At 41.7% G+C, this 54,890-nt stretch overlaps 2 protein-coding genes across 3 annotated transcripts; one reads left to right on the top strand and one right to left on the bottom strand.

Annotated features, from left to right (window-relative positions):
• Positions 1-10,921: 10,921 nt before the first annotated feature.
• znf687a (zinc finger protein 687a) lies at positions 10,922-23,362 on the bottom strand. The gene is made up of 10 exons (XM_062992776.1): positions 21,313-23,362; positions 20,785-20,872; positions 18,485-18,569; positions 17,788-17,972; positions 17,356-17,547; positions 16,687-16,849; positions 14,958-15,176; positions 14,534-14,646; positions 12,966-13,068; positions 10,922-11,443 (listed from the first exon to the last, which is right to left on the bottom strand). Exons 1-10 carry the CDS (start codon positions 23,360-23,362, stop codon positions 10,922-10,924), a joined length of 3,720 nt encoding a protein of 1,239 aa, XP_062848846.1.
• A 5,034-nt stretch (positions 23,363-28,396) lies between these two features.
• setdb1b (SET domain bifurcated histone lysine methyltransferase 1b) lies at positions 28,397-54,504 on the top strand. Of its 2 annotated transcripts, XM_062992774.1 has the most exons (22): positions 28,397-28,585; positions 31,706-31,943; positions 32,813-33,006; positions 33,804-33,841; positions 33,970-34,273; positions 34,386-34,587; positions 34,711-34,784; positions 35,847-36,037; positions 36,605-36,734; positions 36,836-36,968; positions 38,330-38,446; positions 39,116-39,422; positions 40,499-40,851; positions 43,068-43,184; positions 44,019-44,188; positions 45,577-45,798; positions 46,620-46,784; positions 48,045-48,223; positions 49,812-49,899; positions 51,196-51,431; positions 52,065-52,153; positions 53,976-54,504. In XM_062992774.1, exons 2-22 carry the CDS (start codon positions 31,714-31,716, stop codon positions 54,091-54,093), a joined length of 3,657 nt encoding a protein of 1,218 aa, XP_062848844.1. In that variant the 5' UTR covers positions 28,397-28,585; positions 31,706-31,713; the 3' UTR covers positions 54,094-54,504. The 2 variants fall into 2 exon arrangements, with proteins under 2 accessions (XP_062848844.1, XP_062848845.1); XM_062992775.1 differs by lacking the exon at positions 28,397-28,585 and having other exon boundaries at positions 31,584-31,943.
• Positions 54,505-54,890: the final 386 nt, after the last annotated feature.

Here is a 54,890-nt window from a genome sequence, read left to right as displayed (position 1 = left end):
AAGAAGCGTATACTGCAGGTACTATTGTTTTTTTTTTTTTAGCCAAAGATGTCATTTTAAGTCCATCACATCAAATATGTAATAAAACATTACTCATGTAGCCAATCTAAGGGTCTAGGGAGTTGGTTCACCACAACCAAATCCAGACAAACTTTAAAGACATCCACTAGATGCATGAAGAAGGTGTAATTGATAGAAATTGCCTAAGCCATGTTATATTTATTTGACAGAACCACCAGAATGCCATATATTATGGGTCTACAGGTTTGGCGTTTATTAAGAATTAGCCACCTTATTTTTGTGGTTATGCTCCATTTTGAAGTGATCATCACTACACCCTAACCACTCGGAAGGGAGCACTCTATATAAAAATGACTCTAAAGGACTCACTCTGGAAATAAATGAAAATAACAGTCATTTGAAATGCAATTCCATGTCATTTCAAAGCCTGAACATTATAATTTAATCATATTTCATACAATGTTTAGTAATGGAAGTGCATTCACACTTTTACAAGTGAACACACTATTTGCTGCTGCCTTGAGGACAAACATGGCATAGAATCTCAGAAGTTTAAATCATGATTGGAAAGCTGGTTTATTTACATGTGTTTGTATTTAGCTTTGCCCTTAAATTCTGTAGACACATGCTTGGACCACTCAGAAGGAGCCTTCCATACTACATATTTAAATTTGTGTTCTACATCACTACTATGCATGAATGTGATACCCTGTGGTAGCATTGTGACACTGACTAAACAGCATGAAGAATATTGAGAACTTAGGTTAGATCCAGTCCCAGTATATATTTCTCAGTGGTATATTTTACCCCTGTCAAGGTGGGTTTTCTTTGGAAGTTGAATGCACAAGGAGATAAGCATGGCTTTATTAAACTAATCTGCTTTTAAGGTACCGACTAAACCTAACAGTTAATGTTTAGTTGTCTAAATCTCTTTGTGAAATCAGGGATTAGTAAATCTCACTGCCATAGACTCTTTTAAGACGTTTGGTGTTGGTGGTACATTTATATTTCTATCTATATGTGAAAATTTAAACTGTGATAGTATATTTTTGCTAACAGATTTAAATATTAGAGTTCTATGTTAAAATAATGTGAGTTTAATTGTACTTGTACACGTTGCTGTATAACAGATACATGCCCAATAAACCTGCAGGTTTCCATCCAACAGTGAGCTTGACATTTTTTTCTCTTTTTATTATTATTAACCACTTTATCCTGGTCAGGGCAGGAAAACCCTGGTGGAGCGCCAATCCATTGCAGGGCTTCAGCCATCTTCCACCATCCACTATCTTGCCAACAGCAGATTTGAACCCGAACCCAGATGGGCTAGCATAATAGAATGCTGCAGCTTACAGTATATAAAACAAATCTGTAGTTAATACTGTAATCTTCAGTTATGTTTGACATTCAGTATGTTCAAATTTGACAGAGTTGATGTGACAGATTTGAAGCAAAATCTTGGCCCATCTCACCACCATGGACTAGGATCTTACAGTAACAGGGTTGCTGAAAAGGTCTAATTCAACTGGTCAATATTTTAATGTGTTTGTTACTATCTAACAGTATAATCAAAGCATGTGTATCAAACAGTGTTGGAAAACAAATTTGCTTTCATTTACTTTCAGTGCTAAGAATGATCCACCACCTAAATAATACCTACTCTGTGGTGGTCCTGTGGGGGTCCTGACCATTAAAGAACAGCATGAAAGGGGGCTAACAAAGCATGCAGAGAAACACATGGACTACAGTCAGTAATTGTAGAACTACAAAGTGGTTGTATATGGTAAGTGGAGCTGATAAAATGGACAGTGTGTGTAGAAACAAGGAGGTGGTTTTAATGTTATGGCTGATCGGTGTATATAGAACTGTTAATTTATATATAGTTAATAGCAATGGTTCTACAGGGACATCTTTAAGTGTAGCACTTCTACTGGAAGTCTTCATGTTAGTTTCACTTTTGCAGTACTTTAAAAGAGGACACTACGACAGAGTTTAGGGCCACTGTTAAATTTTTTTAGAGACGTCAGAGACTGATCAGCATTATTCCCAAACTCTGCGCAGGCACCATTAATCAGCCAGCAGGGGTCAAAATTGCACCAGGTCCAGCTTGTCCCACTCTGTGAACAACAGCCAATCGTTGTTCATGTAGCTGCCCAGCCCAGCCAGACGTACAGAGCAGAGAGTCAAGGTTTAAGAGTCATAGTTCGCTACTGACCTCAGGTGACTGACCTCATGTGGGGCCCAATCACAAACTTTAGAGCTAATGCTGAGCACCATTGAGACACTACTAAAAAACTTTAACTGCATTAAAGAAACAAGACATAAATAATGATTTTTTAAATTAATTTTATTAATTAGCACTGAAAAGCTGTAAATTTACTCAAAGCATTAGAATGTTTTAAGGTGTTAATATATATTAAATATAAAAAATAAAGATTATTATAAATAAAATTTAAATTAGAATAAGCTGCTGGATAAATGACTGCTAAACCTGGCTAAAATAAAATGAAAAGATGGCTTGCTGCTGCCAGAACTTTGTTCTGATTAAATTTAAACTTTATGGCCAAATGTATGTGGACGTCCAGCCTAGTTATTGAGTTTAGGTGTTTCAGCCACACTTACTGCCGGTTGGCAGACCGACATCAACTGCTTTGAACAGCTTGGTTAAACTAGAACTTAAACTGTAAGCAAGACCTTTTCCTTCAACCTTGTTTAACTGATACGTAACTGATATGTAAACAAATGTTTTCTGGAATAGGACGTCCAACAAGCTGGTCAAGGATCTGAATACATTTGGCCATAATGAGTAGCAACTAGAAAAAAGCATAAACGTCATATAAAATGTTCTGCATACATTTTGCAACCCTGACTGTTTGGGTTTGAATGATTTTGAAGAGATAAGTGGAGTTGGTGGTGTGAACAGACCAGACATGATGACAGTATGAACTCAGACCTTCTACCAAACATCTCATTCAGTATCACATACACTGATTAGCCATAACATTAAAACCACCTCCTTGTTTCTACACTCACTGTCCATTATATCAGCTTCACTTACCATATAGAAGCACTTTGTAGATCTAAAATTACTGACTGTAGTCCATCTATTTCACTACATACTATTTTAACCTCCTTTTACTCTGTTCTTCAATGGTCAGGACCACCACAGAGCAGGTATTATTTAGGTGTTGGGTCATTCTCAGCACTGCAGTGACAATGACATGGTGGTGGTGTGTTAGTGTGTGTTGTGCAAGTGGATCAGACACAGCAGCGATGCTGGAGTTTTTAAATACAGTGTCCACTCACTGTCCACTCTATTAGACACTCCTACCTAGTTGGTCCACCTTGTAGATGTAAAGTCAGAGACGATCGCTCATCTATTGCTGCCGTTTGAGTCGGTCATCTTCTAGACCTTCATCAGTGGTCACAGGACACTGCCCATGGGGCGCTGTTGGCTGGATATTTTTGGTCAGTGTCACTGCAGTGCTGAGAATGATCCACCACCCAAATAATACCTACTCTGTGGTGGTCCTGGGAGAGTCCTGACCACTGAAGAACAGCATGAAAGGACATAAAGCATGCAGAGAAACAGTTGGACTACAGTCAGTAATTGTAGAACTACAATGTGCTCCTATATGGTAAGTGAAGCTGATAAAATAGACAGTGTGTGTATAAACAAGGAGGTGGTTTTAATGTTATGGCTGATCGGTATATATCATTTACATACACACAGACACAATACTGCATTTTACAGCTGCCTACTGATCCAGACAGCACTGCATCCCAAAGTCATTAATGGCTATTCGGTACAGCATGCTGCACAGTATAAGGTCCTTTATCATTTTCTTTACAAAGAAAGGGTTTGATTCAACAACTCATGGCAGACGAAAAACATTACTTTAAAATTTACGCTCTGACCAAAGTAGAACTAATATCAAAAAATCAATGTTTCAAGGTCCATCAATGTTCAAATCACATACACAGATGAGCCAAAACATTAGGACAAATCAAAACAGCTCTGATAGGAGTCCTGTTAACTACTAACTCACATGCACAGTTGTCACAAAATAGGCATTGAGGGATGCTCCAAATGTTTTGGCTCACCAGTGTTAAGTAATGAATTTAGCATTAAAGTTAGATTATTCAATAAAAAAACACAAAAGAAGCTATGAATCAGATCACAGGTGATACACTATACTGTCAAAAGGACTCCTATTTGGACGCCTTTCTTCTTTTATTTTTTTTGCATTTTCCCCCAATTTTCCTCCCAATCTAGTCCTATCCGATTACGCTTCCTCTCCACTCCTGATTGAGGAGAGCGAGACTGACACACGCCCTCTCCGACACATGTGCAGTAGACGACTGCATCTTTTCACCTGCACGAGGTGAGTTCATATGTGGATCAGCCTTGTATACGGAGAGACACACCCTGATCAGGGCATTATTCCTCGACTCTGTGCAGGCGCCATCAACCAGCCAGCAGAGGTCGTAATTGCATCAGTTATGAGGTCCCTGTCCGGCTCCCCACCCTGCCAATCGTTGTTCATGTCAAGCTGAGTTTGGAACCGACGAGTTCAAAATGTCAGCTCTGGTGTGCTACCGTGTTTTACCACTGCGCCACCTGAGCACAGCAGAAGGACGCCTTTCTTAATTATTGAATTTTGGTGTTTCAGCCACACCTGTGGCATTTTGTATGAAATGTATTTTTGTTTAAAGCAAGAAGGCTCTGCATCGTCTTTATTTGGAGATGTGAGATGATGAAAAGGGGCATGGGTTTATGAAAGTTTACTGCATAAATCAGTGCGTATTAAATCTTATTAAAGAGCTACAAAAAAGCATCCAGTTGGCACAGCGGGATATTCCGCTAGCGCACCAGTGCTGAGAACACCCCGGTTCGAATCTCGTCTCTGCTACCGGTCAGACAGGCGCCATCTAGCGGGCACAATTGGCAGTGCCTGCAGTAGACAAAATCGGCCACTGAGTCTGCTGGGTTGGAAAAGGCTGGACTAAGTGAGTGGGGTCTCCCCACCCTGACTGAGGAGGCTGAGACTGACACACGCCCCCTCCGACACGTGCAGTAGACGACTGCATCTTTTCACCTGCATGAGGTAAGTTCATGTGGATTAGCTTTGTATACGGCGGGACACACTCTGATCAAGGCATTATTCCTTGCATCAATTGCATCAGTTATGAGGTCCCTATCCGGCTCCCCACCCTGCCTGATGAGTTTGAAATGTCAGCTCTGGTGTGCTACCGTGTTTTACCACTGCGCCACCTGAGCACAGCAGAAGGACGCCTTTCTTAATTATTGAATTTTGGTGTTTCAGCCACACCTGTTGCTAACAGGTGAATAAAACCAATTCTATAAAACAAATCCTAAATTTACAAAGTAGTGGCAACGACTGTGACCCTGTGAACACAGCAAAGTCTGGGAAGACATGGGTTGACAAGTTTGACGTGGAGGAACTCCAGTGGTCTGCACAGAGCCTTGACCTCAACCCCACTAAACACCTTTGGGATGAATTGGAATGTTAATATTAAGTCATGATTAATGACTGGCAGACCAAATAAATGCTTATTTGACTGATTTAACACAGACACACTTTTAAACCTTGTTGAATATGTGTAGGAATCGTTCAGGACTGGGATGTTGAACAAGATGTCTACATAATTTTGGCATTTAGTGCATAAAACACAAAAGAGGTTGTGTTGTGTGACAACTTGTACATACATTCAGGGCTGCAACGGTTAAATAAGAAAAGCGATTAAAAATAAAATAAAATATATATATAGGGTTGGGCGGTATGACGGTATTGCGGTATTTTAAAAATGTTAAGCGCCCAAATTTCTGCTTCAGGTTTACCTTGAAAACGGAGACTTTAAGACCTTCGCGCATCCAGGGAGCTCTCTACATAGGGTGTGTTCAAACACATAGTGAGCTGCCTTGCTGTCTCAGTAGAGAGGATTCTAATAAGTCAATGACTTGTTATAAGGCAGGTTATTCGAACGCGCTACTTAGACAGCGATTCCATCGGGTTTTGCTTGCTAAGCTAACAGTTAGCATCTTGCCATTCACAACGCGCTTGCATGTCAATATAATATCTCCGTGTACCGAATACGGTTACATTCACTGACAAGCCCGAACTTGCAAAAAAACACACTTGTGCAAGTTTATACAATATAATATCTCACTCAATCTGTGTGTGTGTGTGTCGCGCTCACTCTTCGCGATACTAAAAGTGTTTCGGATTTGAATTCCGACAATAAACAGCTTTTATTATGACTGATTAATTCCCCTTACTGATGTGAAGCAGAATGGGTGTATTACAGCCGATAAGAACGCCGCAAAAATGAAAACATATATAAAACATATGTATAACGTATATGTATATGACTCGGTTCATTTGAAAGCGCCGTTCAATAGAATCGGATCGCTCGCGAACGACCCATTACTAACAGAAAGACGTCCGCACCCCCCGCGGTAATACCGTATACCGGGGTATTTTCTGAAGACGGTATGACGCTATGAAATTCGGCAATATCGCCCAACCCTAATATATACATATATATATATATATATATACTGTATATATATATATATATACAGTGTATCACAAAAGTGAGTACACCCCTCACATTTCTGCAGATATTTAAGTATATCTTTTCATGGGACAACACTGACAAAATGACACTTTGACACAATGAAAAGTAGTCTGTGTGCAGCTTATATAACAGTGTAAATTTATTCTTCCCTCAAAATAACTCAATATACAGCCATTAATGTCTAAACCACCGGCAACAAAAGTGAGTACACCCCTAAGAGACTACACCCCTAAATGTCCAAATTGAGCACTGCTTGTCATTTTCCCTCCAAAATGTCATGTGATTTGTTAGTGTTACTAGGCCTCAGGTGTGCATAGGGAGCAGGTGTGTTCAATTTAGTAGTACAGCTCTCACACTCTCTCATACTGGACACTGAAAGTTCCAACATCGCACCTCATGGCAAAGAACTCTCTGAGGATCTTAAAAGACGAATTGTTGCGCTCCATGAAGATGGCCAAGGCTACAAGAAGATTGCCAACACCCTGAAACTGAGCTGCAGCACAGTGGCCAAGATCATCCAGCGTTTTAAAAAAGCAGGGTCCACTCAGAACAGACCTCGTGTTGGTCGTCCAAAGAAGCTGAGTGCACGTGCTCAGCGTCACATCCAACTGCTGTCTTTGAAAGATAGGCGCAGGAGTGCTGTCAGCATTGCTGCAGAGATTGAAAAGGTGGGGGGTCAGCCTGTCAGTGCTCAGACCATACGCCGCACACTACATCAAATTGGTCTGCATGGCTGTCACCCCAGAAGGAAGCCTCTTCTGAAGTCTCTACACAAGAAAGCCCGCAAACAGTTTGCTGAAGACATGTCAACAAAGGACATGGATTACTGGAACCATGTCCTATGGTCTGATGAGACCAAGATTAATTTGTTTGGTTCAGATGGTCTCAAGCATGTGTGGCGGCAATCAGGTGAGGAGTACAAAGATAAGTGTGTCATGCCTACAGTCAAGCATGGTGGTGGGAATGCCATGGTCTGGGGCTGCATGAGTGCAGCAGGTGTTGGGGAGTTACATTTCATTGAGGGACACATGAACTCCAATATGTACTGTGAAATACTGAAGCAGAGCATGATCCCCTCCCTCCGGAAACTGGGTCACAGGGCAGTGTTCCAGCATGATAATGACCCCAAACACACCTCTAAGAAGACCACTGCTTTATTGAAGAGGCTGAGGGTAAAGGTGATGGACTGGCCAAGCATGTCTCCAGACCTAAACCCAATAGAACATCTTTGGGGCATCCTCAAGCGGAAGGTGGAGGAGCGCAAAGTCTCGAATATCCGCCAGCTCCGTGATGTCGTCATGGAGGAGTGGAAAAGCATTCCAGTGGCAACCTGTGAAGCTCTGGTAAACTCCATTCCCAGGAGAGTTAAGGCAGTTCTGGGAAATAATGGTGGCCACACAAAATATTGACACTTCAGGAACTTTCACTAAGGGGTGTACTCACTTTTGTTGCCGGTGGTTTAGACATTAATGGCTGTATATTGAGTTATTTTGAGGGAAGAATAAATTTACACTGTTATATAAGCTGCACACACTACTTTTCATTGTGTCAAAGTGTCATTTTGTCAGTGTTGTCCCATGAAAAGATATACTTAAATATCTGCAGAAATGTGAGGGGTGTACTCACTTTTGTGATACACTGTATATATAGATTTGTTGGTCTTTGATAGTTCACAGTAAGGCTGCTTTTACTTGATAAGCGGTTTGTGGTTAATTCACCGGAGAGTGGGCGTACACTTTTCACATGATACATGGCAAAACTGCTTTCTGCTGGCTGTGCCACTGAGCGCCAAGCTGGAAACACCTCACAACAGTAACGACTGACGGTATTGAGGTTTATTCACATGCAGTTTTGTATGAAATGTATTTTAGTTTAAAGCAAAAGCGCTCTACTTCGTATTCATTTGAAGACGTAAGATTCTTTTTTTAATGCATTTTCTCCCCATTTTCCCCCCAATTTAGCACACTCAATTTTGTCTTCCGCTGCTGAGAGATACCAGATTGCATCTGAGGAGAGCACGGCGCTGTACACGCCTCTTCCGACACGTGCACAGCCCTCCTCTTCTCGCCCCTGCTTTCTGCACAGGCGTCTCTTCCTCCAATCAGGGTCCTTACACAGCGTATGAAGATCCCACCCCACACATAGTCCGGCCCCCACCCTGCAGATACGGTAGCCAATTAATATCTGCTGCAGATACTGCCAATTATGCTGCCAGATGGTGCCCAGCCGACCGATGGCAGCGCCGAGTTTCGAACCGAGGAGTTCAGAATCTCGGCGTCTGTGTGCTAGTGTAGCACTTCCCAACCTTTTTTGCACCACGGACCAGTTTCAAATAAGATAATTTCACATACTGGTGGAGAACTATAGAATGGAAAATCAGTGGGAACCCAGAGCTTTTTTCATTGGAAATGTAATCGCTCGTAGCGATTTGTAATTATTTATTCTTTCTGTGCAGCCCAGTAATAAATGACCCACGGACCGGTACCGGTCCGCGGTCCTGTGGTTGGGGACCACTGTGCTAGCAGACTATCCCACTGCGCCACCTGGGCGCCCAAGATGTAAGATTTTTAAGAAAGGGGCAACAGGTTCATGAAACTTCACTTCATCAATCACAAGGAGCATTAAATCTTTTTAAAAGGCCACAAAGTCACAACAAGCCACTCCAGGATAAGTAAACATGGAAGTGAAATCTGAAATGCAAACATATTCTCCACATTTTCCAGCTCACTAGTCAATGTGCCGTATTTTTCTCACAATGCAATGCTTCTAATTTAAAGTGGAATATAACAGGTCAGCGAGAATCAGTTTCTCTCCACCATGTATGTGCAGATAGTCATATATACTGTCTGTCTCTTTGGCTGCACTTTGAAAAGGTCAAAGTTCAATCAGACTGAACTTTGAGTGCAGCGGCAAGCTGTAAAAACCGAGCGGCAAAACTTAGCAGCAAATCTTAAAATCTTAAGTCAGCGCAAAAGCGGTTTTGCCACGTATCGTAATGCAGAGTGAATTAACACTTAGCTGCATAAACACCTGCATGAAGTGTTGTATTTACATTTTGGCTAGATTAAAACTTGTCTATATTTCAAAGCTTCCCAACAACATAAAATGCCAAGACTGTCCAAGGCATGATGGAAAACTGTCATTAAAAACCAAAACAAAAAAAAAATCACATAAAAATTCAACCAAATGTGTGATTAATTAAAAGGAAAAAAACTAAGCTGCATTCACATGGGCATTATTGGGTTCCACCAGCACATGGACGTGTGGTGCGGGTGTGTTTCTCCACATCACTGGGTAACTTGCATCTTAAACTACATACCATAAGCTAAACAGTTGTTCAACAGTCAGGTATTTAGCATAGTACAATGTGGATTGGGACAAAGCCCAATTTCATTTCATTCTCATTAGTCGCTCTGTTCTGGTCCAGTTCCACCTGTAAACACTGGAATTACGGTATTGTGCACAGAGAGTCATGCACCTATCTCCATTATCCCCCGTCTCTGTGCTGACTACAGCCCTTCCTCCATGAGACTGGCCAATCATCATCAGTGTAGGTGCCGACCAACAGAACTGAGATTCAAACTCAGGAGTGCGCGCCTTATCGCTGCGCCACCCGAGCGCCCCTTGAAGTGCATGGCCTTGCATGGGTGCATTCGACACACCGATCAGCCATAACATTAAAACCACCTCCTTGTTTCTACACTCACTGTCCATTTTATCAGCTCCACTTACCATATAAAAGCACTTTGTAGTTCTACAATTACTGACTGTAATCCATCTGTTTCTCTGCATGCTTTTTTAACCTCCTTTTACTCTGTTCTTCAATGGTCAGGACCCCCACAGGACCACTACAGAGTAGGTATTATTTGGGTGGTGGATCATTCTCATCATTGCAGTGACACTGACATGGTGGTGGTGTGTTAGTGTGTGTTGTGCTGGTATGAGTGGATATGACATATGGCCAAGGAGGTTAAAAAGTATGTAGAGAAACAGATGGACTACAGTCAGTAATTGTAGAACTACAAAGTGCTTCTATATGGTAAGTGGAGCTGATAAAATGGACAGTTAGTGTACAAACAAGGAGGTGGTTTTAATGTTATGGCTGATCAGTGTATTCTTATTAAATTTCAATGGTATTAGTATTAGTTTTTGACAGATATTAATATTGTCCATGTGAATGCAGCCAAACTATGAATATCTCAGCTGTTCAAGGCACCCAAAGCACAGGCTCAGTTGGACTTTGTACATCTTGAATCAGAGCTTCATCCAGAACTGCCAGTTTGAATCCTAGTACGTCTCAAGCTGGTTTTTCAGATTTGTAGGCGCTGATGAACGCCATGCCGTGTGTACGGAAATGCGTGCTGAGGTCGGCGGCTTTGCTAAACTGCCGCCCACACACTTTGCACCCCATCTTGCCCTCTCCGTCCTCTGACCGAGACGGTGACCCTGGAGACTCGGCCTCCAGCATGGCGTCCGGGGTCGCGTTCTCGCGCTGATCGTCCGGCTCTCGGTCACGCACACGGTGGCTGATGAAGAGATGCCGGCTGAGTGAAGAACCTGACGCGAAACAAGCCCCGCACTGCTGACACTGCATGGATTTGCCCCCGTCGCCACGATGAGTCTGGATGTGGAGCGCGAACTCCTCCTTGTCCTCAGAGACGAAGCCGCATGGCATGCAGCGGAGACCCTTGGCTTCCTGCGCACTGCTGTATTGAGCCTGGCTCAATTTTTTGGCTACTGTTTTATGTTCTGCAGCAGTGTTAAATGCTCCGTCCTGTTCAGAGGAGCTGTCAGCTGCATCAGGTAAGCGAGACTTCACCTAACACATGGGATCAAGACAGAAATACAGAGTAAAAGAAATGTACACTATATGGCCAAAAGTATTTGGACATATTTCCTAATTGCAGTAGTACCTTGTAACTCTATGTCCCCTAAACTCGTCACCCTTCATCAGGAAATTTGTACCCTTGAACTCAATGTTTACCTTAAACTCGTCGTGTGTGACTGATGTTTTTTTCAGCGCTCGACTTGAGAGGTGTGGTAAAACGTCATCAAAGTGCAAATATGTTTAAATGTATTTTTCTTCTGTTTCACTTTTAAACTTGTGTTATAGCTCGGAATGCTGACAAATAGTAAGAATCTGCTTTTTTCGAGAGTCTTGAACATTAACACAAACATAGAAACACTAAACCTCTCCTAATTATTACTGCTCATATGTTCTCTCCACTAATGAAATTCTTGCTCTGTGTTTTAATACGATAAGTCCCTTTAAGCTTTGTGCACCGGCACACTTTATAATAACGGCACAGCCAGCGCAAAAGTGGTTTTGATTGGCTTTTCATGTGAATGCGCCCTTACTGAACTCGCTAAGGAATACTGTATTTTAAGATCAAGCATCTCCACAATTAAAAAGCATAAGAAAACAATAAAGAAGTAAGGTAAAGTGCATGTTTTATTGTATTTTGATTGATTTTTAACTGTTTTCAATTGTATTTCAGTGTTTTTATATTATATTTGTCATTTTCTGTGTATAAGTGTCAAAATCAACCCCATTATTTTACATTGTTCTAAAATATATGCAGTTTCACGGGACCAATGGATGCATTAACAGGTTTCCCATACATCCTAATAGGAAGAAAATACCTTGAAACTCAGAACCAGAACCAACTGATGTCAAGTTTCAAGGTACCACTGTACTTTTGGTGTTTCATACTCATTGATAAGGTGCATAAAATCAATTATATATGTATGTGTGTGACAACAATCACTCCTGGAACATCTAAAATTGTGGAGCAGACAAAATAAACCCTGCAGGATTCCAAATATTTAAACATTTTGCTTTTAAAGTTCGACTTGGAACTGATGACCAAGTATAGACCTCTTAAAAAAAGAACTTGTTTGTAAATGAAATTATGCAGTTTTAATTTCCATTATCTGTAATTACTCAGTTCTACTGACCCACGACTTTGTAAGAGGAATTTATGGTAATAAATGTCTAAGACCTGCAAAGAAATGACAAAATACTGCATGTTTGTTTGTTTTATTAGGATTTTAACGTCATGTTTTACACCCATCAGTTACATCCATGACAGGAACGGTAGTTACTCATTACACAAGATTCATCAGTTCACAGGGTTATATCGAACACAGGCATGGACAACGTTGTATCTCCAATTCACCTTACTAGCATGTCTTTGGACTGTGGGAGGAAACCGGAGCACCCAGAGTAAACCCACACAGACACGGGGAGAACATGCAAACTCCACACAGAAAGGACCCGGACCGCCCCACCTGGGGATCGAACCCAGGACCTTCTAAACACTGCATGTAAAATCTCTGACCTGGCCTTGCACGTTTGCTCCTCTTTGTCCACCGTGATGAATTTGGATGTGTTTTTCTAGGACGAGCTTGCTGCTAAAACTCTTCTTGCTGCCGGCGCATAACCTACACAAACACACACACACGCGAGTTTAACAGATTATAAAACCAGGGTGTCTGCAGGTACTCTAAAGTCAAATGTATCAGTCTTTTTAATAGTTTTTATACTAGATCACGACAGAAATGTGAAGTCCTAGATCCTAAAACTTGTAAAGTTTTCAGTTTCCCGATTGCATGTGAATCTGTCCTGTTTCTGTCTAATTTTAAGAAATTGTTCTATATTTGTTGTTCTCTCTCATAATTTAGCTAATTTTTAATGAACTGTCTTATGCTGCTCTCTTTGTTTTTATCTTAATTATTCTTGATGTTGATGTACTATTTTGATTTTGTACTATGATTTGTATGGTGTATGTACGTATTTGTTTTGATTATTTGTCTTATGTAAAGCGTCTTTGAGTATCTTGAAAAGCGCTATATAAATAAAATGTATTATTATTATTATTATAAATGTAGGACTGTTAATGCCACCCAAAATTTAATTCAATTTCAATTCTGATATTGCAAAGAAAATGTATCAGGAAACAGCTGATCAACAGCTCAGCTATAAAAAAGAACTTGCACCATGTTGCCAAAAGTATGTGGACAACTTAATACATTTAGGTGATTTGGTCACACCTATTAATTATAATAAAATAATCTCAGCTGTGCTATTGGCTGTCCAGGCGTCTACACAGACATTAATGGCTTTGTCGGTAAGGGGAGGATTGGACTGCCACCCTATCCAGAATAATGCAGTGGGTGAAAAAATGAAAATGAATAGAAATGCATTCAGCATTACTTGTGTACTAAGCCATAGACTAAGTCCATGAAGACATGGTCAAAAGATTTAAAGTGAACCCTGAGCTCAACCCTATTGGAACTTCTTGTCTACAGTGTAATACTGACTACATTTTTCTCCTATGCAACACTTTGTTTATCCTACAGGAATGCAAAGTCATGCTATGGATGTTACACAGTGCAGTGTGTACAGAGTTTACAAACACAGTGGACATTGACCAAAAGCCATTGGCATTATTATAGAGCTTCCGCCTCAAGTCCCCAGTGGCTGTAACAGCCACCACTTCTCGGGAAAGGTTTTGAACAAGATTTGGGAGTGTGCCTGTTGGAATTTGTGCCCATTTAATCAAAAGGGCCGTATGCAAGTTCAGGCACTGGTTCTGAAATGAGAAGTCCTGACTCACATTTGATGTTCCAATTCATCCTAATGGTGTGTAGAAAGCACAAACTATTTATGCTTCATGTTAGTCTGGCTATGTAAATCTAGTACTGTAGGCTTTACCAGACAAGCAAAAGAACAATCAATTTGGTAGGTTCTTTAGAGCAACTCAAAGCACCTTAGAAGAGTGAGGCTGGATTTATTCCTTATAGCTCTAAAGGTAAATACCATTATTTTTTCACTTCCATGACTAAACGTAGTCACACGTAACAATTCCCTCTTTAAATCATTCAAAACTGGTTAGGTTTTACTTACTGACAGTAGAAAGATCTCTTGATGCCTTTGTGTTTGACCCGGATGTGACGTCTCAGACTTGAGGAGGATGAGAAGGAGCCTTCGCACAGCATGCAAGGAAACCTCTTCAGCTCCTTCAGATTATGACGTGAATAAACAGTAATGAATTATGTATTCACATAATTTTATTTACAACAGAATTTATACTTTGGTAGTTATTCTACATGGTATAGTGTATAATATACACTTCATGATCAAAAGTATGTGGACACCCCTTCTCAGTATTTAGTTCAAGTGTTTCAGCCTCTATAATACTGCTCCTGATTTTGGAATGGGATAGCCACCAAGCTTACAATCGGGTGTCTATATACTTTTGGCGACATGGTGTACTCCATGTATCTGTAACTGACAGCTGAACATGGTTAGAGTTTGAATGGCTGCTGACCTTTCTGTGTTGTTTGGCCATGTGACTGATGTAGCTCTCTTTATCTCTGTAGCGAGTCTGACACTCGGTGCAGCTCCACAACTGGACGTTGAGAGCCGCAGACCTCTTTTCTCTCTGATCTCCCTCTGTCTCTTCATCCTCCTCTTCCTCCCCATCAGAGCTTTCCATCTTCACCGAGCCTTTCTGAATCAGGTGTGCCGCCGACTTTCTGTGCGAAGCCTAAACACACAATCATTCGAGGAAAATGAATGAATCTCTCATTTTGTACACTGTGGACAAGGTTTTCTTCATTATTGATCCCCTCTTTTCTTTTTTTATACTCTTCAAACCGTTATATGTTCTTGCTATTTTCTTCCTTACGTCTTTTCTTTTACCTTACTTTCCTATTTCCTTACAATGTTATTATAGTAGTAAATAGGGAAGCAGAAACAGTAGAAGCTAGGGCTGTCGCGGTATAAGAATTTCCCCTTTCGGTATTTAGCGTGGCTCAACACCGCGGTATGCGATATTATCGCCATATATATATATATATATATATATATATATATATATACACAGTATATACATATATATATATATATATATATATATATATATATATATATATATATATATATATATATATATATATATAAATAATTATTTTATTTATTTATTTATTTATTTATTTTATTACTTAATTTATCTGGATTTTAGAGCTATATAAACAAACTTTATTGTTAAGCTATGATTCAGTATATTATTGCTTTATAATGACAAAGATGAGACAGCTTTAGGACAAATCAAATGCGTGTTTATTGTTAAATACAGAACAGAGCTAAGATGCGCAATAAGAATGCACGTCTTTTCTCTATTAAAAAAAGGTTTAAATTTAGCTTCTAGCCTAGGATTGATATACACTGTAAAACGAAAAAAAAGAGTTTAGGCTAAATATTTTAAATGCACATCTAATCAAAACATGGTAAAAAAATAAGACCTTAAACCTGCGTTATCATGCGTGCTAGAAAAACCAACATGTTCACCTGATGTGGTTCCAGAGAGGATCTGAGTGGGGTAGCGATGTTCCCCTCGGCACTAAAACTCTCTCTGATGGTGCTCGTTGCACTAATACACACGTACTGTACCTGCATGCGACTTTAGAGAGCAGAGGAAATCTAGCCTGGTTGTCGTGCCAGTATTAACCATCTATTTAGTAGGTATAATTAACATAACAATATATACTACATTTCAAGTTATTATTCGTTTCAATACATTTTTATTCAACGAAAAAATACATTTAAATCATTCCAGCAAGCCAGCAAGAGAATATTTGCAGGCTGCAATGCCATATTAACCGTCATTAAGTGTTTTAGTACGCCAAGGCTGTTTAAATATAGTCTAAATTACATGTATTTTATTGAGTGTGAACTCAATTTGATCATTAATAAACTTGCCTATAATTAATGTTGCCATTGTTTCCATTTTAAAACACAAAGCCTGACACTCAGCAGCAACGGATGCGAACATGAATTTATTTAACATTTATTACGCCCGAATGTAAGCGTAAAACAAGATGGACCCTGCAACAAAAAAAAAAAAAAGAAAGAAAAAACGTGAACATCGCAGTGTTGCGGTTGCTTGGCATGCCCTGCGGTTGGCTGGTCTATACCGCGGTATTTAAAAATTGCGGTTAGCGCGACAGCCCTAGTAGAAGCATGTATAAAAATAAATAAAATAAAACAAGCCAAACCTTTATGTGTTCTATGAGTGAAGCCCTCTGTGTGAACAGCTTGTTACAGTCTGGACATTTAAACACAGGAACCTTTTGTGTTCCTAAGTGGGTGTCAAAATGATGGTAAAGCAGTGTCTTCTGGGTGAAAACGGTCCGACACATCACACATTTGAAGATTTCCCTGTAAAATAGGAACAAAATAAAACAGAATTTGCATTTTTTTTTATCTGGATTATTCTGCCTTTATCTCCCAATCTAATCATCTTGAGTTCAAACACTCCACAGTCTTTTGCTAGCATGTTAGGCTTCTTTTTTCTAGAAAATACACACATTTGTAGATAAATTTTCCACTGACATGGTAAAGATGTTAAAGGCAGTGCTCAGCCAGACTTCACAGAAACTGGTTTATGTATCCACTGGTTTAAAAGCCGGTGTATTGCATTATTAGATACTTAGATACTACAAGAAAACTTCTTGTATAAAATTTGCAATATCTTTTTTGCAAAATTTTCTTTATAGCTGTCTGTACTATTCACATTATCTTAAACAGCTGTCATTAAATTATGTTTGATTGTTTATGTCCTGGCAATGGAGCTGAACTGAGTTTGAGCTGATTTCAGCTGGAGCTGAACCCAGTTATTTATTAAAAAGGATCTATAGATAAACAAGGCTGTAGTGGAAACCTACTTGGATTGTTTAGCAGTGTCTGGAATATCAGGGTGTTGGGTTCTACAGTGGGCATCAGTACTGGAAGCAAACTTGAAAGCCATTGGGCACGAGGGGCATTTATGAAAGACTTCACAGTGGGCAGTGTGCATGTGATTCTTCGCTGCACTCAGACTGTTCACACCTCCAAACACCAGCTGACAACAGGGGCACCTAAAAAATGAAGACCAGATATTAGAATGTTAAGTCAACTTCTCAAATACATTAAATGGCTAAAAGTATGTGGACGCCGGCTTATTAGCTTGTTGGACATTCTGTTCAACAATTATGGGCATTTACATGGATAGCAATGCTTGTGGCTAAAATGCCTAATTAGAAGGGGTGTCCACATATTTACTTCTAGTAGTTCACCTTTGAAGACAGTACTGGTAGTAACTAACGCACAGTATTTACCTGTATCCGAGCTGGCGTGTGTAGTGCAAGCAGGTTTTGTACAGGTGTGTGTTAAGGGTTTGTGCTTGGCAGACAAGTCCACACTCGGGACAGATGACAGGGGATAGCGTCTGGTGGAGCCGCTGGTGGGCTGAAGCACTGCAGGAGTTCCACAGGGGCATTGGAGGAGAGCACTGAGTACAACACTGAACACAGCACAAACACATGCAGGTTACAATACAGTTACCAACATTCATCCAGAGGGGTAGCACACAGACTAATGTATGTATTTATTTATTTATTTCCCCTCACTACAGTTAGAGGGGTGGCACGGTGGGTAGCACTGTCACCTCACAGCAAGAAGGTCCTGGATTCTATTCCCAGGTGGAACGGCCAGGGTCCTTTCTGTGTAGTTTGCTGAAATTCAGGGCTCTATGCAGTTCCTCTACACCTCACCAAACTCATCACATCATGTCTTTATGCACTTTGCTTTGCATGTTTACTTTACATAATTCTTTGTATAAACATGTTAGCAATGGGTGTGGCTTAACTTAACAATAAGAAGCTTGCTTGCCTGTATACGATGCCACCCATGTTCAAGCAAGTCATGGCAAACAATTTTGGCACTTTTTTTGGATTTTATCTGATCATCCATCCGGATATTATATACTTTGTGTCATGTGGTGTAGCTCTGGCTTAAAGTAATGCAAATACTTACGGTGTCTAATCCAGCTGGCTCCGACTCCTGAAAGTGTGCTGCTAGTTTTTCTTTTGAGCTGAATGGACTCTTACATTCTGGGCACCTGGAAAAGAAATAAAAATAATACATATACATATCCAAACATAAAGAAACTTAAATTCTGCATATGAAGATGTAAAATTTTTTATGTAATTTAACTACATCTAAAGCTGTCTCTAATTCCTTGTTAGTGATCTCAAATGACTATAATGGTGGGTTTCTTTTAAGCCCTAATTTGACAAAATGCATGGAACAGTAGTCACTTGCCAAGATTGAAAGGAATTAGCTCAGCATTCAACACCATCATTCCTCAGCATCTAATTGGAAAGCTGAGCACGCTGGGCCTGAACACCTCTCTCTGCAACTGGATCCTGGATTTCTTGACTGAGAGACCTCAGTCCGTCCGGATCGGTAAGAACACCTCCAGCACCACCACACTGAGCACCGGCGCTCCCCAAGGCTGTGTGCTCAGTCCACTGCTGTTTACTCTGCTTACGCACGACTGTACAGCAATGCACAGCTCGAATTCCATCGTTAAGTTTGCAGACGACACAACTGTGGTGGGACTCATCAGCAACAACGATGAGTCAGCGTACAGAGAGGAGATACAACATCTAACGGACTGGTGCCAAGTCAACAACCTGTCTCTGAACGTGGATAAAACCAAAGAGATGGTCATTGACTTTAGAAAGACACTAAGGGACCACTCCCCACCGCACATCGACGGCTCATCTGTTGAGATCGTCAAGAGCACCAAATTTCTCGGTGTTCATCTGGAGGAGAATCTCACCTGGACCCTCAACACCAGTTCTATCACCAAGAAAGCCCAGCAGCGTCTCTACTTTTTGAGAAGACTGAGGAAAGCTCATCTGCCACCCCCCATTCTCACCACGTTCTACAGAGGAACAATCGAGAGCATCCTGAGCGGCTGCATCACTGTCTGGTTCGGAAATTGTACTGCGTCGGACCGCAGGACTCTCCAGCGAGTAGTGAGGACAGCTGAAAAGATCATCGGGGTCGCTCTTCCATCTCTCACGGACATTTTTAACACCCGCTGCATCCGCAAAGCTCTCAGCATTGTGGACGATCCAACCCATCCATCACATGGACTTTTTACTCTGCTCCCGTCTGGGAGACGATACCGCAGCATCCGGACTAACACAACCAGACTGTGTAACAGTTTTATCCCTCAAGCAATCAGACTTCTAAACTCAGGACTGTAACAATTTCCTCCGGAAATTTTCTGCTGCCACACACTGAACTGTATTGACTATGTTACTTGCATTTTTTGCACACCTCCTGGAACTGAACAAGTAATTTCTGCACCTTACTTGTATTTTTGCACCTTATTTACTTTTTAGGCACCTTATCGGCATTGCCAATTTTACGCTGCTAATGTACAACATGTCACTACCTCATGAACCATTGTACCATCTATTCACCATCATGTACTAACACTTGTCTTTAGTCCTGTCTTCTAATTACTTGTTTATATTAGGGATAATTAGGAATATCTTTTGTAGTTATTTATTATAGGATTTTTTGTATTTATTGTTGTATTTACACTGTTTTGTATTGTCTTGCACTTTTTGTACCATGTTACACCGTGATCCTAGAGGAACGCTGTTTCGTTTCAATATGTACTTGTATGTAGCTGAAATGACAATAAAACCTCTCTGACTCTGACTCTGAATACTCTCACTTTATGCCTAGAGGAAATTTGTCCATACAGTTAGATTTAATCCAAGAACCACAAAAACTGCTGACAGTTAAACAACCACCTCTTGAAATAATCATCTTAAAGCTTGACTACAGACTTATTTTATTATTATTATTTTGTTTATGCATTTTCTCCCCTTTTTCTCCCTTTTAGCTTGTCCAGTTGCCCGATTGCGTCATGCTCCCTCTCCACTGATGCCGATCCCCGCTCTGAGGAGAACGAAGCTAACCCACGCCTCCTCCAACACGTGGGCAGAAGCCGTATGCATTTTGTCACGTACACTTTGACGAGTGCAATGCGGATCAGCACTGTGTATGGAGAGACACACCCTGACAGCACTCTTTTCCCGTCTCTGTGCAGGCACCATCAATCAGCCAGCAGAGGTCGTAATTGCATTAGTTATGAGAGAGCCGGCAGGCAGAGCGGAGATTCGATACGATTGTATTCGAGATCCCAGCTCTGGTGTTCAGCGTGTGTTTTACCGCTGTGCCACCTGAGTGGCCACCCTACAGACTTTTGACTTCAACTCTAATTCTAGGTAATAATGTCCTATCATTACCAGTTATCAAAGGACCCCAATGAGCCAGCGGTTTCCTCCTTATATCCTGGCAAAGAGGTGGAGGTCAGCAACGATGAAGAAAGCACGCCTGCAAAAAAAGATCAAGAATAAAGAAGCACTCAATAAAGAAAACAACTCACCAAAACAATTGTTTATCCCCACTCTAAATGCTATTCTTAGAACTATTTAAAGGCATTTTAAAGGAATGTAAACAGGCTACAGATACACTACATGATCAAATGTGGATATTACTTTTTATTATTAAATATAGGTGGTTCAGCCACAGTCAATTATATAAAATGAATATGTTACCAAATTAGTGGGAACAGTTTGGGTAGGGCCCTTTTTATGTCCATAAAAACAGATTGACCATTCTGGTGGGAGACAATTCCATTGGCCTGCACAAAGCACTGGCCTCAACCCCAGGCCTTCAAATACACTACATTATTGCCCATGGTTTTGAACTGGGACAAGAACCTTAAGGTCACAAATATGTTTAGATTAAAATGTCCCACCCTTAGAACTTACCTATGGGCAAGGTATCCTGTTGGCCAACCATCTGCTCCATGCTGATAGGTTTCATGACCAGGTGTGAGCACTGCATGACTAGTCCTTTCTCTTTGTGTTCACGAGCATGCAGCAGCAAGCTGCACTTGTTGAAAAATGCCAGCCTCTTCGTACAGTGGTTACATGTCACCTCGATACGCAGGGAGCGCCGGTCGTAGTGGCGCGCCAAACTACGCTCCAAGGCAAATGTGTCACCGCACTCCAGGCAGCGGTAACCTGAAGCCGGAACGCCGAGGCCCCACTCAGGACGGGGCAAAACTGAGAGGTCCGGTTGGTAGCTTGGAAGGGGGTTCTTACTGTTAAGGATCTTGTTGAAGGCTTCCACCAGACTTGACTGACTGCGAGAGATCACAGCTCCGGTCGTGTTCACAATAGACGCTGGTTTGGTGGAAGGTACAGAAACTGTTTTCTGCCCGGCCAAGCTAATGTTGACGCTGGAGGAGGACTGTGATGGAGATGAAGTAGATGAGGCTGAGAGGGTAGCTGCAACTTTCTGGATCTTACTGGCTGCAAACAACATGGCTGAGCTAGCATCCTGTAGCGTTGACACAGGAAGCATCGGTGTCTTTGAGTCTTGGGGCTTGTGTGACATAGAATTAGCAGGTCTTTTAGGCCTTGTGGCCATCTTACCACCCTGTATCTTGATTTCTGAACCCTTTCCTGTAGCACCTTTTGTGGCCAGCCTGGTAACAGTACGTGTGACATTGCCAGTAGGGGTTTTAACCGTCTTGATTCGAACTTTGAGAGGCCTGGCAGACACTGCAGAGGCTGGATTGACAGGTGCTGAGGCTTTCTCTTCATCTGGATCTGTTTTCTTTTCAACCTCATCTCTGTAACTATTGTTTTTAATGAGTTGGTCACCATTCTTCACGGATTCCTTTTTGTCAGGTATATCTATGTGTTGTGGAGTTTCCTTCTCTCCTAGCTCCTGAACTAGGGTGGACAATTCAGTGCTCTGTGGGCAAGAAGGCTTTTCTGGCTCAGGGCTCTCAGGAGAATCTCTCTCCTCAATGATATGCTCTGGATAATGTTCTGGACTTGATGGGTCTGCATTTTTGGTTGTTAAAGTTGGCATGATGTTTTGTGGGGGAGTCTGAAATGGGACTGAAAGAGCTGGGTGCTGTGAGGCAGCAGATGTCTCTCCAGTTTGGTCGTTGCTAATGGGGGAGGATGGAGAACAAGGGGAAGGAGGCTGGAGCTCACTGGATGACCTGTGACTGAATGGAAACTTGGAAGGTGAAGATGTAGTTAAGTCTGGGCTTTCCTGAATCATAAGCGGAGGGCTTGCGAGGTCCGGTTCTGATTCTTCGTCATCTGACAACGTCTGATGAACTCCAGTCCTTGAACTGCTGTTTTGTGGAGTGAATGGACATGCAGGAGATACAGGATGTTTGACTTCATCCTCGTCAACTTTGGAGGAGAGTATTCCAGTTACATCTGAGCAAGAGATAGAGGGAGCAGAAGCAGGGAAGGGTGAAAAGTTGGCGGATGGATTAGAGTGACTTTTACTCTGGCTGCTCTCGTCACTTTCCTTGGCTATTCTAGGGGAGCAAGGGGACCAGGGATGGCCTTCAGTCTGCATTTGAGACTGACTAGGAGGAGAAGAGGGTTCCACAAATCCTTCTGAGACAGCTTTGAAACCATTATGGCTGAGCGGGTCGGTTGGCATTAGGCTGTGTGCAACCTGGGGAGACAGTCTGGCTGCTTCAGACCTCTTTGCCTCTTCTAAAACTTCACTCATTTGCCTAATGTTCTCATCCTCTTCTTTCCTAGTTTCAAAGACATCAGTGCATACACTGTTCTTCACTATAACACTAACTACAGAGGGGTCATGAGTAGTAGCACAGATCTCTGAGGGACCTGTGGGCTTTTGATTTGTACCACCACTTCTCTCTTTGCCACCAGCAATGGATTCATTGTGATTACCATCAGGATCTGATATATCTGGAATGTCTGGAATATCAAAAGCCGCCAACAGGTCATCGAAATCTGGTGTCTTCATGTCAGCCATTCTTGTCTGACCAAAGGATGCCTAGAGAGTCAAACATATAGATGGCAAGAGTTTAGGTACAAAGAAAAACACATTTTGACTTGTCAAACTTCCAGTAATCTAGTTTTTAGCATGTCTACAGTAATGCACTGTATCTATCAATCAATCTATCTCAAATTTTATTTGTCACATACAGGTCATACAACTAGCAGTGAAATGCTTTTTATAACTGCCCAGTCACAACACAGTCATGGACAATTTTGTATCTCCAATTCACCTCACTTGCATGTCTTTGGACTGTGGGAGGAAACCGGAGCACCCGGCGGAAACCCACGCAGACACGGGGAGAACATGCAAACTCCACACAGAAAGGACCCAGACAGCCCCACCTGGGGATAGAACCCAGGACCTTCTTGCTGTGAGGTGACAGTGCTACCCACTGCACCACCGTGCTGCCTGAATTTCTATTTACAGAAAAACAGAAGAAAGAAAAAATGCAATATAAGGTGTAATATATATAAAAAATGCAATATAAGGTGTAATATATATAAAAAATGCAATATGAGGTGCAATGTAAGCCTATAAAGTGAATACGGTGTACATAACGTGCAAACCAGTGTTGTGCAATTTTTATCTATCAATCTATCTATCTATCTATCTATAAAGTTATAACAATCTATCAATTTATCTACAACAAGGCAACTGGAGTTTCTTTAAACCAAGCCTTTCTTCATATCTTTATAGACCTTGCTTTGTGCACAGGGGATTAGTACTGCTGGAACAGGAAAGTGCCTTCCCTAAACTGGGCGGCACAGTGGCTCAGTGGGTAGCACTGTCGCCCCACAGCAAGAAGGTCCTGGGTCGATCCCCAGGTGGGGAGGTCCAGGTCCTTTCTGTGTAGAGTTTGCATGTTCTCCCCATGTCTGTGTAGGTTCCAAATACATGCAAGTGAATTTAATTGGAGATACACAATTGTCCATGACTGTGTTTGACATTAAACTTGTGAACTGATGAATCTTGTGAGAAACTACTATTTCTGTCATGAATGTAACCAAAAGTGTGTAAAACATGACGTTAAAAGCCGCTCAGGTGACGCAGCGGTAAAAACACACGCTGTAACCAGAGCTGGGATCTCGAATACATCGTATCGAATCTCAGCTCTGCCTACCGGCTAAGGCTGAGCAGCCACATGAACAACGATTGGCCTGTTGTTCAGATATGTGCGGGACTAAGCCGGATAGGGTCTCTCTCCCACGACTGGTGCAATTACGACCTCTGCTGGCTGATTGATCGTGCCTGCACAGAGATGAGAAAAGAGTGCTCTCAGGGTGTGTCTCTCCGTACACAACGCTGAGCTGCACTGCACTGCACTCGTCAAAGTGCAGGTGAAAAAATGCATACGGCATGCTGCCCACGTGTCGGAGGAGGCGTGGGTTCGCTTAGTTCTCCTCAATCAGAGCGGGGATCGGCATTGGTGGAGAGGAAGCGTGACGCAATGGACGTGATAAAAGGGAGAAAATGCTTAAACAAAAAAACATTATTTTTTTTAAACGACGTTAAAATCTGAATAAATAAATAAATAATTTCCTAAACTGTTGTTGTGGCTGAAACAACTTCTTAAGTAACTTATTAACTGACCAATAGTTTGGGGAAACACCTTTTCCAGGTCCAGCATGCACAAAAACAGAGCTTGATAAGTTAAGTGTAGAGGAACTTAACTCACCTGCACAGAGCCCTGACTTCAACCCCATTAAACACTTTTGGGATGCATTGGAATGACAATTGTGAGCCAAGCCTTTTGCCATGTCTGCTGCATTCAACACGTGGACTTAGAGCAACTACTGTCATTTGATCAGTCTCTGACGTTACTAAACAGGCATCACCAGGCACATATTTTGAGGAGTGGTCCAAATGTTTTGGCTCATCGTAAACAGTGTACATGTTTATGCTTCAAAAACACTGACTCTATAATAAGCTCTAAATACAGACAGATATAATCACTTTTACAGCATGTCATGGAATTTTCGAGCATTTAACTGAACATATTGAAAATAAGTTTGCTGTAACACTGTTGGTGCCTCAATTCGCACAATAAAATACTAAATGATATGTCAAATAGTAACAATAATAATAGCTCCTTTACCTATTTTATGTACTATTTAGGGTACATAGTGTTACGGGGTAGCCGAACACTTGTTGCTATCAACTTGAAAGCTGGTCCAAAATGGCTTCATTACGAACACGTGGGGCACTAGATATGATGCAAATAGCACGACATACAACCCTACAGAGTGCACATATAAAGGGAACATGGTGTAATTCGGAACAAGAACGCCAAGTTGATACAGGAACTGTGTTTCAACGAGCACTTGGGTGAATAAAACAACCCGAATTGTCGCATTAGGTTTGTTTAGAAGCTCTGTTGTGAACGTTTTTGCACGTTAATACAAAGTAACCTTGTATAAATATGACAAACACAGAGAAGAACAGATAAAGCTAGCCGATTAGCGTAATAAGCTAAGCTAGCATTGCCGACTTCATGGAGAAGTTGAACCAAAACCAGCTAAAAATTCTGAGTATTTCGGTTACTAGGTTTGTCATGTTTTTACATTATAATTGACACATGTATCGCCAGTGTAATAATAAAAAAAAATAAACATTAACTATTAGATGTTTCGTTGCTGAAGCAAAGTTTAGTTTCTTTACCTGGTCGAGCAGTTCCTGACTTCTCCTGACTCCTGCAGCCAGGGCGGCGCATTACTACCGAGTCATCTCACAAGCAGAGATAATCAATAAAAACAAATAAACTTGTAATCAACATTAATGTCGTGGAGGTCTTAGACATTTGTATCTGTTTTAAGTGTGTGTGTGTTTATTTAAATTATTTCCTACGTTAGAGCATGGGTAACACTGTCCACAGTCAAGCAAGCTTTATATTGCCACCCCCCCCCCCCCCCCCCTCCCCCCCCTCCCCCCCTCCCTCCCCCCCTCCCTCCCCCCCCTCCACACTGAAATACCAGTTGGAGGATATTTAACTCTGTTGCTACTCCCCTACTTGTTGGCAATCTTGAAAAGATCACACTAAGAGCACACCATCCAGTTCCCAGGGAAGTATGTGTTGCAGAGATGAGAAGATAACTAAAGCAACTTGTTTTTATATTTCTACTGTCCATTCAATTAAACCAGCACTGCATTCATTATTTTATATTTTATTAATATTAACTTGGAGACATTCCAGCAAGACAGAGCTGTTACTCATTCCTGGAGATCAATCTCCAACCCAGGACCTAGTCATCTCTGATTTTTAACCAACCCAAATGCTGCCGCATCACCTCACTGCTGCGTTGTCTTCACTGGCTTCCTGTAGCTGCACGCATTCAATTTAAAACACTGATGCTCGCCTACAAAGCCAAAAATGAACCAGCACCAAGTTACCTTTGAGGTCTAATCAAACCCCGCTCTGTACCGTGTTTACTAAACACTTCAGCTGACTTGTACTTACTTACTTACTAACACTCTTATTCATTTCTTTTTCATTAAAAAAAAAAAACTTTGGTTCTAGCAGATTTGTGTTCTTGGACTGTTGTTTACTTAGACTAGAGTAATAAAATGTTTACTATGGAAGCACCTCTGTAAGTCGCTCTGGATAAGAGCGTCTGCTAAATGCCAAAAATGTAAATGTAAACTTCTAGATCTTTCAAGATTTTTTAGATAAAACTTAAAAAAAAACAAAATATACAAACCCTATTACATTCTGACATTTATTCATAACAAATCTTTCAGCTGCAGTTCAGAACTTTTGGCAGAAAATTACATTTAAAGTTAAAGTTTATATACTGTACATCTGTATGTACAAGCCTCCAATGAGCACAAACATTGCATCAAGATTGCACAGGTGTCTGAGCCATGACCTCAAGTTCCTCTTCAAGAATGAGAATACGTATCTTCAGAGATACGTTATCCTGCCATAATAATTTGGCCCTTATTAAAGTTTCTTGGTTCTTTAGGCTACCTACTGTATGTCTGCTGCATTCAGTGTACCACAAGTAATTACTGTCAGCCCAACTTTTAATATATCTCTGACCCTGACATGTACAGTTGTTTTCAAATTGGTATTGCCACACACATTTTGGAGGTAGAGATACCTATGATATGGTGTGGACCAACATGTTTAATAGTCAGATACAATAAAGCAATTTCTTTTTACAACTTATCATGGTACTAATTAAGGACATAACCATGTTGGATCAGGCTGAAAAGGCCCTTGTTTTTGTTAAGAAGTAACTGTTTTTTTGTGGCACAACATGTTTGTTTGTTTGTTTATTAGGATTTTAACATCATGTTTTACACTTTGGTTACATTCATGACAGTAACAGTAGTTACTCATTACACAAGATTCACCACTTCACAAGGTTATATCAAACACAGTCATGGACAATTTAGTGTCTCCAGTTCACCTCACTTGCATGTCTTTGGACTGTGGGAGAAAACCGGAGCACCCGGAGGAAACCCACACGGACACGGGGAGAACATGCAAACTCCACACAGAAAGAACCCAGACCGCCCCACCTGGGGATCGAACCCAGGACCTTCGGCACAACGTGTAATTCTTTGCATTAAGGTCTAAATATAGTCAGGCATAATAACATAATGCTAGATAAGAGAATGTTATAGAAGTCTTGGGGCTTTAAATTGTGCTGGGCTGGGCTAAAGTAAATTAAAAGCTATTAAGTAAATCTTATGTAGAATACTTGGTAATATTGTGAGATGATTTGAACCTGGCTTGGTGGAGTCATGCAACACTAATAAAACCTTCACACCGCGGGAAGGTCTGTATGCTCTTGTAACCCAACTATTGCTTTCATTGGCTAGTCTTCAAAGCGTTAAAACTGGTCAACGCGGGTTGTTGTTTCCCACCCGTTTTCTGCCTGTTACGCTTCGGATCGTCAGCACTGGTGAGAATTGATTGGACAGCATCGAACTGCTAGCCAATCGTATTAGGGGAGGCGGGAATGTTGGTATACGGGTAGGGAAAACAACATTTGCAGTCATGAGGACTGGCTGAATGAAATTATTCGTATTTAGTTAGCTATATTTGTGTAGGTATACATACTGTAAAGCGTTCGCCATGTTCATTATATTGTTAAATGCATTCTGTTAAATATTTATGTGTACCGGGTCTGGTTTAAGCACTTGTGAACTGGAGCGACCAACTAAAGGAGCTTCAGAGGCCGGACTTTGTTGGTAAGCTAGCTGTGTTAGCTGCATAGCATCGCTAAACAATACACCGTTTTTTTCAAGTATACGAACAAAAGTTTATACAACGCGTTTTGTCTTGTATGTTTGTAGTTTTCAGTATATTTGCAGTATTAATTGGAACAATTGCTGTTCGTCTCCATTGTGTGGACGAAAACGGGGGCAAATAATAACAATGATGTAGTAGGTTGCACCTACCAGTTGTTTGGACAGGTACACTACTGTACTTCATCTGTTGCTATGAAATAAAAGTCGGTTGCTATGCACCCATCCATCACTTAACAGGATCCACCACATGCCAGACAAATACAGATGATACAATAAGTGGAGAAACATCAGACTACAGGTTTGTAATAGTGCAAAGAAATACCAAAGGTAGGTCAGTAAGTTTTCTTTGGGTTCCTGCTCATGTTGGGTTAGAGAATGGGATTGAACAGGTGGATAAAATAGCAAAACGAACTTTAAAACACAAACACATAGATCTACATATTCCACTGAACAAAACAGAGGCAAAGGTCTACATTAAAAAGTATGGCAAAACAGCCTGGCAGGAATATTGGTATAGAAGTGAAACAGGAAGACATTTATACAGAATACAAAAAAAGATTCAGGTAGAAGGACAGGCAGGAGACGGAGGGAGGAAACCATAATAACACGTCTAAGAATAGGGCACTCAGGTCTAAATCACACACTAAAGATAATCAATAAACATAGTACAGGAAATTGCATACACTGTAAACAGGAAGAAACTGTAGAACATGTACTACTACATTGTAAAAAAATATGAACAAGAAAGAAATAACCTTTTGCAATCCTTGGAAATGGCTCAGCAACACAGTTTAACACTAGCTGGATTATTAGGGAAAACACCAAGTAATATACAGTATATATATATATATATATATATATATATATATATATATATATATATATATATATATATAGTCATAACTTAGAGTAGTCAGTGTACAACTTGTATAGCAGTGTAGATTTACTGTCTTCTGAAAATAACTCAACACACAGCCATTAATGTCTAAATGGCTGGCAACATAAGTGAGTACACCCCACAGTGAACATGTCCAAATTGTGCCCAAAGTGTCAATATTTTGTGTGACCACCATTATTATCCAGCACTGCCTTAACCCTCTTGAGCATGGAATTCACCAGAGCTGCACAGGTTGCTACTGGAATCCTCTTCCACTCCTCCATGATGACATCACGGAGCTAGTGGATGTTAGACACCTTGAACTCCTCCACCTTCCACTTGAGGATGCGCCACAGGTGCTCAATTGGGTTTAGTCCATCACCTTTACCTTCAGCTTCCTCAGCAAGGCAGTTGTCATCTTGGAGGTTGTGTTTGGGGTCGTTATCCTGTTGGAAAACTGCCATGAGGCCCAGTTTTCGAAGGGAGGGGATCATGCTCTGTTTCAGAATGTCACAGTACATGTTGGAATTCATGTTTCCCTCAATGAACTGCAGCTCCCCAGTGCCAGCAACACTCATGCAGCCCAAGACCATGATGCTACCACCACCATGCTTGACTGTAGGCAAGATACAGTTGTCTTGGTACTTCTCACCAGGGCGCCGCCACACATGCTGGGCACCATCTGAGCCAAACAAGTTTGTCTTGGTCTCGTCAGACCACAGGGCATTCCAGTAATCCATGTTCTTGGACTGCTTGTCTTCAGCAAACTGTTTGCTGGCTTTCTTGTGCGTCAGCTTCCTTCTGGGATGACGACCATGCAGACCGAGTTGATGCAGTGTGCGGCGTATGGTCTGAGCACTGACAGGCTGACCTCCCACGTCTTCAACCTCTGCAGCAATGCTGGCAGCACTCATGTGTCTATTTTTTAAAGCCAACCTCTGGATATGACGCCGAACACGTGGACTCAACTTCTTTGGTCGACCCTGGCGAAGCCTGTTCCGAGTGGAACCTGTCCTGGAAAACCACTGTATGACCTTGGCCACCATGCTGTAGCTCAGTTTCAGGGTGTTAGCAATCTTCTTATAGACCAGGCCATCTTTGAGGAGAGCAACAATTCTATTTCTCACATCCTCAGAGAGTTCTTTGCCATGAGGTGCCATGTTGAATATCCAGTGGCCAGTATGAGAGAATTGTACCCAAAACACCAAATTTAACAGCCCTGCTCCCCATTTACACCTGGGACCTTGACACATGACACCAGGGAGGGACAACGACACATTTGGGCACAATTTGGACATGTTCACTGTGGGGTGTACTCACTTATGTTGCCAGCTATTTAGACATTAATGGCTGTGTGTTGAGTTATTTTCAGAAGACAGTAAATCTACACTGCTATACAAGCTGTACACTGACTACTCTAAGTTATATCCAAGTTTCATGTCTATAGTGTTGTCCCATGAAAAGATATAATGAAATATTTGCAGAAATGTGAGGGGTGTACTCACTTTTGTGATACACTGTATATATATATATATAAAATAGAATCTAGGTTTTTTTTTTCTCTCGATATCTCGTGTTACACAGTCCAGTTGGTGGCATAAATGCATCTTCACATTGGTTTGCCAACCGCCATTAAATCAAACAGAAGAAGAAGAATAGTGCAAAGAATGTATTAGTGAGTGGTCATTGTATGGAGTTGGAACTAAGAATACACAGATGAGCAAAACAATAGGAACATGTCTAAACAACTGACCCACCAAGTCATGGCCTCCACAAGACATCTAAAGGTGTCTTGTAGTCCCTGCTACAATGACTCTATCAACAGGTCTTTCAATCTCTGTATGCTGCGAGCTGGATCATTCTACATTGCATTTTGTGGGTTAATAATACACTTGTGCTCAGACGTCCACATAATCTTGCAGTAAACAGGATTCATCTTAACAGTTGACGTACGTCCATTGCTCCGATGTCCAGTTTCAATGCCTTTGTGCAAGCTGTAACAACAAAGATGTGTCCCATAATGTATTCAGTAGTAGTAAACAGGGTGTACAGCAGACAATCATGTTTCTACCAAGTCAATGCCACTGCTGAGTTGATAACAATACATAGGACTTGGGTTGACACCATTCTTTATTTTTAAACATCTCTTGTTAGCAATCTGACCAACTCTCTCTGTCTTTCAGGGATTATTATGGAACTGGATCCAGGTCTGGGATCAGCTCTGGACATGGAGCTGGGACCCGAGCTGGAGGAGGAGCTGGGCATATCTCTGGATGAGCTGCGCAAGTGGATTGAGGAGCAGGTGGACAGCAGCGAGACTGTGAAGCACAGAAAGGCCCAGCTAGCTGAACTGCAGGACTGGGTTGAGCAAAAAGAAAAAGACATTGCAACTGTAGACACGCTGTGCTGCAACGCATCAGAGTAAGTCTGTTTATTTTTTTATCAAATACAGCAAATTCACAAGTCTTTATATAATGACATTTTACTTTTCCATATGTTTCCTTTACCTGTAATGTTTTCTAACAGAGTTTTGGCAGATTTGCACTTGTTGAATGACTAAAAAGGCTGCATCACATGATGCGTATCAAAATTGCTTTTGCATTGACTGCTTGTTTCCTATGGTATGAGGCGGTGCTGCTTACCTTGTGCACCCTACAGATTTGCCGATTTGACGCTCAATTTGTACTGCTTGTTGCTGCACTTAAAGTTCAATCTGAATAACCCTTAGACCTTGTTGTACGTCTTACACCAAAAGCAATAGCAGAAACGTGCTATGGCAGTGCTTCTTAGCAGCAGGTATAGGGAGACCGAATTAAATGACCGGATGAATGCAGCCAAATGCAGCCAAATGCGGGAACATTTTCAAACCTCAGAAACCTCTTTCAGAGTGCATGCAAACTTGCACTGCAACAACAGTTTACTAGCCAAAATAGCACTGGAGTGGCTCCAAGGCATGTCTCTAAAGGTCCATAAGTGGCCCAGCCAAAGACTAGTCTGTAACCCCATGGAGAAACCTAAAAACGGCATTTCACAGATGCTCGTCAGCCAATCTGCCATGAAAAATGGGATAAACTGTCCAAATTTAGGGTGTACAAAACTTGTGGAAACTTATATAAGAATACCTTCTTGTATACTTTAAATGAGCTTCTACTAAGAATTAAATAAAGGGTCTAAAAAGAGTTGAATGACTATTATGACTGTTATGTTGGCCAGTAAAACACAGTCTGATTCATTGATGTCATTGATGTCAATGTCACTGACATTATGGTGTGTGTGTGTGTGTTTGACAGGTCTGTAGTACAGTGTGAGGTTCTAGTGAAGGAGCTGTACAGTAAAATAGGTCTTGAATACCGGGAAAGCAGCTCGGAAGACGACGAAGGAGTAGATGGTGGTGGCGCTTCGGAGATCATTGAAATTGATGATGACGACGATGACGACGATGATGATGACGACGAAGACGATGATGTCATTGCCGTTGGCTGTGGTAAGTGGATTGGGTGAGGAAGAAAGTGGGTGCACTTGTTTGCATGATGCACGACCTTCAGATCTAGAATGTCTGGCTGCTTCATTTTTTTACTGCATTATCTTTGTACTTTGATTTTATTTTATTCCATGAAAATGAAAGAACACAATACAACATAATTGAAACCATTTGTCATGCAAATATGTGTGCCAGAACACCACAACTGCAGATAATTTTAATACTGGTGATGAAGAGCATGTGGCCCAATAGACAGTGCATCGAATACTTCTGTGTTTGGGTTTGCCAGTTAAAGTCTTTATGCTAACCCACCATTGCTGAGATTCGCATCATAGGGCAGCGCTGTTGCCTCACAGCAAGAAGAGCCTGAGTTTGACTCCTTGGCCAGGTTTCTGCCAAGTGCTCCAGTTTCCTCCCACAAGTCCAAAACAGTGGTACAATGGACAGTGGTAGCCTAGTGGGTAGAGATTTGGGCTATCGGTTGAAAGTTTGAATCCCAGCTCTGCCATGCAGCCACTGTTGGGCCCTTGAGCAAGGCCCTTAACTCTTTCAGCTCCAGGGGCGCTGTGCAATGGCTGACCTACCCCACTCTGACCCCAGCTTCCAAACAAGCTAGGATATTGTTGTACTGTACTTGTATATATGTATATATGGCAAATATAGGCATTCTTCTAAAAACATGCAGTCAGGCCAGTTGGAGCTACTAAGAAATTGGTGTGACTCAACTATCGACATTTTAGCTGAGGGCAAAATGATGATCAAAACTGCTACACTAAGAAATTAATTATTGTCCCCCACAGTGGTTCCACCAAAGAAGACTCCAGGCAAAGATTCAACGGTGAGAGAGAACTTTCTGCTATATGTACCAATACTGTATCATTATGTTTTCTTTCCTGCTGAAATAATTGAGTTATTACTTGTCTCACACCTTGTTTAATGTCTTACGTTGATGATACATACTTTCAGCTAATGGAAACGTCAGCAGCACTTCATAGGACCTCACAGCAAGTTCACAGCCTGATGCACACCATCAGTAAGGGCTCGTCCACAGCGCTCACACCCCCTAAAGGACTCGCCCCGCCTCCTCAGTCCCCACGGGGCAGTATGCTGAACATTCCTGCCGTGTTCATGTCCTCTGGCCCGGGACACGGACCCACCCAGCCGAACCCGGCCCTCAAACAGGATGTCATGAAGCTTAACATGAGCATTCTGGGGAAAAAGCGCACCAAGACCTGGCATCGTGGAATTTTGGTTGCTATCAATTCAGTTGGTAAGTGATGAGGTGTATGTGGATAAATTAATGGTGGTGGACTAGTGCAGTTTTGTTGTTTGCTGTTTGTTCTATCCTTGATGATCGAGTCAACTCTTCTGATGTCACACAGGTAACAGCTTTAAGTACAAGGTGAAGTTTGAGAATAAAGGGAAAAGCCTGCTGTCTGGCAACCATGTGGCATTTGACTATCACCCAACACTGGAAAGGCTGTATGTGGGTGCTCGCGTTGTTGCCAAATACAAGGATGGCAACCAGGTGTGGCTCTATGCTGGCGTTGTTGCAGAGATGCCTAACAGCAAAAACCGTATGAGGTAAGAGAGAAGCAGGCCAGAGCAGAACCATAAATAATCTAATAAAGGAGGGAGAGTAAATAATAAGGAGTGATGGATGCAGATAGAAAGCTTGATAAATGTACCTGTCACATGTTCTTACAGGTTTCTGATCTTTTTTGATGATGGCTATGCTTCCTATGTGGCCTTGCCGGATCTCTACCCTGTCTGCAGACCATGTGAGTGTACTCGCTTGTTGTCTATACTAGACCCCACTCTGTGATGTTTGCCAAATACCCATTTCTATTAAACATATACTGACTGAATGCCCTAAATACCTACAAGAACAACAATGTATAGCAATACCAAAAACTGTGGATAAAAATTTTAACCAAGCCAAAATCACTTTCTTTAAAACAATTGGTCTAAAAGAACACATATAAAAACATACTAAAACAACATTTGATAAGGGCTATAGACTGATTAAAAATATATAACCATTGTGTAAACACAGCATAAAACATCTAAATAAGTAAATAAATAAATGTTTATACTAGCTTTTATTTGGAGCAACCATTAAAAGCATACAATTGGGGAGCTTGGGTGACACAACACAGCTGAGACTCAAGCCTTTAATTTACAGCAAGGTGCCACCGGCCTGCCCAGGAGCCCAACAGCCTGACATACAAAAAGCTAGATTATGAATCACCTTTTTTCTACTTAAAAAATAACTTTAGGCCACTCAGGTGGCACAGCGGTAAAAACACATGCTGGAACCAGAGCTGGGATCTCGAATACATCATATTGAATCTCAGCTCTGCCTGCCGGCTAGGCTGAGCAGCCACATGAACAACGATTGGCCTGTTGTTCAGATATGGGTGGGACTAAGCCGGATGGGGTCTCTCACTCACATTACGAACTCTGCTGGCCGATTTATGGCGCCTGAACAGAGATGAGAAAAGAGTGCTCTCAGGGTGTGACTCTCCGTACACAACGCTGAGCTGCACTGCGCTCGTCAAAGTGTAGGTGATAAGATGCATACGGCATGCTGCCCACATCTCCTCAATCAGAGCATTGATCGGCATTGGTGGAGAGGAAGCATGACGCAATCGGGCAGTTGGATGCACTAAAAAGGGATAAAAAGGGGAGAAAATGCATAAACAAAAAAAAGTAAATTTTATTGGCAGGTTGAGGAACCAGCACTAGCAACTGAATAAATCGTAAGACGGTCGCATGGTTTTTCGGTTAATTTTCGAATCCAAGGCCTTTACTAATATCTGTGTATTTGTCTGTATGAACAGTGAAAAAGACATGGGAGGACATAGAGGATGAGTCATGCAGGGACTTTATTGAGGAGTACATTACTGCATACCCAAACAGACCCATGGTGCTGCTGAAGCCTGGTCAGATAATCAAGACAGAATGGGAGGGCACATGGTGGAGGAGCCGAGTGGAGGAGGTGGACGGCAGTCTCGTCAAAATGCTCTTTCTGGTACATGCGCCATGCATTGCATATTCTAAAGGAGAAAATTGTTTGGTTCATGTTTTACAACCAGTGTTAGGTGTGCAAGTAAGTAGATTTAGTTATAGTTCACGGTGCGCATATGTAATCTGATGAACTGTCATGATATATGTTTGTGTTTAACGTCACTAAATACATCTTGGGAAGCAGAAGTATGAAGAAGTAGGCGCTTAGATGGTCCTTATCGAATCAGTTGTGCTATCAACCGCCCGGTCGCCAAAACAGACACAGTTGGCTGTGTCTGAAGGGTGATCTGGTCAAATGGGTTCCTAATTGCTGCTGCAGTTGTGGCCTCTGCTGGCTGGTCGATCCACCTACATGGATACTACCCCATTTCTGGCAGGTTAAAAAAGTGGTCGACTACTGTGTCAGAGAGGGCATATGATAGTCTGCGATTCTCTTAGGTTAAGGGGGGCGGTCTTCCTGCACAATTACAGGTGGGGGAATCGGATCTGACAAGAGAGACAGAAAATGACATTAAATACAAATATATGTTGTATGAATATTTTTCAAACATTATTTGAATGTCTTGTAAAGGATGATAAGCGGAGTGAGTGGATCTATCGTGGCTCCACCCGGCTAGAGCCCATGTTCAACCTGAAAATGAGCACAGCCAACCATCAGGAGAAAAAGCTGGCTGGCCAGCAGCGCTTCCGACCCAACATGGGTAACTATTCACATGGGCATGTGCATGCTTGTTTATGCTATTTATATTCAAGTTTGTGGTCTATTTTTTTTACTTTTCTGTCATTTTTCTGATTCCTATAGGAGCTGTAAGGGCTAAAGGACCTGTGGTGCAGTACACCAATGAAAACAGTTTGCTTGTCAACCGCCTCCCACTCGCTCAGCCTGTACCACCTCGTCCACAGCTTGCTGCTCCTATACAGCCTATCCGTGCTGAGTGAGTACTCACTTCTCACATTCTCTCGTGACATCACCCCAAATGCTTTACTTCTCTCAGGCGTTGTCTATAACTAAGGATCCCTTAATATGACATATTATCGTCTGGGGATTTTTTTGGGGAAATGAACATGACTTTAGATATTGGTGCTCGGGTTGAAACAGTCTAGCCATCTGCACTTTTCAGTGCGCTCTCAGTGCTGATTCCAGGCCCAGATAAAAATATGTGAGTTGCATCATATGTGGGGATTTTTGTAATCCCTACTTAGTCATTTTCAGTTTCTTACTTTGACTCTCTTGCCACTTGCACCACCCACGTGCAAGAAAAATGTTATTTAATTTGTTTCTATTCATATAACCATTTATATGATTTCCCCTTAGCACTACTTGCTGCGTGCAATTAAGCGTTGGCGGCATTAAGCACAGTCTTAAAAAAAGCTGTCTGCAGCAGTCAGAAGCCGATTGTAGAGAGCTTTCAAAGAAGTTTTCCAAGACCCAGATCATCAAAAGTTTGGGAATACTTAAACTGGCACAAAACAAAAAGGTGGTTTGTACATTGCAAAGCTTTGATAGTATGCCACAGCAGCACTAGCGCGATGTTGCACGTCTATATTGTTTCATTATGCTTCTTAATCGTGGAGATCTTGAAATACCGTATTCCTTAGTGAGTTCAGTTAGACGTGGCAAAACTTTGACTTCTATATTGTTTCATTCAGTATGTTGGACTTAATGAGATGTGACCACCTAACTATTTTATTTCTGCTGTAAGTTTAAGCACTTTGCTTTGTGTACGGAATGTCAAACACATGTTGCACTTTGTTTAATATGGAGCACTTGAGAATTTAATAATATGGACATAAACCCTGTTTACATTTAGTTTTGTGCCAAATTATTATGCCATACAGCTTAAATGAGATTCTGAATTACATTTTTTGGAGGAAAATTTATCGTTTAGATTAATTGACTAATCGATAAAATAGTCTATAGATTAATTGATAGAAAAATAGTAATTAGTGGCAGCCCTAGAATCAAACTTGGGGGCTTGAACTTTTGACAGTGGTGTGTTAACGAAGTTGTTTCACTAGTTGGATCTGTTTTGCATTAAAATGGGGGGAGCAACAGACTCACTGTTGCACAAGTGCTGGATCGTCTAAATCTTTGGATTCTGAGGGGGAAAAAAACATACTTTGATAATGTTAATAAGCCCCACTCCCTAGCTAATCACTAATCTCAAAAATCAGGACACTGATCATATTTTACTACAATTTGTGGAGAACCATGTCTTTTAATGCCTAGAAATTACAAGTCAAGGCACAAGTACAGTATTAGTTTTTAACCTGTGTTTCTTTCTCCATTCTGTAGGATTCAGATGGCAAAGAAGAGCACCTCTCCATACATCCCTGCCCCTCGCCATCTTGTCACAACTGATCTACAGATTAGACCTGTTGGCAACCTGATCCAACAAACACACAATCCCAGGTCGGCAAGCAGGTCTTATTCTTATCACTTAGTTTCCATCAGTACTCTTCAGTTCGTAATGTAGGTTGAACAGCTACATTGATTCATGATTTTCCTTTATAGTCAGTTCTGAGGTTTTCAGGGTGTTGAAATATCCATCAGCTTAATAATATAGCCTGTTACTGTATTGTTCCAGACACACTTAGTGCTGTACTCTAGCATCGTTGCTGCTCTAGGCTCCAGGTTGTGTGCAGCTGGGCTTTGGAGTCGGCGACCTGTGTAGCAAATGTCATGTGACTCCGCACTGAAATGCTAACTAGCTGATGTAAAAAGGATGTAAACAGCTTTTTAGATACGTTAAATTGAGGAGCCAGGAGGCAGTGTAGAGTTTAGGAGGAGATTTGAACAGGTCTTTGAGTTCAGTATGTTTCTTCATGTCAGAATAGGTTTCAAAGTACTTTGATTTCCTCCATTAAACACTTGCAGAAGATGGATTGCCCCTAAGTGTGAGTGACTAGGTGAGTGTGAGACTAACCCAGTGCGATTAGTTCATAGTGTGTTTATGCCCAGTAACCAGTGTTTCCGTGTGACGTTAGATCCAAATGCTTATTAAGTGAATGTTCAGTCTTTGTGTGTTTTGTTTTTTCACCACAGGGCTAAATGGGACACTTCTTTTCCATGTTTTTTTAGGTTCTTCCTCCTACAGACGGGGACAGTGCAGGGACTAACGACCATCCTTCCGTCACTGCCGTCACTGCCGTCACTGCAGCCAGTGCAGTCTGCGGTAACGGCGTATGCCAGCGAGCGGGTTCCTCAGGAGCCGTCTTATCAGGCCCCTAATGATCGTCTCTTCTACATGGCCCACGTGTGTACTCCTGAGTGTCTGAAACGCATCCGGCCCACACGGCCAGACCTGCACCGTGGCAGAAACCCGCTCCTCACTCCGCTGCTGTACGAGTTCCGCCGAATGACCGCCCGCCGTCGTCTGAACCGCAAGGTCTGTTTGTCTGATATGTCTGATAACCACACAGGTTTTTAGACATCCTTTGCATTGGGACTCCAGACAGTTCTTTTGAAAACAAACAGTGTTCTATGCAGGGATCCTTTGATCTGCATAGAATCAAGTTTATTGTTTCTATAGAGGCTGAACAGTCACATGTGATGCCAGAAATTTTAAAACGATGAAAATGGACCAGTTACATCATGGTCACGTTTTTTTACTTCAGTGTGATAGCACTGATATGGTTGTCTCTAAGTCATTAATTTCCTAGTTTATGTAATTACATTTATTCTTGGGAGTCGAGTCAGCAGATTTCTTTATGCATGTTCTAGGCACAGTGATCCAATTTTCTCTGACATGCACATTGGGAGAAATATAATATTCTTTTAAGCTCTGCCATTGAATAGAACACATAGCCAAACATTACTGTCTGCCATTAAGCAACTGCAGAAGAAAACAGAATGCCAGTGTCTGATTAATGTTCCATGTTCTGATTTATTGTTGCGCAATCATCAGATCTGTGTAACTGAACAGTATATGGACACCCCTTCTAATCATTGAGTTCAGGTGGTTCAGTCACATCAATAGCTAACGTGTATAGCATCATTTATAAAAAGTAAATTGTATGCTTTCACCTCTGTGGCAACAGTTTGGAAAAGGCTCTTTCCAGTTCCGGCATGACTGTGCCTCTATAACCAAAGTAGGGTAATGACATATTTTGATATGTTTGGTGTGGAGGAGCTCCGGTGGCTCTGACCTCAAGCCAGCTGATTATATTCAAAATCAATTAAATTGTGGGTTGCTAACAAGTCCAACGTCAGTGCCTGACCTCAGAAACTTGTAGTGGGCTACAAGTGTGGTGCCAGCTCCATATTAATTCCCACAGCTTTGAAATGAGATGTCCATCAGGCTCGCCATGGTCAGGTGTCTACATACCGTTGGCCATATATTGTAGCTGGTCTCAAATTTTAATTTGCCAGATTTAACTAACACATCTTAAAACAACTTTAACCAGTTCCTTGACTGTTTTTATTCATCCCTTTAATTTACATTGGTCCTTTTTTGTCTCTCAGATGTCCTTCCACGTGATCTACAAGTCACCGTGTGGCCTGAGCCTGAGGAACATGACGGAGATCCAGCGCTACCTTTTCCAGACACACTGTGACTTCATCTTCCTGGAGATGTTCTGTCTGGACCCGTACGTCCTGGTGGACCGTCGCTTCCAGCCCCAGAGACCCTTCTATTTCATCCGGGACATCACAGCCGGACGCGAGGACATCCCCCTGTCCTGCGTCAATGAGATCGATAACACACCTCCACCTAGTGTGGCTTACAGTAAAGAACGCATACCAGAGGACGGAGTCTTTATCAACACCAGTGATAATTTTCTGGTGGGGTGTGACTGCACTGACGGCTGCCTAGACAAGTAAGTAGCCACATTTACATGCAGCCTGATAATCCGTTATTAATCTGACTAATAGCTCAATCGTAAATAGAGGAATAATAGCCATGTAAACACCTGTATCTGATTACATTCCCACAGAAAGTTACAGAAAGTTTAAGTACGTTCACCGCATGTGTATTTGCGGCAGTTTGTAAAATTTAACACACCAACTAAATACTCAGGTAACATAATTAGGGCCCTACTAAATTCACAGGAAAATGTTCTCAATTTCAGGGACCTCATTTTTTAAACAACACCGATTTCACAGATTTTTTAAGAAAGTGCCACATGTCACAGCAGTCATTGAATAATAAATTGAATGATGGAATAAATGGAAACTACAATGCACCGCACAGCCTACCTTAGGAGTTGAATGTAGACCTAGATTATTCAGCAACAGTGCGAGGCTCCGTCTCAAATATGAAAATACTTGTCCGTGTTTTGACACGCCCCAATCTGCGGCCACAGTTTTCCAAACTCAGTTACCCGACTCGTGTTTTTAGCTGCTTTAGGCTTTAAAATTCTAGACGTTTTGACTAACTGATTGCCAACTGAATTGCCGTTGGATTGCTAGGACCTGCTCGTAGTGCAAATTAACCAGTAAACGTGAGGCACTTGAATGCTAAGCGAATGAAAAACGTTAAATCGCTAAATACAAACCTTGAAGTTTGAATTTCACAGCAAATTGCATATTACATGGGAAAAGGCTCATTTCACTGTCTGTGATGCGATTTTCACGGCTCATGTGATGCATGTTGTCATGGTAACATGTAGACTAAGTGGTACTCAACACTTGTGTCATTTTGCATAGGATTTTTTTTTATCAGATTGAGTGGAGTGTACATATAGGGTGTGTTCGAAAAGCTAGTGAGCTCTCTACATAGGCAGTATTTTACGTCATCCTGTGCGCGCTCCCGAGAAGGAGGCTGTTCGAAATCCTAGATGCCTTAAAATCCTCACTACTGAGGCATCTTAATATTTCAATGTTATTTTGACTCAAGAACGAGCGAGCATCGGAAGCGTCCTTAGTGATCAAAGCAATCCCAGAATTCATTGCGGGTCGGGTGCTCTTCTCTCACAGAAAAATAAACATGGCTGACGGTATGGACAAACGAACGAGTTATTTTCAAACGTAAATAAAATATTACTGATTTTTAACTTGTATAAACTTGTACCGAGTGTTTTTATTTGCAAGTTCGGGCTTGTCAGGAAATGTAACCGTTATCGGTACATGAAGGAAGATGTTATATTGACATGTTAGCGTGCTGTGCTACCTCAATCCATTGGTTTTAATGGCAAGATGCTAAATGCTAAACGCAAAACCGATGGAATCGCTATCTAAGTAGTGCGTTTGAATAACCTGCCTCATAAGTCATTGACTTATTATAAAACAGATAGTTCCGGTTCTAAAATCTGATTGGCTGAGCCGCGTTCGAAGCCGTTGTAAAATCCCCGATAAACGCACACCTGTGACCACCTCACATCATTCCATATTAATACGCCACTGAAAAGAAAAAGCGAATGTTATGTTCGCCCTCATGTTGCCTAGCAACACTGTTAACGAACTACCTGGGGTCGCGGAAGAATGCTTTTTGTAAGTGTTTTTGTAAATAAAAACATTTATTTATTGAACATTGTTGTATTTTATTATATTTTATGTTGACCGCCGTTTTATAAAAGCAATAAGCCACTCGAGACTGTGCGTTACTGCTATGATTTTATCACGGGGAAAGACGTTTTAGGCACTCCGCTTCACGTTGTGCCAAAACAACCTTCCCCGTGATAAAATCGCAGTAATGCACGGTCTCTCGTGGCTTATTGCTGTATTAGAATCCTCTCTATTGAGGCAGCTGCCTATGTAGGCCGTAAGACAGCAAGGCAGCTCCCTAGGATTTCGAACACACCCATAAACACCTCAGCCTTAATTTATAATTGGAGTAAATGCATTTAAACCATAGTCAGTGTGTGATAAAAAGAATGCTCACTGAACATGTACCTGTAATTCTATTTCCTAGTCTGAATCTCTAAACAAGCTTAGACATCTGAAATAGGTGGATCAGAAAATTCTGCCTGAATAGATCGTGACTTACAAATGGACTCAAAATAGACATCCAAAGATCTTCCCCCTGCATTCTCTAGGCTGTGATCTTTAAAGGCCGGAAGGAAATTCCATTTTTTCTCTTGCTATATGTTTGCAGATCAAAGTGTTCTTGCCACCAGCTGACGCTGCAGGCCACGGGGTGTACTCCTGGAGCTCAGATCAACCCCAACGCTGGATACAATTACAAGAGGCTCGATGAGTGCTTACCCACAGGGTTGGTATCACACTTACTTTTATTTGAAGAAAATTAGGCTTTTTAAATCTAACCTTTTCTGCAAAGCTGGATTTTGTTTGAATAAAATCTGTCAGCTGATTGATGATGTTTTTTTTTTTAGAGTAGCAGGATAGTTTGTTAATGCTGTTATGCCACAGTTATTCAACCTCTAAATAATATTACTGACCTTAAAACCTATTGCTAGTCTGTACGACCTAAAGTTGGGTTACAACATAATTAGATCAGTGGATCTCAATAACAAGATTTAAATTGCTTCAGCAGCAATGTATTATATGAGCACCACCCAGAGATTTTAAGGTGTGTTGCAAACACAGAAAAGTAATAAGCTGTCACAAAAGCTAAGAGAGGAGATGATTTTAATGCCCCAGGAAGACAATGAATAAAGAAATGACTGGAAATAGTTTTCCAAGACCTTGAATGTTCCTACACACGTTATTGGGAGTATTTTCCGGAAGTTCCAACTTTGTGTAGCTGCAAAGATTTTCATCCAGCTGCCTTGCAATCACATCAGGACCACGAAGGTCACAGGTCAGTCAAGGTGCCCATGCTAACTCCTGTCCACAGTTGAAAGCACATACTGTGGACTTTCAGCATACATTTAGAAGTTGATATACAGAGGTTGAAGGATCTGCTGATGATGTCCTGGTTCCAGATACCACAGGATTCCTTCAAATGTCTTGAAGTGTCCATGTCTCGGCCTGCCAGAGCTTTTTTGTATACACATACAGACACTCGTTTGAAATGTTTTAAGCACAAACCAACCCACGTGTTATTATTAACTTGTATGTTTTTTTCCCCCTCTTCCCCCCTTAGCATGTATGAGTGCAACAAGCAGTGCCGCTGTAATCCTCAGATGTGCTCCAACCGCTTGGTGCAGCATGGCCTGCAGGTGCGCCTGCAGCTCTTTAAGACCCAGAACAAAGGCTGGGGCATCCGCTGCCTGGATGATGTAGCCAAAGGCTCTTTTATCTGCATCTATGCAGGTATTAAATAAAATGATTCAACTTTGTATTTTCTCCCTTTTGTTATTTAATACAAATTTTAGTGAGTAGTTTAGTGAATAGAGTTTGTAGCTAGTGATCAGAATGACTGCTTTAGTTTCTAGATTGTTGTAGAGCCACTGAGCAAAATGTTTTAATTTCTAATTTGGCACATACCAGTATGAATGTATGCCAAATACTAGTTGTTGTGTTAGTACATAATATAAACAATAACAATAAAGGGAATTCACTCCAGTCTTGAAGAGCAGATGATGAGAATGTTAGAATGTCTTACCTTAGCTAATCTGTATTGCTTTAACACTGCAGAAATACAGTGAAGGTCAGATGATTTTGTACTGTCTTCTGGTACAACCAAGTTCACATTTATATTGTGCTCATACTAAATTCGTCCCTTTCATAACTCGGTTCTCTTTCTCAGAGAGTAAAAACAACCATATAGGTTTAGGACAGGCTTTCCCTGACAAAGGTTAGCCATAATATTAGACTGTGAAGGATATCAATGTTCAGATTGAAATTATATTCAATCACAGCCAGTCAAGTTAATTTAACTTGTGGATATGCATTGCAAAGGTTGGCTTCTAGTACTTTAGGGCAGTGGTAGCCAAGGTTAAGGTACTAAACTATTGATCAGAGACCACCAAATTTTCCACTGTTGGGCCTTTAAGTAGGTCCCATAACCCTTTTTTAATTGCCTGTGTTGAATTCAGTCAAAGTTGTAAATCCATTTGGATAAAAGCGGTGGCTCTGTGGGTGGCACTATCGCCTCACAGCAAGAAGGTCCTGAGTTCAATTCCCAGGTGGAGCGACCCGGGTCCTTTCTGTGTGTAGTTCGCATGTTTTCCCTGTTTCTGCATGGGTTTCAGTTTCCTCCCACAGTCCAAAGACAAGCAAGTGAGGTGAACTAGAGATACAAAATTGTCCACGACTGTGTTTGACATTAAAACTTGAACTGATGAATGTTGTGTAACTAGTAATTACCTGTTCTGTCATGAATGTAACCAAAGTGTGTAAAACATGACATTCGTTTCCTAATAAATAAATAAATTAGATAAAAGCATATGCTAAATGCCAGAAGTATAAATGTAATCACTGACATTTCAATTTCACAACTTTAATCCATGTCCAGGAAACCATGGTTACAAGTGCCTTTAATTATAGAACAGAATAAATGTTTGTAGACTGCCTCGTCAACTGCCGCATGGTAATTACAATGACATATATGCTGCCCTTGCTAAAGATTATATAGAAAAATGTCTGTCTACCCTAAACCCATTTAGCTACTGAGCTTGCCTCAGATTGTGGATATGTTAAGTGCAGTTTTTTACATCACTGATCATGTTTCTTGTTCTATCATTCTCTGTTTCTCTCAGGAAAAATCCTCACAGATGACTTTGCAGATAAGGAGGGCTTGGAAATGGGCGACGAGTACTTTGCGAACCTGGACCACATTGAGAGCGTGGAGAACTTTAAGGAGGGTTATGAGAGTGAGGCACACTGCTCAGACAGCGAGGGCAGCGGCGTTGACATGAACCAGGTCAAAATGTCAACCACAGCCAGGAACGCCCAGAAGACAGAGGGCAGCAACCGCAAAAGTAAGAAACTGCTGCACATGACATGTTTCTGGGCTAAAATGAGATCATTTGTGTTTCTAAGTTTACAGATCAGGAATGCTGTAAACATGGCTACTTGAATCATTAGAAATCTGGCAACCAGTGCCAACCTGTATTTTCTGCAGTTTGGTTGAACGGTTCCTTATTACTGCTGCAATTCCAGCCACTGCTGGCTAGCTGAGGCACTTGTATGAGAGATTGCAGTTAATCTGCAGATTGTAGTGCATAACTTTCTATACTCGGCGATGCTCTTTGTGAGACTCCAGCAGTTGCACACATGTTAAAACGGGTGCAGTATTCAATCATTTGAAAAAGCCATAATCTAGGTAGAACTGATGTAATAAAACTAAACCAGCACTTACAGATAAAATAGTTACATTATAACTTGGGTGGCACAGCTGTAAATTAGGTGAATTCCCGATGATGCGGAATCAGGGTTTGTATTCGCTGTGGTGCTATTAGCTGGTCTGGTATCAACATGCAGACAGTTGGCTATGTCTGGCTGGTCAAGGCCCTGTGATGGATTGGGGTCTTGTCCATGGTGTGTTACTGCATTGCGCCCAGTGATTACAGGGAAACCAGATGATATAACACAGCCACACTTTAGACACTTGTCGAAGGGGGTGTGTGGTGATCTGGCTCTCCTTAATCAGCTTGAAGGCTGTGCAAATGGCAGCAGATTCACAAACAGAAATGGGAAATGACTAGATTGGGAGATAAATGGGGTAATATGTGGTCCTGTTCAAACGATTAAAACCAAAGACCATATGATTAACCTCTCTGTATCGTTCTCTCTCTAACAGGCCAAGGTTCTTCTGACAGTGATGAAAGCGAAGATGACAAGGAGGAGTCCAACGGTGATGAGAGTGACAGTTCAGATGACACGTTTGTAAAAGACACTTACTACTCCTCCAGCTCTGTGTGGAGAAGCTACACGACTCGTCGACAGACGAAGGGCATGAAGGAAGGTAAAGAAACGACAGTGCTGTATGGTGTGGTTTGGAATTCGGTCCTTTGCTCTCACTGTTCTTTGAAGGTTTAATTAAATTTGAGTAGAATTTTGTTCCACTCCTGTAGGACTGAATGGGACTTTCTTCCTATCCAGCTTTACATCAAAACCCTTTACAAATTGCTCCAGACCATTTTTATTAAGGTCTGTCTCTGCAATAATGCTCTGTATCTACTCCTCACATATGTTTCTCTATTTTATGTCGTTTCCATCAATGCTTTAATAACACAGTTTATAACTCTAATACGTCACATGATTGGGTACAGGTTAAAAATGCAGTCACAACTGAACCCAGTTATCTGGGCGGCACGGTGGCTAAGTGGGTAGCACTGTCGCCTCACAGCAAGAAGGTTCTGGGTTCAATCTCCAGGTGGGGCGGTCCGGGTCCTTTCTGTGTGGAGTTTGCATGTTCTCCCCGTGTCCGTGTGGGTTTCCTCCGTGTGCTCCGGTTTCCTCCCACAGTCCAAAGACATGCAAGTGAGGTGAATTGGAGACACTAAATTGTCCATGACTGTTTGATATAATCTTGTGAACTGATGAATCTTACCGTTTCTGTCATGAATGTAACCAAAGTGTAAAACATGACGTTAAAATCCTAATAAACAAACAAACTGAACCTAGTTATCTACAATGTGATTTTCTTAAAGACCTCACATCATGTTTGGTAATCCCATAATGCATCTAGATCTGCTTGGCATATGGCACCATGGCAGTGTTGTGTAGGCTCTGTAGTGGCCTTGTGTAGTTATCTTCAGTGGGACTGATTGTAGACCTTGAGCTTTCAGCTGTGCTCATATTTGAGTTTAGCTTTTAATTGGTGTGCTTGTTGTGGGTTATTGGCAGGTAATAAATCAGCAATTAAAAAGACTGTGTTATGATGGATAACGCAGCAATATAAAGAGATTAATGGACATAATGCGGGAAATGTTGATTTATTGCCTCACCTTCGTTTCCTCAGTGTGGTAATTGCCAATACCTCCGGCTTTAATTACACACAATGTCAAATTGACCTCATGTTTAAGCTCTCCATTTGTTTTACATTGGCTTGTTTTTTATCTAGCTTTCATCCAGCCTTCTCGCTCTCTTTCTGTGTTATTTGTACTTTCAAATGTTTCAGTGATATTTTACTGAGACGCTTTGTTTAATTAATCAAGCTTTTTTTGTCCTCAGTAATCACATTTCATGCTTTTAGATCTGATTTCTTTGCTTCTCTTCTCAGAGAGTCAGGACAGTAAGGATGGACTAAGCACATCAGGTGGAGGAACGGAGGACAGGAAGCCTCCTCCTGTGCCAGAGGAGTGTGGAAAAAGTAAAGTGGCATCATGGTTGACCGGGCAGTCAGCCACTCCCGGAGCTCAGAGTGTCAAAGAGGAACAAGCGGTGAAGACCGAGAAGAAGGTAAGACAGTCAGTTTCTCTGTACTCATTTGTACGGTGCCAGAGGTGATAAGTAACAATACTACATCCGGGGAAGATTGGTTTAAAATGAAGTGTGACCATGCCCACAATTTATCTTTAAAAAAAAAAAAACAGACCCCATAGAAGCTTAAATAAATGAACCAGATCTTTAAAATGAATGTTTAAGACGTAGGTTTGTCATTTGATTCAGTTCACTCAGAGGTGGTTTAATGCATTTTTGCACCAATTTGCATGGATAGTAGCACAGTTTGGTGCTGAGGGATCCCTGATTGCATTAAAAGTGGGTATATTGCTGCTTACGCCTTCTCCGATTCGTGCACAGTCCTAGCGGACCCCTTCTTTTTGCCCATTCATTCTGCACAGATGCCTCTATTTGCTAATCAGGGTCCTTGCACAGCGTTTGAAGACCCCACCCACATAGTCCGGTCATACCGCCCTAGCAGACCCTGTTGCAGGCACTGCCAAATGTGCCCGCTAGATGGCGCCCAGCCAACCTGTGACAATGCCGAGTTTCGAACCGAGGAGTTCAGAATCTCTGCACAGGTGTGCTAGCGAAATATCCCGCTGCGCCACCTGGGTGCCTACATGTATAGTAAATATTATTTACTTCACCTTCCAGTATTTTTTTCCTACTAAACAGTTCATACCATCTCAAACAAATGACACTTTTACTGTATTTAATGTTACTTGAGGGGTATTAGTCAGGAATTACGTTCTTACATTCTTGCACAGCATGCTAGTTATTTTTAAAATTTCATAGTGCACTTCTGTTAAACATAGTATAGTATGGTGTGGTTTGGAATGCAGCCCATTGTGGTTACCGCCTTCTGACGGTGGGACTTAAATTATACATTTTAAAAAGTAAATTAATTTGAATTGGGTCAGGTTCTGGTAGGACTGGATGAGACTTTCTTCCCTTCCAGCTTTAGGTCCAAATCCTTTACAGGTTGGCCGCTCAGGTGGTGCAGCGGTAAAAACACACGCTGGAACCAGAGCTGGGTTTTCGAATACATCATATCGAATCTCAGCTCTGTCTGCCAGCTAGGCTGAGCGGCCGCATGAACAACGATTGGCCTGTTGTTCAGATATGGGCGGGACTAAGCCGAATGGGGGCTCTCTCTCTCATGACTGGTGCAATTACGACCTCTGCTAGCTGATTGATGGCGCCTGCACAGAGATGAGAAAAGAGTGCTCTTGGGGTGTGTCTCTCCCTACACAACACTGAGCTGCACTGCACTCGTCAAAGTGCAGGTGAAAAGATGCATACGGCATGCTGCCCACGTGTCAGAGGGGGCGTGGGTTAGCTTCGATCTCCTCAATCAGAGCAGGGATCGGCATTGGTGGAGAGGAAGCATGACGCAATCGGGCAATTGGACGTGATAAAAGGGAGAAAAAGGCGAGAAAATGCATAAACAAAAAATAAAATAAAAAATCCTTCACAGGTTGCCCCAGACCATTTTTATGTTCTATGTATATTATGTTTTTGTCTCTGCAATAATGCTCTGTATTACTCCTCACATCATATGTATCTCTATTTCATGTCGTTCTCGCTCTTATCCCTGCTCCAGGAGGTGATGACTCTGTCTGACAGTGACGACGTGCAAACTATCAGCTCTGGGTCGGAAGAAAACAAAGAGCGGGTGAAAAAGCCTCAGGGTAACTGACTTTTTGAACGTTATTTTCCCGGTAATGCAATTGTAAAATATCAAACATACTTAGTTTGGCTTAGATGTATCATGCATGAGTGTTAAAGAAACTAAACATTGTTGTTTTTGTGATGCTAAAATACATATGTCCTGAATTTAGAAATGTTTAGCCGTATATAGTCCTGACCAAAAAAAAAAACATTATTGTGGTGCCTGGGTGGTGGACTTGCAGGGCGAACTTGCCAGGCATGCACACAAACACAGTTGTTCAGGGAAAAAAAACATAAGGAGTCTTCGTCCAGTTGCCATTGCAATATGCAATCTCTGGGTCTGGTCCGGGAGCCTGTGTGAGGTGGGGTGGTGGGGGTTGGGTCTTCACATTGAGCTTAGCATGGCTCTCTATATGTGATACAGGTCTTGGTGAGAACCCCACATTTTCAGCTAATAAGAAGAGGCTGCAGATTGAACAGTTGTCGGTGGGGCCGTCTGGTGATCATGCTCTCCTTGATCAGATCGGAGGTTGTGCAAGCAGCATTAGATTCAATATCGAGAATTAAAAATGACAAAAGGGGAAAAATCCAGAAAAAATCACAGTTGTGACTTTCAATAATCAATTACATGTTAAGTACTATACAGTGGGCAGTAGTATGACCACTTTTCAAATAAAGTAGATTAACATATAGTAACATGTAGCCTATATTTTAATTTCACTAATCAAATATTTATTTAATCTGTTCGTTCCAAATTCAGTTTATATGAGAATACTGAATAAGACCCCAGACACAAACAAGCTGGGATATGCAAAAAAACATTGTACGCCGCTCAGGTGGCGCAGCGGTAAAGTACGTAAGCTCACCAGAGTTGGGCTTTCGAATACATCGTATCGAATCTCAGCTCTGCCTTTCCGACTAGGCTGGGCGGCTGCATGAACAACGACTGGCTGTTGTTCAGGGTTAGAGGGTAAGAAAGTTGGATCATAGGTCCTCATAACTGGTGCGACTGCTGGCTGACTGATGGCGCCTGCACAGGGCTGAGGAATAATGCTGATGGGGGTGTGTCCCTCCGTACATAGTGCCCATCAAGTGTATGAACTCGACTCGTGCAGGTGAAAAATGCACTATCTGTACTGATAGTAGCTGTAGCGGTGAAGGGTTGAATCAGAGGATGCAATCGGGGTAATTGGACGCGACTAGACTGGGGGATAAAAACTGGGGGGAAAAAAGAGGAAAAAAAAAAAAAAAAACCTTGTACTGTACATATGTATATATGACAAAGGCATTCTATTCTATCTCTCTCTTACTCTTAGTGGTGGTGAAGAGGCAGGTAGCAGTAAAATCTACGCGAGGCATTGCTTTGAAGTCTTCACACGGCATGATGGTGAAAACAGGAGGAGGTGGGGGCGGTGGCACCAGAGCCAATCAGAATAAAGAGGCCAATGCCGGAGACGGTGTCTCCAAAAGCACACGGCAGTTTTATGATGGGGAGGAATCGTGTTACATCATTGATGCCAAACTGGAGGGCAACCTGGGACGCTACCTCAACGTCAGTACTTGTGTTGGATTTTACTTGATCTTACTCAAAGTTGGGGTGTAAAATTGGCCAAATTATTTAAATCAACTGCTTACAAGTTTACAGCAACCCATTCAAATAGTAAACACTTGACATGGCATGCTTTTCATGTCCACTAGTCGTGTCTGTGGTTCTGTTTTGAGTGTATTAGGTGCAGCAGTGTTATTGAGATACTGTTTAAAATACTGTTCAAAATCACTGGCCCCTTTATTTGAAACACAGCCTGTCAGCACTGGTTGTAGGGTTACAGTGAGAGACTAGGGCTGTTTTCGTTATTACACATAATGTGTCACTGCTGTTGGCTTTAAACTTGTGATTGGAGTTCTGTTCTCCCACTATTAACATATAGGTGTTTTAAAATCCTAACACTGCTGCACCTACTACTCTTATACCAGTACAACATACATTGTCCTAACAGTCCTGAAATCGGTCCACCATTCAATTTACATTTGGTAGTTGGAGGTCCTTTGTGGTGGGGTGGGAGGGGTCAAAGCCACTGGCAGTAATTGTATACCCCCAAAGTTTATCTCAATGTTAGGTGTAATTTATAAAGCTATATACTGTATATTATATACTCATTTTTCTCTCCTAATCTTTTTATTACAGCATAGCTGCAGTCCCAACCTGTTCGTCCAAAATGTATTTGTGGACACGCATGACCTGCGGTTTCCATGGGTGGCCTTCTTCGCAAGCAAGTATGTCATTTCCTGTTCATAACTGACACCACTAATTTAATCAGGGGTGAAGTAAGTTGTATGTCAATACTGTACAGCATTAATTAGCTTTGCAGCAAACAATAGAGGCTGATTATCACAGAAAACTTGTGAATAGACTTAAACTGTTGTTGCCCATTGTGTTAGCCTTGTTCAGATAGAGAAGTCTATTTGAAAAGGTTGACTAGGTGTCAGATTTGGTGTGTCCCTGTGTGTTTGGTCTCCTGCGGTTACTCTGCTTCCTGTGCGTGATGCTTTGCATTGACTGTCTTCCTGTCTTGAGTGTATTTCTGTATTGTGATTGTTGTTTTTAGGGTAGGATCCCTATGCTCCATTTTCCTGACCTTTCATGGTCTGTTTAAAAACCTACTGAGCAGCCTTGTTGCCTAGTGCCTATCTAGGCAGCTGCCTAAGTAGTGAGGATTGTAATAAGACATCGATTTATAAGGCAGATTATTTAGACGCACTACTTAGACGGTGATTACGGTGATTATATCACCGCAATTTTCACTTACTAAGCTAACACAGTTAGCCTCAGGCAATTCAAACCAATGGGCTTAGGCAACACAACCCTCTAGCACGCCAACCAACATCTCCTTTCGTGTATTGGAAACGGTTAAATTGTCACTGACCACTGACAAGCCCGAATTTGTAAATAAATTACTTTTGTGCACCTTTATGCTGGGATTGCCTTCACCGCTAAGGAAGCATTGGATTCTCCCTCTTTATTGAGTCAGTTTATAGCTTTGAAATAAGGCACCTTAGTAGGGAGTGCACATAGGATGATGTAAAATGCATCTATGTAGAGATCTCAATAGGTTTTCAGTGTTTGCTAAAGATGAACAAATAAATTAGATTGTATACGAGTCACTATCTAAAGAACGTTGGCCTAACAGAGGTTCTATGAAATTGTACAGACTTGACCCAATGTAGGTGCTTGTATCACTGGACAGGAGCTAGCATGGGCACTTGGACCCCATACACAGAGGGGTTGGATGCGCTGTGTGTTGTGACACATTCACCTCATCAGCAGGATTAAAAGGATCTGCAATTTGAGCCACTGTTGCTCTTCTGTTTGTCAGTACCAGACGCCATAGCCTTCATGCAGCCTGACTTTAAGCAGTCATGGCTGTCTAATAACTTGTTAGCAGTTCATGGCTTGTCCATCGTCAGACCACTGTCTGTGGGTACTCATCACGGCTGCCTGTAAGCAGTGGAGATTTTTTGTATTTATGCATTTTTCTTACAGATTTAGCATAGCCAATTAGTCCTCCAACTCTGGGGATCTCGACTGCGTCAGAGGGGGGTATATTCGCCTGCCCCATGCCCTCTCCGACACGTGTGCAGGCCCCCAACCTCTTCTTATTCGCTGCGCTTCGGTGGGTTCGCACATGAGGCTCCTCCACTTCTGTACAGGTGCCTCGGGCTGCTAACCAGGGTCCTTGCACAGCGTTTGAAGACCAGACCCACTTTATTATTCCGGTCTTTTCCGCTAGAGGGCACCCATTCGACCGGGGGCAGAGCTGAGATTCGAACCGGGGAGTTCAGAATCCCAGCGCACTAGCAGAATATCTCGCTGCGCCACCTGGGCAATTTCTAAACCAGTACTTTGGCTATACTGATTTGACCCTGATCAAAGTAAATCAGGTTTAAATGCTGTTTTATGCTGATCAGATCTGCTGCATTTAGTCTACCATCAGCCCGATATTTAATAAAACTGTCATGGTGACATGCTTTTCATCATGCTGTTACCTCTGACTTCTGTGTTGCCTTTATTCTAATGTTTTCTCCACTGTGTCTTCAGGAGAATCCGTGCTGGAACCGAGCTGACTTGGGATTATAACTATGAAGTCGGCAGCGTGGAGGGCAAAGAGCTGCTGTGCTGCTGCGGCTCCACCGAGTGCCGAGGGCGACTGTTATAATGTGTACACGAGCACTGACGACATGTGTGTTCAGAACCACAGAGAACGCTACAGTGTGTGTGTGGCTTTAGGATTGTTGTGCTTCTTTGCAGGTCTTTATGTTGAAGCTCTGAAATGAAGCTCTAGCTACAACCTAAAATGGGACACACTAAGCTGTGCCTGGAAATGCAGTTCTTCTCTGCTACTTACTGTAAAAATGGACTTGAAAGAGCTGAAACGCAAACAGTTTTGCTCTGGATCCTTTACGGCTGTCGAGGTAGTTGGTTTGAATGAATTAGCATGTAGGTTTGTCTCACTATTTTTTATAATCAGCTCTGTTCTGTGTTGGAAAGGTTTTTTGTCCTGTTTGTAAGAACAGACCAAACTGTACTGTGCAACAAAATAAATTCTGTTCTGATGTACCATAACTTACCACTGCCTCTGTCACTAGAGCTAAAGAGACAGATTTGCTAGTAGCTTCTCCCTTAAGGCCACATTTTATCTAGAACAACATCAAAGATCAAGATGTTTTTTGGTATAATGGTTGAAGGAAACAAATTCTTACTAGGGTGGGACCAAAACACTCCTTAAACAGCAGTGATTTAAACAGGATGCCTTCCCTATACATTATGTATATTATTATTAGTAGTAGTATGTATTAGTATTAGTATGTGGACACAAGACAATGGGCTTGTTGGACAGCTCCAATACTATGGGCATTTACACTGATCAGCCAAAACATAATGACCACTCCTTTGGTACGCTTTCAAAAAAGTTCAGACTTTCCACAAACCACTGTTGGTGTAACTATTACTGGA

This window comes from Trichomycterus rosablanca, chromosome 3, assembly GCF_030014385.1.
Source record: "Trichomycterus rosablanca isolate fTriRos1 chromosome 3, fTriRos1.hap1, whole genome shotgun sequence".
Classification (NCBI taxonomy): Eukaryota; Metazoa; Chordata; class Actinopteri; order Siluriformes; family Trichomycteridae; genus Trichomycterus; species Trichomycterus rosablanca.
The sequence above is the reverse complement of the archived record's forward strand: the minus strand, read 5'-3'. Positions and strand labels throughout refer to the sequence as shown.

Coding starts and splice junctions, on each gene's coding strand:
- setdb1b (XM_062992774.1), top strand. CDS start 31,714: ATGGAACTGGATCCAGGTCTGGGATCAGCTCTGGACATGGAGCTGGGA. Junction 31,944..32,812: donor CTGTGCTGCAACGCATCAGA/GTAAGTCTGTTT, acceptor TGTGTTTGACAG/GTCTGTAGTACAGTGTGAGG. Junction 39,423..40,498: donor GCCGTCGTCTGAACCGCAAG/GTCTGTTTGTCT, acceptor TTTGTCTCTCAG/ATGTCCTTCCACGTGATCTA.
- znf687a (XM_062992776.1), bottom strand. CDS start 23,362: ATGGCTGACATGAAGACACCAGATTTCGATGACCTGTTGGCGGCTTTT. Junction 16,850..17,355: donor GACACTGCTAAACAATCCAA/GTAGGTTTCCAC, acceptor CCTATTTTACAG/GGAAATCTTCAAATGTGTGA. Junction 14,647..14,957: donor TGGCCAAACAACACAGAAAG/GTCAGCAGCCAT, acceptor CATAATCTGAAG/GAGCTGAAGAGGTTTCCTTG.